Here is a 72,089-nt window from a genome sequence, read left to right on the forward strand (position 1 = left end):
GAAGCATTCTATAAAGCCATACTCAAAAGATATAAGTGAAGTGCAAAGAGCATTCTATAAATCAAACAAGGACTATCTCATACCAGCATGGTGCATAAAAGAAAGATTAAAACTAAATGCAAAAGACGCTTCAAGATTGCACATATCGCATGAACGAAACGAATCCGAAAACATACCGATACTTGTTGAAGAAAGAGGGGGTGCCTTCTGGGGCATCCCCAAGCTTAGACGCTTGAGTATCCTTGATTATTTACTTGGGGTGCCTCGGGCATCCCCAAGCTTGAGCTCTTGCCTCTCTTCCTTCTTCTCACATCGAGACCTTCTCGATCATCGAACACTTCATCCACACAAAACTTCAACAGAAAACTCGGTAATATCCGTTAGTATAATAAAGAAAATCACTACTCTAAGTACTGTTGAAAACCAATTCATATTTTGTTTTTGCATTGTGTCTACTGTAATATAGCTTTTCCATGGCTTAATCCACTATACAAATCGATAGTTTCATCAAAACAAGTAAACTATGCATCAAAAACAGAATCTGTCTAAAACAGAACAGTCTGTAATAATCTGAACATTCACCATACTTATGAAACTTGAAAAATTCTACCAAAATTTTTAAAAATAAACAATTTTTATAGGAATACAGTGCAAAAAGAATCAGAACCATTTGACGTTCTAGCTAAAAATGTAAAATCACGCACTACAGCCAAAGTTTCTGTCCTGCACCGTACAAACCATCAAGCAAATGTAAACATCCTAAAGGCAAACCTTGGCACATTATTTTTATAATACAATGGAACTGTACAAGGGGATAATTATTTTTGTTGAAAAGTTTCTGTAATCAAGATTCACAAAGTTGCCGTGAGCATGAACAAAGTTCAAGGAGCTCTCCCACTTCAACAATGCTTGTCTTTCTCACTTTCACTTTCCTTTTTGAAAAAGTTTTGGGTTCCCCTCTTTATTTTTGTTGTTTTTAAACTATATGAAAGAACTCAACAGAAATAAATGACTCCCTAAAACTTCTGGGTTGTCTTCCTGGTAGTGCTTTCTTTAAAGCCATTAAGCTAGGCATATAGTGCTCAAGTAGTGAATCCACCCGGATCCCAAGGAATATCAAAGCCAATTTTAATTAACAATGATTTATAATTTAGTAGTGAGCACAAAGTAACATATATCATGTAACTACGAAGTCGAACTCTCTTACTATGCATTGGCATGTCATAAAAGAACAATTGATGCACACATAGTAAAGGCCAATGCATAGCATAAATAGTTTCTTGCAATTTTATCGTATTGGAAACATAGAGAGGTGGACATATAGTTCCTCTCTCATAATAATTGCAAGTAGGAGCAGCAAGAACATGCATATTATATTCATCAAAATCATCATGTGCAGTAGTAAAAGGCAACCCATCAATATAATCCTTAATAAGTGCAAAATTCTCCGATATAGTGTAGTTGGGAGAATTCAAAAAGATAATAGGACTATCATGCGTGGGTGCAATAGCAACAATTTCATGTCTAGCATAAGGAACTATAGCAAGTTCATCTCCATAAGCATAATTCATATTGGCATCTTGGCCACAAGCATAGCAAGCATCATCAAAAAGGGATATTTCAAGAGAATCAACGGGATCATAGTAGTCATCATAGCAATCATCCTTCGGTAAGCACGAAAGGAAACTAAACAATGTATGAGTTGAAGAGTTACTATCATTAGAAGGTGGGCACGGGTAGCTAATTCGCTCTTCCTCCTTTTGTTCTTCGCTCTCTTCCTCATCTTTTTCATCTAATGAGCTCACAGTTTCATCAATTTCTTCTTCCATAGACTCCTGCAAAATATTAGTCTCTTCTTGGACAGCGGAGTAGTCCTCAATATATGGTTCAACATAGGCATTAGAAGCATAATTATCATAGCAATATTTAAGTATGGGAAAATTTTCAAAGAGTAGCATCATACTTTTCAATCAAAGAAGCAATTTCGTAAGCACCCTTAAAAGCAACAAATTCTTCAATTTGTTGAACATCATAGTAATTATAAACACCCTTAGCATACGAAGATACGATTCCATTATCACTAAACTCACATTGATAGGGAAGGTGTTTCTTAGGGTTTTCAGAACAACAAGTAAAATCATATATTTCACATAAATTCCAAGCATATCATTGCAAACGATGAATTTGACCCAGTAAATTTTTCCCCTTTTCAAATATTCGGTGTCGCACAAAACAAGCATGCTCATCTAAATATTTGCCCCCAACTAAGCTAGTTGGGGTTTCAGCACGAGCACATAGGGATCGAAGATGATCCAAGTAATAAGCTTCAGCAGTGTGATAGATTTTGAGTGGTTCTTCAACCACTGGTTTAGTAGGTACAACTATTTTTTTGGTATTTTGCGTTTCCTACCCATAACTAAAGATAGAAAACAACTAAGAACAGCAAATAAAAATTACTTAGTGATAAAGGAAACAAGCACACACGAGAATATTCACCCCACGCTATTGCTCCCCGGCAACGGCACCAGAAAAATGTCTTGATAACCCACAAGTATAGGGGAACGCAACAGTTTTCGATAAGTAAGAGTGTTGAACCCAACGAGGAGCTAAAGGCAGAACAAATATTCCCTCAAGTTCTATCGACCACCGATACAACTCTATGCACGCTTGATGTTCGCTTTACCTAGAACAAGTATGAAACTAGAAGTACTTTGTAGGTGTTGTTGGATAGGTTTGCAAGATAATAAAGAGTACGTAAATAAAAAGTAGGGGCTGTTTAGATAAAGAAACAGTAAAGTAAATATAGCGAGTGTGGAAAAGTGGTGGTAGGAGTTGTGAAATTGCCCCTAAGCAATCGACTACTTTACTAGACCGATAGCAAGTATTATGTGGGAGAGGCCACTGCTAGCATGTCATCCCTGACTTGGAATTCTATGCACTTATGGTTGGAACTATTAGCAAGCATCCGCAACTACTAATGTTCATTAAGGTAAAACCCAACCATAGCATTAAGATATATTGGTCCCCCTTCAATCCCGTATGCATCAATTTCTATGCTAGGTTGAAGCTTCTGTCACTCTTGCCCTCCAATACATAGTCCTATCAACATACAACTAACCCTAGGGTGTGATCCACGCACGCAATCATATGATGGGCACCAAAGGACAACAACATAACCACAAGCAAATTAAATCAATCATAGAAATTCATCAACCACCGATAGGACAACGAAAATCAACTCAGACATCATAGGATGGCAACACATCATTGGATAATAATATGAAGCATAAAGCACCATGTTCAAGTAGAGGGTACAGCGGGTTGCGGGAGAGTGGACCGCTGTAGATAAATGAGGGAAGGTGATGGAGATGTTGGTGAAGATGGCGGAGGTGTTGGTGTAGATCGCGGTGATGATGATGGCCCCCGGTGGCACTCTGGTGCCACCGGAAGCGAGGGGGAGAGAGCCCACCTCCTTCTTCTTCTTCCTTGACCTCCTCCCTAGATGGGAGAAGGGTTCCCCCTCTGGTCCATGGCCTCCATGGCACGGGAGGGGCGAGAGCCCCTCCGAGATTGGATCTGTCTCTCTGTCTCTCTCTGTTTCTGCGTTCCCAGATTCTTCCCTTTCACCTTTTCTTATATTCCCGGATATCCGTAACTCCGATTGGGCTGAAGTTTAACACGATCTCTATCCGGATATTAGCTTTCTTGCGGCGAAAAAAGGGCATCAATCGCCTTACGGGTGGCCCACGAGGATCACGGGTGCGCCCAGGGGGCAGGCGCGCCCCCTGCCTCGTGGCCACCTCGGGCACCATCTTGCGTGGATTTTTCATCCCAAAAATCATATATATTCCAAAAAAATCTCCGTTAGTTTTTATGCCGTTTGGACTCCATTTGATATGGATATTCCGCGAAACAAAAAACATGCAACAAACAAGAACTAGCACTGGGCACTGGATCAATATGTTAGTCCCAAAAATAGTATAAAAAGTTGCCAAAAGTATATGAAAGTTCAATAATATTGGCATGGAACAATCAAAAATTATAGATTAGATGGAGACGTATCACACCTCTCCTGGTTACGTGAGATGGGGTGGTAGGGGCACATAGCCCGTTAGTGGGCTGGTGTGCCCCTTCCCATTGGCCCATAAGGCCCCCCAACACTTGCTGGGGCCTCCGAAACCCCTTTTGGACACGCTGGTCGTCACCCGGTACCCCCGGAACAATTCTGGACTCCAATACCCTTCGTCCAATATATCGATCTTCACCTCCGGACCATTCCGAAACTCCTCGTCACGTTCAGGATCTCATCCGGGACTCCGAAAAACCTTCGATAATCACATACTATTTCCCATAACAACTCTAGCGTCACCAAACCTTAAGTGTGTAGACCCTACGGGTTCGGGAACCATGCAGACATGACCGAGACATCTCTCCGGCCAATAACCAATAGCGGGATCTGGATACCCATATTGGCTCCCACATGTTCCACGATGATCTCATCGGATGAACCATGATGTCGGGGATTCAATCAATCCCGTATACAATTCCCTTTGTCAATCGGTATGTTACTTGCCCGAGATTCGATCGTCGGTATCCCAATACCTCGTTCAATCTCGTTACCGACAAGTCACTTTACTCGTTCCGTAACACATGATACCGTGGATAACTCCTTAGTCACATTGAGCTCATTATGATGATGCATTACCGAGTGGGCCCAGAGATACCTCTCCGTCATACGGAGTGACAAATCCCAGCCTCGATTCGTGCCAACCCAACAGACACTTTCGGAGATACCTGTAGTGCACCTTTATAGCCACCCAATTATGTTGTGACGTTTTGTACACCCAAAGCATTCCTACGGTATCCGGGAGTTGCACAATCTCATGGTCTAAGGAAATGATACTTGACATTAGAAAAGCTCTTAGAAAACGAACTACATGATCTTGTGCTATGCTTAGGATTGGGTCTTGTCCTTCACATCATTCTCCTAATGATGTGATCCCGTTATCAATGACATCCAATGTCCATGGTCAGGAAACCATAACCATCTATTGATCAACGAGCTAGTCAACTAGAGGCTTACTAGGGACATGTGGTGGTCTATGTATTCACACATGTATTACGGTTTCCAGTTAATACAATAATAGCATGAAAATAGACAATTATCATGAACAAGGAAATACAATAATAACCATTTTATTATTGCCTCTAGGGCATATTTCCAACAGTCTCCCACTTGCACTAGAGTCAACAATCTAGTTCACATCACTATGTGATTGTAATGAATCCAACACCCATGGGGTTTGTTCATATCTCGCTTGTGAGAAAGGTTTATTAGTTAATGGGTCTGAACCTTTCAGATCCATGTGTGCTTTACAAATCTCTGTCATCTTGTAGATGCAGCTACCACACGCTACTTGGAGCTATTCCAAATAACTGCTCTACTATACGAATCCGGTTTACTACTCAGGGTCATCCGGATTAGTGTCAAAGTTTGCATCGACGTAACCCTTTACGACGAACTCTTTTACCACCTCCATAATTGAGAAAATTCCTTAGTCCACTAGTTACTAAGGATAAGTTTGACCGCTGTCATGTGATCCATTCCTGGATCACTCTTGTACCCCTTGACTGACTCATGGCAAGGCACACTTCAGGTGCGGTACACAGCATAGCATACTGTAGAGCCCACGTCTAAAGCATAGGGGACGACATTCGTCCTTTCTCTCTCTTCTGCCATGGTCAGGTCTTGAGTCTTACTCAATACTCACACCTTGTAACACAGCCAAGAACTCCTTCTTTGCTGATCTATTTTGAACTCCTTCAAAATCTTGTCACGGTATGTATTCATTTGAAAGTACTATTAAGCGTTTTTGATCTATCCTTATAGATCTTGATGCTCAATGTTCAAGTAGCTTAATCCAGGTTTTCCATTGAAAAACACTTCTCAAATAACCCTGTATGCTTTCCAGAAATTCTACATCATTTCTAATCAACAATATGTTAACAACATATACTCATCAAAAATTCTATAGTGCTCCCACTCACTTCTTTGGAAATACAAGTTTCTCATAAACTTTGTATAAACCCAAAATCTTTGATCATCTCATCAAAGTGTACATTCCAACTCCGAGATGCTTACTCCAGTCCTTAGAAGGATTGCTGGAGCTTTGCATACTTGTTAGCATCTTTCAGGATTGACAAAACCTTTTGGTTGTATCACATACAACCTTTCCTCAAGAAAATCGTCGAGGAAACAATGTTTTGACATCCCATCTGCAAGATTTCATAAATAATGCAGTAACTGCTAACATAATTCCAACAGACTCTTAGCATCGCTACGAGTGAGAAAGTCTCACCGTAGTCAACTCCTTGAACTTGTCGGAAAACATCTTAACGACAAGTCAAGCTTTCTTAATGGCGGCACTTACCATCATTGTCCATCTTCCTTTTAAAATCCATCTACACCCAACAGCCTTACGACCATCAAGTAGTTCTTCCAAAGTCTATACTTTGTTTTTATACATGGATCCTCTCTCGAATTTTATGGCCTCGAGCCATTCGTCGGAATCCGGGCCCACCATCACTTCTCCATAGCTCATAGGTTCATTGTTGTCTAGCAACATGACTTCCAAGACAGGATTACGTACCACTCTGAAGTAGTACGCATCCTTTTCGACCTATGAGGTTTGGTAGTGACTTGATCCGAAGTTTCATGATAACTATCATAAGCTTCCACTTCAATTGGTGTAGGTGCCACAGGAACAACTTCCTGTGCCCCGCTACACACTAGTTGAAGTGACGGTTCAATAACCTCATCAAGTCTCCATCACCCTCCCACTCAATTCTTTTGAGAGAAACTTTTCCTCGAGAAAGGACCCATTTCTAGAAACAATCACTTTTGCTTCCGGATCAGAAATAGGAGGTATACCCAACTGTTTTGGGTATTCTATGAAGATGCATTTATCCGCTTTGGGTTCGAGCTTATCAGCCTGAAACTTTTTCACATAAGTGTCGCAGCCCCAAACTCTTAAGAAATGACAGCTTAGGTTTTTCTAAACCAAAGTTCATACGGTGTCATCTCAATGGAATTGCGTGGTGCCCTATTTAAAGTGAATGTGGTTGTCTCTAATGCCTAACCCATAAACGATAGTGGTAATTCGATAAGAGACATCATGGTATGCACCATATCCAATAGGGTGCAGTTATGATGTTCGGACACACCATCACACTATGGTGTTCCAGGCGGTATTAATTGTGAAACAATTTCCACAATGTCTTAATTGTGTGCCAAACTCGTAACTCAGATATTCATCTCTATGATCATATCATAGACATTTTATCCTCTTGTCACGACGATCTTCAACATCACTCTGAAATTACTTAAACCTTTCAATAATTCAGACTTGTGTTTCATCAAGTAAATATACTCAACATCTACTCAAATCATCCGTGAAGTAAGAACATAACGATATTCATTGCGTGCCTCAGCACTCATTGGACTGCACACATCAAAATGTATTACTTCCAACAAGTTGCTTTCTTGTCCCATCTTACTGAAAACGAGGCCTTTCAGTCATCTTGCCCATGTCGTATGATTTGCATGTCTCAAGTGATTCAAAAACAAGTGACTCCAAATGATCCATCTATATGGAGTTTCTTCATGCATATCTACCAATAGACATGGTTCGCATGTCTCAATCTTTTCAAAAACGAGTGAGTCCAAAGATCCATCAACATGGAGCTTCTTCATGCATTTTATACCAACATGACTCAAATGGCAGTGCCACAAGTATGTGGTACTATCATTACTATCTTATATCTTTTGGCATGAACATGTGTATCACTACGATCGAGATTCAATAAACCATTCATTTTAGGTGCAAGACCATTGAAGGTATTATTCAAATAAACAGAGTAACCATTATTCTCCTTAAATGAATAACCGTATTACGATAAACACAATCCAATCATGTCTATGCTCAACGCAAACACCAAATAACAATTATTTAGGTTTATCACCAATCCCGATGGTAGAGGGAGCGTGCGATGTTTGATCACATCAACCTTGGAAACACTTCCAACACATATCGTCATCTCACCTTTAGCTAGTCTCTGTAGCCTTTTATTTCGAGTTACTAACACTTAGCAACCGAACCGGTATTTATTACCCTGGTGCTACTAGGAGTACTAGTAAAGTACACAATAATATAACGTATATTCAAAATACTTCTGTCAACCTTGCCAGCCTTCTCATCTACCAAGTATCTAGGGTAGTTCTGCTTCAGTGACCGTTCCCCTCATTACAGAAGCACTTAGTCTCGGGTTTGGGTTCAACCTTGGGTTTCTTCACTAGAGCAGCAACTGATTTGCCGTTTCATGAAGTATCCCTTCTTTCCCTTGCCCTTCTTGAAACTAGCGGTTTAACCATCAACAATTGATGCTCCTACTTGATTTCTACTTTCGCGGTGTCAAACATCGCGAGTTGCTCAAGGATCATCATGTCTATCCCTAATATGTTATAGTTCATCACGAAGCTCTAATAGCTTGGTGGCAGTGACTATGGAGAACCATCACTATCTCATCTGGAAGATTAACTCCCAGTCGATTCAAGTGATTGTAGTACTCAGACAATCTAAGCACATGCTCAACGATTGAGATTTTCTCCCTTAGTTTGCAGGCTTAAGAAACTTGTCAGAGGTCTCATACCTCTTGACGTGGGCACTAGTCTGAAATCCCAATTTCAGTCTTTGGAACATCTCATATGTTCTGCGACATTTCAAAAGCGTCTTTGGTGCCACAATTCTAAACCGTTAGCATTACGCACTGAACTATCACGTAGTCATCAAAACGTGTATGTCAAATATTTCCCAACATCTATAGACAATGCTCGAGGTTCAGCACACCGAGTGGTGCATTAAGGACATAAGCCTTCTGCGCCGCAATGAGGATAATCCTCAGTTGACGGACCCAGTCCGCATAATTTCTACTATCAACGTTCAACTAAATTTTCTCTAGGAACATATCTTAAACAGTAGAACTAAAGTGTAAGCTACGACATAATTTGCAAAGACCTTTTGACTATGTTTATGATAATTAAGTTCATATGATTATTTAATGAACTCCCACTTAGATAGACATCCCTCTAGTCATCTAAGTGATACATGATCCGAGTCAACTAGGCCGTGTCCGATCATCACGTGAGACGGACTAGTTATCATCGGTGAACATCTTCATGTTAATCGTATCTACTATATGACTCATGTTCGACCTTTCGGTCTCTTGTGTTCCGAGGCCATGTCTGTACATGCTAGGCTCGTCAAGTCAACCTAAGTGTTTCGCATGTGTAAATCTGGCTTACACCCGTTGTATGCGAACGTTAGAATCTATCACACCCGATCATCACATGGTGCTTCGAAACAACGAACCTTCGCAACGGTGCACAGTTAGGGGGGACACTTTCTTGAAATTTTAGTGAGGGATCATCTTATTTATGCTACCGTTGTTCTAAGCAAATAAGATGTAAACATGACAAACATCACATGAAAATCATAAAGTGACATGATATGGCCAATATCATCTTGCGCCTTTTGATCTCCATCTTCGAGGCGCGGCATGATCACCTTCATCACCGGCATGACACCATGATCTCCATCATCGTGTCTTCATGAATTTGTCTCGCCAACTATTACTTCCACTACTATGGCTAACGGTTAGCAAAAAGTAAAGTAATTACATGGCATTTTTCATTGACATGCAGGTCATACAATAAATTAAGACAACTCCTATGGCTCCTGACAGTTGTCATACTCATCGACATGGAAGTCATGATTCCTATTACAAGAACATGATCAATCTCATACATCACATATATATAATTCATCACATCCTTTTGGCCATATCACATCACATAGCATACCCTGCAAAAACAAGTTAGACATCCTCTAATTGTTGTTGCATGTTTTACGTGGTTGCTATGGGTTTCTAGCAAGAACGTTTCTTACCTATGCAAAACCACAAGGTGATATGCCACTTGCTATTTACCCTTCATAAGGACCCTTTTCATCGAATCTGATCCGACTGAAGTGGGAGAGACAGACACCCGCCAACCACCTTATGCATCAAGTGCATGTCAGTCGGTGGAACCAGTCTCATGTAAGCGTACGTGTAAGGTCGGTCCGGGCCGCTTCATCCCACAATGCTGCCGAATCAATAAGACTAGTAACGGTAAGCAAATTGAACAAATCATCGCCCACAACTGCTTTGTGTTCTACTCGTGCATATAATCTATGCATAGACCTAGCTCTAATACCACTATTGGGGAACGTAGCAATAATTCAAAATTTTCCTACGTGTCACCAAGATCAATCTAAAAGATACTAGAAACGAGAGAGAGAGAGAGAGAGAGAGTGCATCTTCATACCCTTGAAGATCGCTAAGCGGAAGCGTTACAAGAACGTGGTTGGTGGAGTCGTACACGCAGCGATTCAGATCGCGGTCGATTTGGATCTAAGCGCTGAACAACGGCGCCTCCGTGCTCAACACACGTACATCCCGAGAACGTCTCCTCCTTGATCCAGCAAGGAGAGAGGAGAAGTTGAGGGAGAACTCCGATAGCACGACGGCGTGGTGGTTATGGAGCTTGTGGTTCTCCGGCAGGGCTTCGCCAAGCCCTATGGAGGAGGAGGAGGTGTAGGAGAGGGGAAGGGTCTCGGTCTTCTGGCAGCCCTCCCACCCCCACTATTTATAGGAGTGTAAGTGCATCTAGTGCCACCCCTAGTTGGTTTTGGAGTATTGACAACAAACCTAGTTGGGGGACTAATGTGTTTGTGAGAATTGCAGGATAACACAGGTAGAAGTCCCTCATTGATTCGGTTTTCCTACCAGAGATGACCCCTAAAAATGTATGAAGACATTGAAGTCAAAGGTGGTATGTGAAGATATTCACATTGAAGACTATGACAAGAGAAGACATCGCATGAAGACTATGGAGCTCGAAGACTTAGATCTTTCGTAGTTCTTTTTATTCTTTGTTGAGTCATAGGAACCACCGTACTGTTAAGTGGGGTCCAAGAAAACCAGTCAGAATGACTGAAGTGATGCTTAACCAAAATCCTATGTCTTTGAGTGAAGACTATGAGAGCGAATCTTGCTCAGAGTTGGACAAGTCAGCTTTGCTTGTAGCCCAAGTAAAGTTGCCGTGTGTGTTTGAAATCTGACCGTTGGAACACGTGTCAGTTCCTTAGTGACCCAGGGTCATTTCAGACAAATCAGGTCGGGTTGCCTAGTGGCTATAAATAGCCCACCCCCGACAACCATAAACGGTTGGCTGCTCAGAGTTAAAGTATGGCTGTTGTCGTTTGAGAGCAACCCACCTCGAAGCCTTTGAGAGAGAATTCCTTGCGAGGATAAAGTCATAACCACCCAGAGCCAAAGAGTGTTAGGCATCACTTAGTCTTCTTGTCTGTGTGATCTGAAGACTTATTACACTTGAGGACTGTGAATCCTCTAGCCGGTTAGGCGTCGCGTTCTAAGCATCCAAGAGTCATTGTGGATCGCCGGTGAACGAAGTCTGTGAAGGTTTGGGAGTCTACCTTGAAGACTTACCAGAGTGATTGGGCGAGGTCTGCGTGACCTTAGCTCAAGGGGAATACGGTGAGGACTAAGGGTTCTGAGCTGCGTGTTCAGGACTGGGTGTCCGGGACTATGTGTCCTCAGGTTTAAATACCTAGCCGCCCTAACCAGACGTACAGTTGTCACAGCAACTGGAACTGGTCCAACAAATCATTGTCTTCAACGAGTCACTGGTTTCATCCTTCCCTTCCCTTTACTTACTGTTGGTGCTTGTGAAGTCATTGCGTGATTGCATTATCTTTTGTCTTCACTGAGTGACTGCTTGTTCTGATTGGCTTCACATATCTTCCTACCTGATCCCTACTGCCTAGCTGCTATTAGTCATCATGCTTTCACTTCGTTGATTACCTGACTAAGGTTTTCCTAGTGTAGTCTACATTCCGCTGCGTGGTAATAGGTTTACTTCTATCGTTTGTCTTCAAAACTTCCCTGTTTAGAAGACTTTCATAAAAATCGCCTATTCACCCCCCTCTAGTCGATCACTAGCACTTTCAATTGGTATCAGAGCAAGGTACTCCCTTGTTCTGTGTGATTCGGTTTAACTACCTGGAGTTTTAGCTATGTCGATTGCAGGGATAATTAAAGTCTCCGCTTGAAAGTGCGTTATATCGACTAGAGGGGGGTGAATAGGCGATTTTTATGGAAGTCTTCAAAACGTGGAAGTTATGAACACAAACGATAGAAATAAACCTATTACCCTGCAGCGGAAGGTAGACTACACTGGGCAAGCCATAGTCAAGTATTCAATAGAGTGAAAGCACAATGACTAATAGCAGCAATGTAGTAAGGATCAGGTAGGAAGATATTGTGAAGCCACACAGAACACGCAGTCACTCAGTGAAGACAAAAGATAGTGCGAACATACAATGACTTCACAAGGAGTAACAGTAAGTAAAGGGAAGGGAAGATGAAACCAGTGACTCGCTGAAGACAATGATTTGTTGGACCAGTTCCAGTTGCTGTGACAACTGTACGTTTGGTTACGGCGGCTAGGTATTTAAACCTTAGGACACACAGTCCCGGACACCCAGTCCTGAACACGCAGCTCAGGACACCCAGTCCTCACCGTATTCCCCTTGAGCTAAGGTCACACAGACCTCGCCCAATCACTCTGGTAAGTCTTCAAGGTAGACTCCCAAACCTTCACAGACTTCGTTCGCCAGCAATCCACAATGTCTCTTGGATGCTTAGAACGCGACGCCTAATCGGCTGGAGGATGCACAGTTTTCAATGTGAATATCTTCATATACCACCTTTGACTTCAATTTATTCATACATTTTTAGGGGTCATCTCTGGTAGGAAAACCAAATCAATGAGGGACTTCTACCTGTGTTATCCTGCAATTCTCACAAACACATTAGTCCCTCAACTAGGTTTGTTGTCAATACTCCAAAACCAACTAGGGGTGGCACTAGATGCACTTACAATCTCCCCCTTTTTGGTGATTGATGACAAACTAGTTGAAGTTTTCAACGGGGAATATAATCTGTGAAATTGTAAAGGATAAGGAATTGTCTTCATAAGTTGCAAGGGCTCCCCCAGAAGATGTGCATATAAGTAATTTGCTTTTGGAATGCAAATGCACATGGCAGGTTGTACTTGTGGAGATCCACTTCAACTTATGATGACAATCCACTATGCATGTGAAAGTATATGAAGATAATGACATGCATAATGGAAAATGGACGTCTGCAGAATGATCTAAGTGTGGAATTTATCGTCGCACATGTGGAATTTATCATCGCAACACAAGGTGGCAGATAAGTAGCAGACGACCATCGAGTTTAAGTGTTACAACTCAAAGAACCAAATGTAGCAAAATGAGAGTTGTAAGCACGAAGCAAAATATAAAGCACCCGCCCATATGGACCCGCTTGAAGACTATCAACCTCATATGCTTCTCCCCCTTTTGTCAGTAAGGACCAAAAAGGTTTGAAGACATAGAGCATCTACTCGTTCCCATGAGGAGTAGGTGAAGCAGTAGGGTCGTTGGTGGTGTTTGGCGGTGCTGAAGAGCTTGGAGCAAAGTCGAAGCGTGCTGAAGGAGGTGGTGGTGAAGTAGCATCGTCTTCATCCTCGATCACTCTGGCAGTCACAGTTGCAGCAGAGGAAGAGAACTCAGAGTCTTCAAGGGATGGAGTTCGTCGCAGCACTGCCCTTCGAGGAGGTGTGGAGTCAAACTTGAATCGCTCAGTGAAGCCATCCTCTTGAAGATCATCTTCAGAACACATCAGCGTTAGCCCTTTCCATGTGCGGCGAGAGGTTTCATGGGAAACAAAAGCATTCTTGGTGGCAAGATTGCGAATGCGATTAACATCCACCAAGAGGCTTTGCATCTGATGCTTCAGCCAGTCATGATGCCTATCCTGTTTCTGATGAAGAGCCACAAGAAGCTCTCGGTCGGTGAGAACACGAGTGCGCTTCTTGGGTCATGGAGCAGTTGTACTGTCAGTGGCTTCAGTGAGAGCAGGATGCGGTGCATGTGTAGTGCCAGCCAAAGGATACACACGAGCGACTGCTTCAACTCCTTCAATGTTCTGAGAAAAACTCTGATGCTCTGCATTCTGAAGACTTAGGGGTTCCTTGGCAGGCTCGGGATAGATGGCTTCAATCGACATATCCACATCAGGCAGAAAAATCCGATGATTGCGAGCAGATGACTGATATGAGATAGTGGAGTGAAGTTTGATCAGCCGCATGACCCATGGGGCGTAGAACTTCAAGCCAAACAGATCAGAGCCTGATGCAGCAAGTTGGCGAATGAAGAAGTCCTGTGCATTGAAGCATTTTCCATGAAGAATATAGAAGACCAAAGTCTTCATTGCACCTTCAAGCTTGGCATGGGGAGAATGTCCTTTGATTGGCCAGAGAGTTCGCCTTATGATGTGATAAATGGTTCCTAGCAGATACTCAAGGTCTTCAACAAAGAACTCTGTGGGATAAGCAGCATCTTGGGGCAATGGCTTCATCATACTGAGTATCTGACTCATATTAGGTTCAGTCTTCTGAAAGATGCTCTCAATAGCTTCACTATGAAGCTGACAACCATGCTCGTAGAGATCGCCAGGAGTGGGCAAACCAGTGAGCTCAATGATGTCAAAGGCTTTGGCTTCGTGATGAACGTTTCCTGTCATCCACTCCAGGACCCAAGTCTTCGGATCTCTGCTATACCCGCGGATGTGAAGTGTGGCATAGAATTGGAGCAGCAACTCTTCATTCCAATGCTCTTGGTCAGTAACGAACGGCAGAAATCCAACTTCTTTGAAGCAATCCAGAGCTTCTTCCAGACATGGCAGACCAGCTATTGCTTCAATGTCAAGGCGCTTGTGTGGGAAGATGCGACCTTGATTGTATAGAATGCAGGAGTAATAGCTTCGCTGCGGATAGCTCCAGAACCGATCAGATGATATCCTTTCCCTTGAGTAGGGGTTCCTGGAGCTATTGAAGAATGTGTTGTCTGCTCTGAAGCCATTGATATTGAAGGAGCCAGGTGCTGATGCAGGACCTAGGAACCTTGGCAATCTTGGGATTGGCTTCTGTACCTGAGGTCTGTGCTCAACATGATAGTCGAACTGGGGACCGGCAGCAGACTTAGGAACAGAAGTGGCGGGATCAGTGGCTTCGCTGACTTCTGGTGCTTTTGTTGGTGAGGGCTCCACATTAGCTTCAGCCATGACAGCGTCAGTGGCTTCAGTGGTGTTGGTGGTGGCAGCCTCAACCTCCACTTGATGAGCTGGAGGGTCGGTCACAGTCACGTTCTCCTCGAGAACAGCTTCTTGGTGAGACGGGGGTGTAGCAGCGCTTGGGGTTTCTTCTTCATCGGCTGATGCAGCCGGAATGTCTTCAGCAGATTCAGCTTCAGACGTAGAGACTGGAGGCCTTGGTCCTTTGCGAAGCCTGCGCAACGCAGGCGACGCCTGTGTAGTTGGAGTTGGCTGGGCCTCAAAGTCTTCTTCCTCTTGTGGGCGATCAGCCCATGAAGCATCCTGAGCGATTAGCGTCAGAGGACGCCCAATGCTGATGAGTTCGTTGTGCTCGAGCTGAGGAAGGACTGCACCATCTTCTACATGGTCATGGTGACCAATGTCTTCAGCAGCGATGGGATCAGCTGCTGGAAAGTCTTCAGCTTCATGAGCCTCTGTGAAAGCAGGCTCATGGATTGTCAGTTGGCGTTCAGCGTCAGGACGAACCATGGAAATGGGTTCAACTATCAAAGGCTCTGTGGGAGCAGCCCGATCTTTCTTGGTCTTCCTCTTCTTCTTGGAGGGGGCAATAGGAGAGGCTTCAGGATGTTTCCTCTTCCTGGCTTCAGCCTCAGCAGTCCTCGTCTTCTTGAGCTCTGAAGCGGTTGACCGGCTTTTTGGCTTCGAGCCAGTCATTCTAGTTGGGAAGGCAATGGGATCTGCATCCTGCCTTGGTGCGTCAGGTTCAGCCGTAGCGGGCTTCTTCATCTTCTTTGCGGCCATCCTGGGGTCGATGCCAGGACACCCAAGGGCCTTGCGCTTCTCAGCCTCATTGTAGGCTTGCACACATCTGTCAGCCAGAACCTTCATGTGCTCACGCGAACCCTGAGCTTCTGCACATTTCTTGAGAAAGGCTTCCTTGAGCTCGTGCAGCATAATCTTGAAGTTCTTCACCTCTTGCACGCTGAGCTTGGCCATATGCTTCTTGAACTGAGATTTCTCAAAGTTAATCTTCTGCTTCAGTTCAACAATGCGCTGGGCGATAGCTAGCTCTAAAGCAATGGCGCCATGGAAGGCGACACTGAGGCCAATGGGTAGCTGGAGATCTTCGAAGCTGATGTTTGGCGTGTCAAACCACTCATCAATGAAGTTGTGGATGATTGTCACATCAAAGAGAGGCAGATCATTGAAGATTTCTGCTTCTTCTTTGCTCTTTATGAGTTGCTCAAGAGCGTCATCCGCAAGATCTTCATCACTTGACAGATCAATGGCATCATTGCGCAGAATGGTAGCAGCTGTTAGCTCTTGGCCGGTGTGTGGCAGAGGCATCTTGACCTTCTAGGGCTTGGAGATGCGTGATAAATCTTCGGACTGCACACTGTCTTCAGGAGGTGCAGTTGCCAGTGGCTTCGCCCGTGAGATTTTTGGTGAAGGGGCAGGCTTTGAAGCTTTAGGCTTCTTCAACTTCTTTGGCTTTGGCGCTGCAGGCGCTTCATCTGATTCAGCGTCAGCTGCAGGCTCATTCACTGCAGTCCCTTGAACCAAGATATGGGTGATGAGGCCTTCAAGGTTGTAGAAAGGACCGACGACATTGGGTTCTACATCTCGTGTGCCATCAGCCCTTGGAGCTGAGGGACCAGGGTTGAAGTCCAGTCCCAATGTCTTCTTGTTTTGCTTCGCTGAGTTCTGGGCAAACTGGAAGTTGCGCTTGAACAGAATGTCGTCACGACACCATAGTAGTGACGATGGGTGTGCATCAACAGGTTATGGCCCACAGACCATGCAGGGATAGAAGCCTTGTTCAATGGCTTCATCTCTGGACCTGGGTTGAAGATTCTTGTATAGGATGTCTCCCCACGGTCTCTTGATGGCATTTTTCTCAGCATATTCCTGGGTTACAAATCGGTATTTGAACCATTGTTCTGCCCAATATCTTCGAATCCATTGGATTCGGGTCTTGCGCTGATTGTAATCCTCTACAGGATCTGTCTTGTACAGTTCTGAGAGGTCATCTGGTAGATCTCTAGATGTTTCTCCACGATGCTTTCTGCCACCCTTCCTTGCTGATTTCTCTGAAGCCATGAACTTTAAATTGAAAGGCTTCAACACGTTCAAAGGCTTCAAAGATTTTCGCTTGCTGGACAAACAGGAACTTGCTTCGGGTGAATTTATATGATGCTGTAAGAATTCTGCAAATGAATGCAGACTATGAGAACCAAGGGATTCTCCCACGGACATGTACCTGTGACAGCATTAAGGTGTGAGGGAAGGGGAAGAGGTCATATGCATTCTCAGAAGATTTTGAATATAAATCAGTTTAGAAGACATTGACCTCATCGTGCGAAGACATTCACTCATAGATAAGGAGTTGGTTCCAGATTTGTACGAATCCAGAGATCAGTACAAGTGAGGAATCTAACTACTTTGTGAAGCATAAGTGAATATACTAGGCATGTTATGAGATGCAGTATGAGAGAGATCTAACTTGTGTGAATAGAAACTGCTTGTGGTAGAAAGTGACAAAGCCATAGGATCAACGGTGCCGTAAAAAGGAAGTTTTATTTACCACACTAAGAACTGCTAGACGGAGTGGAAGATGAGGCCGAGCAGTTCGATCTTCCGTGCCCTAACTTGGTGATGGAGGACACCTACGACGACGGCGGAGAGGACGATGTCCGCGGTCGGCGTGAAGACGGCGTCGAAGAGGTCGCGGCAGCGAAGCGCTTCGTCGTCGGCGTCGTCGAGGGCTAGCGGTGGCGCAAGGGTTCGTGCGAGAGTGGAAGAAGAGATAATGACCGCCATGAAGTGTGTATTTATAGGTACAGGGGCGGCACTGCGTTATTACATAGGTGCCCCTAGCGATTCGCATCTGAGGAACACGTGGCCATTATGCGGAATTTTGGGGTTTGTTCCACGTCCCACGCACGCCTGGATTGTCGGGTGGTCATTCCTACTTCTCCGGGTTTCATGTGGAGGAATGAGCATTGAAAACGGACTTAATGGTTGTCTCTGTATCTTCTGCTGACAAGGACGCAGGGAAGACAATAGAATGCATATGATTTGGAGAGATAGAATTTGAGATAGAAAGCATAGAGAGGTTAGGGTCCGATCACATTCACTTAGTTCAAAAGATTCAACAAGAAAACATAGCTATAAGTGAATGTTGTAGAGGACAGAACACTAGTATATATATATCTATATAATCAACATAGTGAAGATAATCATGAAGACATGTTGAGATTGAAGCCAAACCAAATGTGAAGACATAGCAAATGTAACGCCATGAGTGAAACACTTCAAACAGAACATTTGGTGGTGGCGTTACCCACCGTATAGGAAGTATTAGACCCAGACACGGCGCACAATTATCGTGGCGCTCCGAAGTCAAATTCCACATTAATGTATTCACACTTAGAATATATGTCTTCATTGATTGAAGATATACTTTACTTCGTGTGTTGCACATCTAAGTCATCAATATGCATAAGGGTTAGGATGTGTGCCTGATCACAGGACATTTGAGGATTCCAGGATATTTAGCTCACACCGTAACTTGCAAAATCTCTTCTCATCCAAGGGCTTGGTGAAGATATCTGCCAATTGCTCTTCAGTGTTGACGTGTATGATATCAATATCTTCCTTCACAACATGATCTCTGAGAAAGTGATGACGAATTTCAATGTGCTTTGTCTTCGAGTGCTGAACTGGGTTGTTGGCAATCTTGATGGCGCTTTCATTGTCGCAGTAGAGTGGCACTTGCTTCAGATGAATGCCATAGTCTTTGAGCGTTTGCTTCATCCACAGAAGCTGAGCGCAGCAAGATCCAGCAGCAATGTATTCAGATTCAGTAGTGGAGAGAGATACACAGTTCTGCTTCTTTGAAGACCAACATACAAGTGATCGTCCCAGAAAGTGACATGTGCCTGATGTAGACTTGCGATCAACTTTGTCACCAGCATAATCAGCATCCGAGAATCCAACCAAATCAAACTCTGAGCCCTTTGGATACCATAATCCTAGAGTTGGGGTGTGAGCCAAATATCGAAGAATTCGCTTCACAGCTAAGTGATGCGACTCCTTTGGTGCCGCTTGAAATCGAGCACACATGCAAAAACTAAGCATAATATCTGGCCTAGATGCACATAGATAAAGTAAAGAACCAATCATGGAGCGGTATACCTTTTGATCGAACTCTTTACCATTGTCGTCAGGACCCAGATGATGCTTGGCTGGCATTGGCGTCGTGAAGCCTTTGCAGTCTTGCATACCGAACTTCTTCAGGCAATCTTTGAGATACTTCTCTTGAGATATGAAGATGCCGTTGCGTTGCTGTCGTATTTCAAGACCGAGAAAGAACTTCAGCTCTCCCATCATAGACATTTGATATTGCTCTTGCATCATATATCCAAACTCTTCACTGTACTTCTGATTGGTGCAGCCGAAGATAATGTCATCCACATATATTTGGCACACAAACAGTTCACCATCATATGTCTTCGTGAAGAGAGTGGGGTCGAGAGAACCAGGTGTGAAGCCTTTGCCCTTCAGGAAGTATTTGAGTGTGTCATACCAGGCCCGAGGGGCTTTTTTGAGGCCATACAGCTCCTTGTTGAGCTTGTATACCATGTCAGGATGTTTTGGATCTTCAAAGCCAGGAGGTTGTGCAACATACACTTCTTCTTCAATCTTGCCATTGAGGAAGGCACTCTTCACATCCATTTGATAAAGAAGTATGTTGTGATGATTTGCATAGGCCAGCAGTATGCGTATGGCTTCAAGTCTAGCCACAGGAGCAAATGTTTCATCGAAGTCAATGCCTTCCACTTGAGTATATCCTTGAGCAACGAGACGAGCTTTGTTTCTGACAACTTGACCATGCTCATCTTGCTTGTTGCGGTATATCCATTTGGTGCCTATTATGTTGTGCTTCCGAGGATCGGGACGCTTGACCAGTTCCCATACATTATTCAGCTCAAACTGTTGAAGCTCGTCTTGCATAGCTTGAATCCATTCAGGTTCCATGAAGGCTTCTTCAACTTTCTTGGGTTCTGTTATTGAGACGAATGCGAAGTGCCCACAGAAATTTGCCAGCTGAGTCGCCCTTGAACGAGTAAGCGGACCAGGTGCATTGATGATATCAATTGTTCTCTCAATCTGCACTTCATTGGCAACGCGAGGATGTACAGGGCGAAGATTTTGCTCTTGCTGATCATTGTCGTTGTTAGAAGGGATGTCTTCAGGCTGAGCATTGTCTTCATGTTGATCAGGTGCTGAGATGATAAGTTCTTCTTCATGATGAGCTTCAGAAGGTATAATTTCTCCAGTTCCCATTAGCTTGATTGATTCACTGGATGGAACTTCATCTAGCACATTTGGCAGTTGCTCTCTTTGTGAACCGTTGGTCTCATCGAACTGCACATCCACTGTTTCAACCACTTTGTAATGAAACACATTGAAGACTCTGTAGGAGTGCGAATCCTTTCCATATCCAAGCATAAAACCCTCATGTGCTTTTGGTGCAAACTTTGAGGTGTGATGTGGATCCTTGATCCAGCACCTGGCGCCAAATACTCTGAAGTAACTGACATTTGGCTTCTTGCCAGTAAGGAGCTCATAAGATGTCTTGTTCAGAAGCTTGTGAAGATAAACACGATTGATTGTATGGCATGCAGTATCAATGGCTTCAGGCCAGAATTTTCTTGGAGTCTTGTATTCATCTAGCATTGTTCTGGCCATCTCAATGAGTGTTCTGTTCTTGCGTTCGACGACCCCATTCTGTTGTGGCGTGTACGGGGCTGAGAATTCATGTGTGATGCCCAAGGTATCAAGATATGTATCAAGGCCAGTGTTCTTGAATTCAGTGCCATTGTCACTTCTGATGTGCTTTATCTTGGCGCCATAGTTGTTCATTGCTCGATTGGCGAAGCGTCTGAAGACATCCTGCACTTTAGTCTTGTAAAGGATTATGTGCACCCAAGTATATCTAGAATAATCATCAACAATGACAAAGCCATAGAGACAAGCAGTAGTAGTAAGAGTTGAGTAATGAGTGGGACCGAAAAGATCCATGTGAAGCAGTTCGAAGGGTCGAGTAGTGGTCATGATTGTCTTCGAGGGATGTTTGGCCCTCGTCATCTTTCCTGCCTCACAGGCACCGCATAAGTGATCTTTCTTGAACTTGACACCCTCGATGCCTATGACATGCTTCTTCTTTGCGGGTGTGGAGGTTCCTCATGCCAGCATGCCCAAGCCTTCGATGCCAGAGCCAGCATTCTGAAGCTTTTGCTAGAAGACATATGGCAAGATGTGGTCCTGTTGAGAAATCTACCACGTACAAATCATCTTTTCGATACCCTTCAAATACTAGAGACTTATCAGATTCCATTAGAACAAGGCAACGATATTTTCCAAATATTACGATCATGTTTAAATCGCAAAGCATTGAGACAGACATTAAGTTGAAGCCAAGGGATTCAACAAGCATGACTTTATCCATGTGTTGATCCCTTGAGATTGCAACTCTACCTAGACCCAATACCTTACTTTTACCAGTGTCAGCAAATGTGATGTGGCTCTTCTCGGATGGACGTAAGGTTGAGTCCATAAGAAGGCTTCTTTTGCCAGTCATGTGATTTGTACACCCACTGTCAATAATCCATTCTGAAGACGCTGGTGTCGTACCCTACAGTGCAGTTAGGGGGATAGGCTTCACGAAGAGCATTGTGAAGCAAAAACATTTGACGAACCAGTGGGTTATGAAAGCTTAGATCCAGATTATGACTAATAGGGAGAGTAGCAAGCGATTCAGGAATGAAGTACATAGTAAGACCATTCGGGCATTTGATCTTGCGCCCTACAAGATGTTTAAGGTCCCCAGCAATAGCATCAGACGATTTTGGTTTTCTGCTGGAGACCTTTCCCTGCAAAAGAGAGTTAAGCTTTCTTAGCCACCCACATCTTCAAGGGTGGCTTAGAAGCAATAAGTCTAAGTGCAGCATCTGAGAACTTTGGCTTTGGAGCCCTAGCAAACAGTCTTGCAAGCGGACAATAGTACTCATAAGAATAAGCAGAATAGTTCTTGGTCTTATGAACATGGCGGTTTGATGAACCGCTCTCATATTCATATGCCTGAGTATGGTTTCCCTGCAAAACATTTGCGTTAGTGCGACTCAGGTGAGTCCTCTGTCTGTATGAAGCCTTTGGACCGTATGAAGCCTTTGGTCTGAGGTTTGTCTTCTTCACATGAGGTGTCATGATGACATTCACAGGAAGATTCTCTAGACACCTTTTCGGAACCCAGATCTTCTTCATAGGCGGTCCATTCCTGCAGTTAGTACCAATGTACCTGGCAAACACTTCACCATTCTGATTCTTAAACATTTTATAGTTTGCATCAAGGGATTCATCAATGATAATGGGGTTAGCACAAGTGAAGCCAGATAGATTGGATGGATCTGCTGAAGGTTCCTTTGCAGCAACCCACGTGGTTTTGGGGTAGTGCTCAGGTTTCCAGTAAGAGCCATCAGCATTCATTTTCCTTACGAACCCAACACCCTCTTTCCTCGGGTTTCGGTTCAGAATCTGCTTTTTGAGGACATCACAGTGTCTGATGCCCTTTAAGACTTTTGTACATCCCTGTTTCAAGCAACGTCTTCAACCTAGCATTCTCATCAGCAATAGTAGTGGTATCCTCAGCAGAGGGGTTAGTTACCACATCAACAGTTGAAGATATTGCAACAGTAGTAGCAGTAGAACATTCAGCAACAGAAGTAGCATTATCACGCTCAATGCATTTAAGACATGGTGGTCCAAATCCTTCCTGAGCGGAACTGATCTGTTTGGCGCGAAGTGACTCGTTTTCCTTTTGAAGATCTTCATGAGCCGCTCTCAATTTCTCAAGATCTTGCTTCCTTTGAAGATAATCATAGGAAAGCTTTTCATGAGTTGTTGAGAGAGTTTCATGATGACTTTCAAGTTCCTGATACTTAACGTGAAGATTTCCTATGTCTTCAATTAAGGATTCAGATCGAGTCATTTCAGCACCTAACAGATCATCGCTTCTGTCTAACAGTTTTTGAATATGTTCCATAGCTTTCTGTTGTTCAGTTGCAATTTTAGCAAGTGTTTTGTAGTTGGGTTTTGAACCACAATCAGAGTCATCGTCACTAGATGTTTGATAGTGAGTAGTGCGTGTGTTTACCTTGGCACCGCGTGCCATGAAGCAGTAGGTAGAAGCGGAGTAGTCCTTGTCATTTGCATCGGTGTCGGTGATGAAGTCATTGTCTTCAGTGTTGAAGATGGACTTGGCAACGTATGCTGTAGCCAGACTTGCGACGCCTGAATCGGACTCCTCCTCAGACTCCACCTCCGCCTCCTCAGAAGCGGACTCCTCCTCTGAATCCATTTCCTTGCCAACAAACGCACGTGCCTTGCCAGATGAGCTCTTCTTGTGTGATGAAGACTTTGAGGACGACTTGGAAGAAGACTTTGAGTATTTCTTCTTCTTCTTGTCGTCAGAGTCATATTCCTTGCTCTTCTTCTTCTTTTTGTTCTCATTGTCCCACTGTGGACACTCAGAGATGAAGTGGCCAGGTTTCTTGCACTTGTGACATGTTTTCTTCTTGTAGTCATGAGCAGAAGCTTCATCATTCCTTGAGCTTGATCGGGAAGACTTTCTGAAGCCTTTCTTCTTGGTGAATTTTTTGAACTTCTTGACAAGCATAGCAAGTTCCCTTCCAATGTCTTCGGGATCATCAGAACTGCTGTCAGATTCTTCTTCAGCTGAGGAGACAGCTTTTTCCTTCAAGGCACGACTTCGCCCATAGTTTGGACCGTAGATATCTCTTTTCTCAGAAAGCTGAAACTCATGTGTGTTGAGCCTCTCAAGTATGTCAGACGGCTCGAGTGTCTTGAAATCAGGACGTTCTTGAATCATCAGGGCTAGCGTGTCAAACAAACTGTCAAGTGATCTCAGTAGTGTCTTGACGGCTTCATGTTTGGTGATCTCAGTAGCGCCGAGGGCTTGAAGCTCATTCGTGATGTCAGTGAGTCGGTCAAATGTGAGCTGGACATTCTCATTGTCATTTCGCTTGAAGCAGTTGAAGAGGTTGCGAAGGACACTGATTCTCTGATCTCTCTGGGTTGAGACGCCTTCATTGACCTTGGAGAGCTAGTCCCAGACCAGCTTAGATGTTTCCAAAGCACTCACACGGCCATACTGTCCTTTGGTCAGATGACCACAGATGATATTCTTGGCAGTAGAGTCCAGTTGAACAAACTTCTTGCCATCAGCAGCAGTGACACCTTCTCCAGCCTTGGGAACGCCGTTCATGATGACATACCATAGGTCGACGTCAATGGCTTCAAGATGCATGCGCATCTTATTCTTCTAGTAGGGATATTCAGTTCCATTGAAGACGGGGCACGCAGCGGAGACTTTAATTATCCCTGCAGTCGACATAGCTAAAACTCCAGGTGGTTAAACCGAATCACACAGAACAAGGGAGCACCATGCTCTGATACCAATTGAAAGTGCGTTATATCGACTAGAGGGGGGGTGAATAGGCGATTTTTATGAAAGTCTTCAAAACGTGGAAGTTATGAAGACAAATGATAGAAATAAACCTATTACCCTGCAGCGGAAGGTAGACTACACTAGGCAAGCCATAGTCAAGTATTCAATAGAGTGAAAGCAGAATGACTAATAGCAGCAATGTAGTAAGGATCAGGTAGGAAGATATTGTGAAGCCACACAGAACACGCAGTCACTCAGTGAAGACAAAAGACAGTGCGCGAACATACAATGACTTCACAAGGAGTAACAGTAAGTAAAGGGAAGGGAAGATGAAACCAGTGACTCGCTGAAGACAATGATTTGTTGGACCAGTTCCAGTTGCTGTGACAACTGTACGTTCTGGTTAGGGCGGCTAGGTATTTAAACCTTAGGACACACAGTCCCGGACACCCAGTCCTGAACACGCAGCTAGGTGTTGGAAATATGCCCTAGAGGCAATAATAAATTAGTTATTATTATATTTCCTTGTTCATGATAATCGTTTATTATCCATGCTAGAATTGTATTGATGGGAAACTCAGATACATGTGTGGATACATAGACAACACCATGTCCCTAGTAAGCCTCTAGTTGACTAGCTCGTTGATCAATAGATGGTTACGGTTTCCTGACCATGGACATTGGATGTCATTGATAACGGGATCACATCATTAGGAGAATGATGTGATGGACAAGACCCAATAATCCTAAGCCTAGCACAAGATCATGTAGTTCGTATGCTAAAGATTTTCTAATGTCAAGTATCATTTCCTTAGACCATGAGATTGTGCAACTCCCAGATACCGTAGGAGTGCTTTGGGTGTGCCAAACGTCACAACATAACTGGGTGGCTATAAAGGTACACTACAGGTATCTCCGAAAGTGTCTGTTGGGTTGGCACGAATCGAGACTGGGATTTGTCACTCCGTGTAAACGGAGAGGTATCTCTGGGCCCACTCGGTAGGACATCATCATAATGTGCACAATGTGATCAAGGAGTTGATCACGGGATGATGTGTTACGAAACGAGTAAAGAGACTTGCCGGTAACGAGATTGAACAAGGTATCGGGATACCGACGATCGAATCTCGGGCAAGTATCGTACCGCTAGACAAAGGGAATTGTATACGGGATTGATTAAGTCCTTGACATCGTGGTTCATCTGATGAGATCATCGTGGAACATGTGGGAGCCAACATGGGTATCCAGATCCCGCTGTTGGTTATTGACCGGAGAGTCATCTCGGTCATGTCTGCATGTCTCCCGAACCCGTAGGGTCCACACACTTAAGGTTCGGTGACGCTAGGGTTATAGAGATATTAGTATGCGGTAACCCGAAAGTTGTTCGGAGTCCCGGATGAGATCTCGGACGTCACGAGGAGTTCCGGAATGGTTCGGAGGTAAAGATTTATATATGGGAAGTCTTGTTTTGGTCGCCGGAAAAGTTTCGCGCATTATCAATATTGTACCGGGAGTGCCAAAAGGGGTCCGGGGGTCCACCTGCCCCGGGGGGGCCACATGGGCTGTAGGGGTGTGCACCTTGGCCTATATGGGCCAAGGGCACCAGCCCCAAGAGGCCCATGTGCCAAGAGATAAGGGAAAGAAAGAGTCCTAAAGGGGGAAGGCACCTCCTAGGTGCCTTGGGGAGGATGGACTCCTCCCTGGCCGCACCCTTCCTTGGAGGAAGGGCCAAGGCTGCGCCCCCCCCCTCTCCCTTGGCCCTATATATAGTGGGGAGAAGGGAGGGCAGCCGCACCTAAGCCCTGGCGCCTCCCTCTCCCTCCCATGACACATCTCCCTCCTCCCGCAGCGCTTGGCGAAGCCCTGTTGGAATCCCGCTACTTCTACCACCACGCCGTCGTGCTGCTGGATCTCCATCAACCTCTCCTCCCCCCTTGATGGATCAAGAAGGAGGAGACGTCGCTGCTCCGTACGTGTGTTGAACGCGGAGGTGTCGTCCGTTCGGCGCTAGGATCATCGGTGATTTGGATCACGACGAGTACAACTCCATCAACCCCGTTCTCTTGAACGCTTCCGCGCGCGATCTACAAGGCTATGTAGATCCACTCCTCCCTCGTTGCTAGATGACTCCATAGATAGATCTTGGTGACACGTAGGAAAATTTTGAATTTATGCTACGTTCCCCAACAGTGGCATCATGAGCTAGGTCTATGCGTAGTTTCTATGCACGAGTAGAACACAAAGTAGTTGTGGGCGTTGATTTTGTTCAACATGCTTACCGTTACTAGTCCAATCTTGATTCGGTGGCATTGTGGGATGAAGCGGCCCGGACCGACCTTACACGTACTCTTACGTGAGACTGGTTCCACCGACTGACATGCACTAGTTGCATATGGTGGCTAGCGGGTGTCTGTCTCTCCCACTTTAGTCGGATCGGATTCGATGAAAAGGGTCCTTATGAAGGGTAAATAGCAATTGGCATATCACGTTGTGGTTTTTGCGTAGGTAAGAAACGTTCTTGCTAGAAACCCATAGCAGCCACGTAAAACATGCAAACAACAATTAGAGGACGTCTAACTTGTTTTTGCAGGGTATGCTATGTGATGTGATATGGCCAAAAGGATGTGATGAATGATATATGTGATGTATGAGATTGATCATGTTCTTGTAATAGGAATCACGACTTGCATGTCCATGAGTATGACAACCGGCAGGAGCCATAGGAGTTGTCTTAATTTATTTATGACCTGCGTGTCAACATAAACGTCATGTAATTACTTTACTTTATTGCTAACCGTTAGCTGTAGTAGTAGAAGTAATAGTTGACGAGACAACTTCATGAAGACACGATGATAGAGATCATGATGATGGAGATCATGGTGTCATGCCGGTGACGATGATGATCATGGAGCCCCGAAGATGGAGATCAAGAGGAGCAAAGTGATGATGGCCATATCATGTCACTATTTGATTGCATGTGATGTTTATCATGTTTATGCATCTTGTTTACTTAGAACGACGGTAGTAAATAAGATGATCCCTCATAATAATTTCAAGAAAGTGTTCCCCCTAACTATGCACCATTGCGACAGTTCGTTGTTTCGAAGCACCACGTGATGATCGGGTGTTAGATTCTAACGTTCACATACAACGGGTGTAAGACAGATTTACACACGCGAAACACTTAGGTTGACTTGACGAGCCTAGCATGTAATGACATGGCCTCGGAACACAAGAGACCAAAAGGTCGAGCATGAGTCGTATGGTAGATACGATCAACATGAAGATGTTCACCGATGATGACTAGTCCATCTCACGTGATGATCGGACACGGCCTAGTTGACTCGGATCATGTAATCACTTAGATGACTAGAGGGATGTCTATCTGAGTGGGAGTTCACAAGATGAACTTAATTATCCTGAACATAGTCAAAAGGTCTTCGCAAATTATGTCGTAGCTCGCGCTTTAGTTCTACTGTTTAGATATGTTCCTAGAGAAAATTTAGTTGAAAGTTGATAGTAGTAATTATGCGGACTAGGTCCGTAAACTAAGGTTTGTCCTCATTGCTTCATAGAAGGCTTATGTCCTTAATGCACCGCTCAGTGTGCTGAACCTCGAACGTTGTCTATGGATGTTGCGAACATCTGACATACACATTTTGATAACTACGTGATAGTTCAGTTAAACGGCTTAGAGTTAAGGCACCGAAGACGTTTTGAAACGTCGCGAAACATATGAGATGTTTCGAGGGCTGAAATTGGGATTTCAGGCTCGTGCCCACGTCAAGAGGTATAAGAACTCCGACGATTTTCTTAGCCTGCAAACTAAGGGAGAAAAGCTCAATTGTTGAACTTGTGCTCAGATTGTCTGAGTACAACAATCGCTTGAATCGAGTGGGAGTTGATCTTCCAGATGAAATAGTGATGGTTCTCCGAAGTCATTACCACCAAGCTGCTTGAGCTTCGTGATGAACTATAATATATCAGGGACATATATGATGATCCTTGAGATATTCGCGATGTTTGACACCACAAAAGTAGAGATCAAGAAGGAGCACCAATTGTTGATGGTTGGTGAAACCACTAGTTTCAAGAAGGGCAAGGGCAAAAAGGGATGCTTCATGAAACGGCAAATCAGCTGCTGCTCTAGTGAAGAAACCCAAGGTTGAACCCAAACCCGAGACTAAGTGCTTCTGTAATAAAGGGAACAGCCACTGGAGCAGAATTACCCTAGATACTTGGTGGATAAGAAGGCTGGCAAGGTCGATAGAAGTATATTGGATGTATTATATTAATGTGTACTTTACTAGTACTCCTAGTAGCACCAGGGTATTAGATACCGGTTCGGTTGCTAAGTGTTAGTAACTCGAAATAAAAGCTACGGAATAAATGGAGACTAGCTAAAGGTGAGATGACGATATGTGTTGGAAGTATTTCCAAGGTTGATCAAATATCGTACGCTCCCTCTACTATCGAGATTGGTGTTTGCGTTGAGCATAGACATGATTGGATTATGTCTATCGCAATACGGTTATTCATTTAAAGAGAATAATGGTTACTCTGTTTATTTGAATAATACCTTCAATGGTCTTACACCTGAAATGAATGGTTTATTGAATCTCGATCGTAGTGATACACATGTTCATGCCAAAAGATAGTAATGATAGTACCACCTACTTGTGGCACTGCCACGTAAGTCATATCGGTATAAAACGCATGAAGAAGCTCCATGTTGATGGATCTTTGGGCTCACTTGTTTTGAAAGGTTTGAGACATGCGAACCATGTCTATTGGTGTATATGCATTAAGAAACTCCATGCAAATGGACCGTTTGGACTCACTTGATTTTGAATCACTTGAGACATGCAAATCATACCACATGGGCAAGATGACTGAAAGCCTCGTTTTCAGTAAAATGGAACTAGAAAGCAACTTGTTGGAAGTAATACATTTTGATGTGTGCAATCCAATGAGTGCTGAGGCATGTAGTGGATATTGTTATGTTCTTACTTCACAGATGATTTGAGTAGATGTTGAGTATATTTACTTGATGAATCACGAGTCTGAATTATTGAAAGGTTCAAGTAATTTCAGGGTGAAGTTGAAAGATCGTCGTGACAAGAGGATAAAATATCTATGATATGATCATAGAGATGAATATCTGAATTACGAGTTTGGCACAGAATTAAGACATTGTGGAAATTGTTTCACAACTAATACAGCCTGGAACACCATAGTGTGATGGTGTGTCCGAACATCATAACTGCACCCTATTGGATATGATGCATACCATGATGTCTCTTATCGAATTACCACGATAGTTTATGGGTTAGGCATTAAAGACAACCACATTCACTTTAAATAGGGCACCACGTAATTCCGATGAGATGACACCATATGAACTATGGTTTAGAGAAACCTAAGCTGTCATTTCTTAGAAGTTTGGGGCTGCGACGCTTATGTGAAAAAGTTTCAGGCTGATAAGCTCGAACCCAAAGCGGATAAATGCATCTTCATAGGACACCCAAAACAGTTGGGTATACCTCCTGTCTCAGATCCGAAAGCAATAAGGGATTGTTTCTAGAATCGGGTCCTTTATCGAGGAAAAGTTTCCCTCGAAAGAATTGAGTGGGAGGATGGTGGAGACTTGATGAGGTTATTGAACTGTCTCTTCAACTAGTGTGTGGCAGGGCACAGGAGTTGTTCCTGTGGCACCTACACCAATTGAAGTGGAAGCTTATGATAGTGATCATGAAACTTCAGATCAAGTCACTACCAAACCTCGTGGGATGACAAGGATGCGTAGTACTTCAGAGTGGTACGTAATCCTGTCTTGGAAGTCATGTTGCTAGACAACAATGAACCTACGAGCTATGGAGAAGCGATGGTGGACCTGGATTCCAAAATGGCTCGAGGCCATATAATCCGAGAGAGGATCCATATATGAAAACAAAGTGTAGACTTTGGGAGAACTACTTGATGGTCGTAAGGCTGTTAGGTACATATGGATTTTAAAAGGAAGACGGACAATGATGGTAGGTATCACCATTAAGAAAGCTCGACTTGTCGTTAAGATGTTTTCTGACAAGTTCAAGGAGTTGACTACGATGAGACTTTCTCACTTGTAGCGATGCTAAGAGTCTGTTGGAATTATATTAGCAATTACTGCATTATTTGTGAAATCTTGCAGATAGGATGCCAAAAACCATTGTTTCTTCGATGATTTTTGAGGAAAGGTTGTATGTGATACAACCGGAAGGTTTTGTTAATCTTGAAAGATGCTAATAAGTATGCAAAGCTCCAGCAATCCTTCGAAGGACTGGAGTAAGCATCTCGGAGTTGGAATGTATGCTTTGATAAGATGATCAAAGTTTTGGGTGTATACAAAGTTTATGAGAAACTTGTATTTCCAAAGAAGTGAGTGGGAGCACTATAGAATTTCTGATAAATATATGTTGACATATTGTTGATCAGAAATGATGTAGAATTTCTGGAAAGCATATAGGGTTATTTGGAAAGTATTTTTCAATGGAAAGCCTGGATTAAGCTACTTGAACATTGAGCATCAAGATCTATAAGGATAGATCAAAATTCTTAATGGTAGTTTCAAATGAGCACATACCTTGACATGATCTTGAAGGTGTTCAAGATGGACCAGTCAAAGAAGGAGTTCTTGCCTGAGTTGTAAGGTATGAAGTTAAGACTTAAAGCTCGACCACGGCAGAAGAAAGAGGAAGGACGAAGGTCGTCCCCTATGCTTTTGTCATAGGCTCTATACGGTATGCCATGCTGAGTACCACACCTGATGTGTGCCTTGCCACATATCTGGCAAGAGGGTACAAAGGTAATCTAGGAGTAGATCACCAGATAGCGGTCTAAATTATCCTTAGAGGAATAAGGATATGTTTCTCGGTTATGGAGGTGATAAAGAGTTCGACGTAAAGAGTTACGTCGATGCAAGCTTAACACCTATCCGGATAGCTCTGAGTAGAGATACCGGATACGTATAATGGAGCAACAATTTAGAATAGCTCCAAGTAGAACAGTTATTTGAAATGGCTCCAAATATAGCGTAGTAGCTGCATCTACAAGATGACATAGAGATTTGCGAAGTACATACGGATTTGAAAGATTCAGACCCGTTGACTATAACATCTCTCACAAGCATAACATGTTCAAACCCATAACTCATCGAGTGTTAATCACATGGTAATGTGAACTAGATTATTGACTCTAGTAAATTCTTTGGGTGTTAGTCACATGGGGATGTGACCTTGAGTGTTAATCACATATCGATGTGAACTGGATTATTGACTCTAGTGCAAGTGGGAGACTCTTGGAAATATGCCCTAGAGGCAATAATAAATTAGTTATTATTATATTTCCTTGTTCATGATAATCGTTTATTATCCATGCTAGAAATTGTATTGATAGGAAACTCAGATACATGTGTGGATACATAGACAACACCATGTCCCTAGTAAGCCTCTAGTTACTAGCTCGTTGATCAATAGGATGTTACTGGTTCCTGGACCATGGACATTGGATGGCATTGATAACGGATCACATCATAGAGAATGATGTGATGGACAAGGACCCAATCCTAAGCCTAGCACAAGATCGTGTAGTTCGTATGCTAAAGCTTTTCTAATGTCAAGTATCATTTCCTTAGACCATGAGATTGTGCAACTCCCGGATACCGTAGGAGTGCTTGGTGTGCCAAACGTCACAACGTAACTGGGCTATAAAGTGCACTACGGTATCTCCGAAAGTGTCTGTTTGGTTGGCACGAATCGAGACTGGGATTTGTCACTCCGTGTAAACGGAGAGGTATCTCTGGGCCCACTCGATAGGACATCATCATAATGTGCACAATGTGACCAAGGAGTTGATCACGGGATGATGTGTTACAAAGAGTAAAGAGACTTGCCGGTAACGAGATTGAACAAGGTATTGGGATACCGACGATCGAATCTCGGGCAAGTATCGTACCGCTAGACAAAGGGAATTGTATACGGGATTGATTAAGTCCTTGACATCGTGGTTCATCCGATGAGATCATCGTGGAGCATGTGGGAGCCAACATGGGTATCCAGATCCCGCTGTTGGTTATTGACCGGAGAACGTCTCGGTCATGTCTGCATGGTTCCCGAACCCGTAGGGTCTACACACTTAAGGTTCGGTGACGCTAGGGTTATAGAGATATAGTATGCGGTAACCCGAAAGTTGTTCGGAGTCCCGGATGAGATCCTGGACGTCACGGAGTTCCGGAATGGTCCGGAGGTAAAGATTTATATATGGGAAGTCTTGTTTTGGTCGCCGAAAAAGTTTCGCGCATTATCGGTATTGTACCGGGAGTGCCGAAAGGGGTCCGGGGGTCCACCAAGGGGTCCACCTGCCCCGGGGGCCACATGGGCTGTAGGGGTGTGCCCTTGGCCTATATGGGCCAAGGACACCAGCCCCAAGAGGCCCATGCGCCAAGAGATAAGGGAAAGGAAGAGTCCTAAAGGGGGAAGGCACCTCCTAGGTGCCTTGGGGAGGATGGACTCCTCCCTGGCCGCACCCTTCCTTGGAGGAAGGGCCAAGGCTGCGCCCCCCTCTCCCTTGGCCCTATATATAAGGGGGGGGAAGGGAGGGCAGCCGCACCTAAGCCCTGGCGCCTCCCTCTCCCTCCCCTGACACATCTCCCTCCTCCCGCAACGCTTGGCGAAGCCCTGTTGGAATCCCGCTACTTCCACCACCACCTCGTCGTGCTACTGGATCTCCATCAACCTCTCCTCCCCCCTTGCTGGATCAAGAAGGAGGAGACGTCGCTGCTCCGTACGTGTGTTGAACGCGGAGGTGCCGTCCGTTCGGCGCTAGGATCATCGGTGATTTGGATCACGACGAGTACGACTCCATCAACCCCGTTCTCTTGAACGCTTCCGCGCGCGATCTACAAGGGTATGTAGATCCACTCCTCCCTCGTTGCTAGATGACTCCATAGATTGATCTTGGTGGTACGTAGAAATTTTTTGAATTATTGCTACGTTCCCCAAACAAGGACACCCAGTCCTCACCGTATTCCCCTTGAGCTAAGGTCACACAGACCTCGCCCAATCACTCTAGTAAGTCTTCAAGGTAGACCCCCAAACCTTCACAGACTTCGTTCACCGGCAATCCACAATGTCTCTTGGATGCTTTAGAATGCGACGCCTAACCGGCTGGAGGATGCACAGTCCTCAAGTGTATAAGTCTTCAGAGCACACAGACAAGAAGACTTAAGTGATGCCTAATCTCTTTGGCTCTGGTGTTAGGCTTATCCTCGCAAGGAATTCTCTCTCAAAGGCTCGAGTGGGTTGCTTCAAACGACAAAGCGTATTCTGAATCTGAGCAGCCAACCGTTTTATGGTGTAGGGAGGGCTATTTAATAGCCACTTTGGCAACCCGACCTGATTTGTCCGAAATGACCCTGGGTCACTAAGGACTGACACGTGTTCCAATAGTGAGATTTCAAACTCACACGCCAACTTTACTTGGGCTACAAGCAAGCTGACTTGTCGACTTGGACAAGATTCGCTCTCATAGGCTTCACTCGAAGACATAGGTTTTGTTTAAGCATCACTTCAGTCATTCTGACTGTTCTCTTGGACCCACTTAACAGTACGGTGGTTCCTATGACTCAACACAGAAGAAAAAGATCTACGAAAGATCTAAGTCTTCGAGCTCCATAGGCTTCATGTGGGTGTCTTCTCTTCATAGTCTTCAATGTGAATATCTTCATTATACCACCTTTGACTTTCAATGTCTTCCTACATTTTTAGGTCATCTCTGGTAGGAAAACCGAATCAATGAGACTTCTACCTGTGTTCCTGCAATTCTCACAAACACATTAGTCCCTCAACTAGGTTTGTCGTCAATACTCAAAACCAACTAGGGGTGGCACTAGATGCACTTACACCGCTGCGTGCCACGTCTTCGATGGAACTGAATATCCCTACTGGAAGAATAAGATGCGCATGCATCTTGAAGCCATTGATGTCGACCTATGGTATGTCGTCAAGAACGGCGTTCCCAAGGCTGGAGAAGGTGTCACTGTTGCTGATGTCAAGAAGTTCGTTCAACTGGACTCTACTGCCAAGAATATCATCTGTGGTCATCTGACCAAAGACAGTATGGCCGTGTGAGTGCGTTGGAGACTTCCAAGCTAGTCTGGGACTGGCTCTCCAAGTTCAACGAAGGCGTCTCCACCCAGAGAGATCAGAGAATCAGTGTCCTTCGCAACCTCTTCAACCGCTTCAAGAGAAATGACAATGAGAATGTCCAGCTCACGTTTGATCGACTCACTGACATCACAAATGAGCTTCAAGCCCTCGGCGCCACTAAGATCACCAAGCATGAAGTCGTCAAGGCACTCCTGAGATCACTTGACAGTTCGTTTGACACCCTAGCCCTGATGATTCAAGAACGCCCTGATTTCAAGACACTCGATCCGTCTGACATACTTGAGAGGCTCAACACACACGAGTTTCAGCTTTCTGAGAAAAGAGATATCTACGGTCCCAGCTATGGGCGAACTCGTGCCTTGAAGGCAAAAGTTGTCTCCTCACCCGAAGAAGAATCTGACAACAGTTCTGATGATCCTGAAGACATTGGAAAGGAGCTTGCTATGCTTGTGAAGAAGTTCCAAAAATTCACCAAAAAGAAAGGGTTCAGAAAGTCTTCATGATCAAGCTCAAGGAATGATGAAGCTTCTGCTCATGACTACAAGAAGAGAAACATGTCACAAGTGCAAGAAACCTGGCCACTACATCTCTGAGTGTCCACAGTGGGACAATGAGAACAACAAGAAAGAAGAAGAGCAAGGAGATATGACTCTGACGACAAGAAGAAGAAGAAATACTCAAAGTCTTCTTCCAAGTCTTCCTCAAAGTCTTCATCACACAAGAAGAGCTCATCTGGCAAGGCACGTGCGTTTGTTGGCAAGGAAATGGATTCTGAGGAGGAGTCTGCTTCTGAGGAGGCGGAGGTGGAGTCTGAGGAGGAGTCCGATTCTGGCGTTGCGAGTCTGGCTACAGCATACGTTGCCAAGTCCATCTTCAACACTGAAGACAATGACTTCATCACCGACACCGATGCAAATGACAAGGACTACTCCGCTCCTTCCTACTGCTTCATGGCACGTGGTGCCAAGGTAAACACACGCACTACTCACTATCAAACATCCAGTGACGATGAATCTGATTGTGATTCCAAACCTAGCTACAAAACACTTGCTAAAATTGCAACTGAACAACAGAAAGCTATGGAACACATTCAAAAACTGTTAGACAAAAGCGATGATCTGTTAGACGCTGAAATGACTCGATCTCAGTCCTTAATTGAAGACATAAAAAATCTTCACGTTAAGTATGAGGAACTTGAAAGTCGTCATGAAACGCTCTCAACAACTCATGAAAGGCTGTCCTACGATTATCTTCAAAGGAAGCAAGACCTTGAGAAATTGAGAGCGGCTCATGAAGATCTTCAAAAGGAAAACGAGTCACTTCGCGCCAAACAGATCAGTTCAGCTCAGGAAGGATTTGAACCACCATGTCTTAAATGCATTGAGCGTGATAACGCTACTTCTGTTGCTGAATGTTCTACTGCTGCTACTGTTGCAATATCTTCACCTGTTGATGTGGTAACTAACCCCTCTGCTGAGGATACCACTGCCATTGCTGATGAGAATGCTAGGTTGAAGACACTGCTTGAAACAGGGATGTACAAAAGTCTCAAAGGGCATCAGACACTATGTGATGTCCTCAAAAGGCAGATCCTGAACCGAAACCCTAGGAAAGAGGGTGTTGGGTTCGAAAGGAAAATGAATGCTGATGGCTCTTACTGGAAACCTGAGCAGTACCCCAAAACCACATGGGTTGCTGCAAAGGAACCTTCAGTGGATCCATCCACCCTATCTGGCTTCACTTGTGCTAATCCCATTGTTATTGATGAATCCTTTGATGCAAACTATAAACTGTTTAAGAATCAGAATGGTGAAGTGTTTGCCAGGTATATTGGTACTAACTGCAGGAATGGACCGCCTATGAAGAAGATCTGGGTGCCGAAAAGGTGTTTGGAGAATCTTCCTGTGAATGTCATCATGACACCACAGGTGAAGAAGACAAACCCCAGACCACAGGCTTCATACGGTCCAAAGGCTTCATACAGACAGAGGACTCACCGGTCGCACTAACGCAAATGTTTTGCAGGGAAGCCATACTCAGGCCTATGAATATGAGCGCGTTCATCAAACCGCCATGTTCATAAGACCAAGAACTATTCTGCTTATTCTTATGAGTACTATTGTCCGCCTGCAAGACTTTTGCTAGGGCTCCAAAAGCCAAAAATCTCAGATGCTGCACTTAGACTATTGCTTCTAAGCCACCCTTGAAGATGTGGGTGGCTAAGAAAGCTTAACTCTCTTTTGCAGGGAAAGGTCTCCAGCAAAACAAATCGTCTGACGCTATTGCTGGGGACCTTAAACATCTTGTAGGGCACAAGATCAAATGCCCAAATGGTCTTATTATGTACTTGTTCCTGAATCGCTTGCTACTCGCCCTATCAGTCCAAATCTCGATCTAAGCTTTCATAACCCACTGGTTCGTCAAATGTTTTTGCTTCACAATTCTCTTCGTGAAGCCTATCCCCCTAACTGCACTATAGGGTACGACACCAGCAGCTTCAGAATGGATTATTGATAGTGGGTGTACCAATCACATGACTGGCAAGAGAAGCCTTCTTATGGACTCAACCTTACGTCCATCCGACAAAAGTCACATCACATTTGCTGACACTGGTAAAAGTAAGGTATTGGGTCTAGGTAGAGTTGCAATCTCAAAGGATCAACACATGGATAAAGTCATGCTTGTTGAATCCCTTGGCTTCAACTTAATGTCTGTCTCAATGCTTTGCGATTTAAACATGATTGTGATGTTTGGAAAATATCGTTGCCTTGTTCTAATGGAATCTGACAAGTCTCTAGTGTTTGAAGGGTATCGGAAAGATGATTTGTACGTGGTAGATTTCTCAGCAGGACCACAGCTTGCCGTATGTCTTCTAGCAAAAGCTTCAGAATGCTGGCTCTGGCATCGGAGGCTAGGGCATGCTGGCATGAGGAACCTGCCACACCCTTGCAAAGAAGAAGCATGTCATAGGCATCGAGGGCGTCAAGTTCAAGAAAGATCACTTATGCGGTGCCTGTGAAGCAGGAAAGATGACGAGGGCCAAGCATCCCTCGAAGACAATCATGACAATGACTCGACCCTTCGAACTGCTCCACATGGATCTTTTCGGTCCCACTCATTACTCAACTCTTACTACTACTGCTTGTCTCTATGGCTTTGTCATTGTTGATGATTATTCTAGATATACTTGGGTGCACATAATCCTCTACAAGACTGAAGTGCAGGATGTCTTCAGACGCTTCGCCAATCGAGCAATGAACAACTATGGCGCCAAGATAAAGCACATCAGAAGTGACAATGGCACTGAATTCAAGAACACTGGCCTTGATACATATCTTGATACTTTGGGCATCACACATGAATTCTCAGCTCCGTACACCACAGCAGAATGGCGTCGTCGAACGCAAGAACAGAACACTCATTGAGATGGCCCGAACGATGCTTGATGAATACAAGACTCCAAGAAAATTCTGGCCTGAAGCCATTGATACTGCATGCCATACAATCAATCGTGTTTATCTTCACAAGCTTCTGAACAAGACATCTTATGAGCTCCTTACTGGCAAGAAGCCAAATGTCAGTTACTTCAGAGTATTTGGTGCCAGGTGCTGGATCAAGGATCCACATCACACTTCAAAATTTGCACCAAAAGCACATGAAGGTTTTATGCTTGGATATGGAAAGGATTCGCACTCCTACAGAGTCTTCAACCTCTTTCATTATAAAGTGGTTGAAACAGTGGATGTGCGGTTCGATGAGACTAACGGCTCACAAAGAGAGCACTGCCAATGAAGTGCAGATTGAGAGAATAATTGATAGCATCAATGCACCCGGTCCACTCACTCGTTCAAGGGCAACACAGCTAGCAAATTTCTGTGGGCACTTCGCATTCGTCTCAATAACAGAACCCAAGAAAGTCTAAGAAGCCTTCATGGAACCTGAATGGATTCAAGCTATGCAAGAAGAGCTTCAACAATTTGAGCTGAATAATGTATGGGAACTGGTTAAGCGTCCTGATCCTCGGAAGCACAATATAATAGGCACCAAATGGATATATCGCAAAAAGCAAGATGAGCATGGTCAAGTTGTCAGAAACAAAGCTCGTCTCGTTGCTCAAGGATATACTCAAGTTGAAGGGATTGACTTCGATGAAACATTTTCTCCTGTGGCTCGACTTGAAGCCATACGCGTACTGTTGGCCTATGCAAATCATCATAACATACTTCTATATCAAACGGATGTGAAGAGCGCTTTTCTCAATGGCAAGATTGAAGAAGAAGTGTATGTTGCACAACCGCCTGGCTTTGAAGATCCAAAACATCCTAACATGGTATACAAGCTCAACAAGGCACTGTATGGCCTCAAACAAGCCCCTCGGGCTTGGTATGACACACTCAAATACTTCCTGAAGAGCAAAGTCTTCAAACCTGGTTCCCTCGACCCCACTCTCTTCACAAAGACATATGATGGTGAACTGTTTGTGTGCCAAATATATGTGGATGACATTATCTTCGGCTGCACCAATCAGAAATACAGTGAAGAGTTTGGATATATGATGCAAGAGCAATATCAGATGTCCATGATGGGAGAGCTGAAGTTCTTCCTTGGTCTTCAAATACGACAGCAACGCAACGACATCTTTATATCTCAAGAGAAGTATCTCAAAGATTGCCTGAAGAAGTTCGGTATGCAAGACTGCAAAGGCTTCACGACGCCAATGCCAGCCAAACATCATCTGGGTCCCGACGACAATGGTAAAGAGTTCGATCAAAAGGTATACCGCTCCATGATTGGTTCTTTACTTTATCTATGTGCATCTAGGCCAGATATTATGCTTAGTGTTTGCATGTGTGCTCGATTCAAGCGGCACCAAAGGAATCGCATCACTTAGCTGTGAAGCGAATTCTTCGATATTTGGCTACACCCCAACTCTAGGATTATGGTATCCAAAGGGCTCAGAGTTTGATCTGGTTGGATTCTCGGATGCTGATTATGCTGGTGACAAGGTGGATCGCAAGTCTACATCAGGCACATGTCATTTTCTGGGACGATCACTTGTATGTTGGTCTTCAAAGAAGCAGAACTGTGTATCTCTCTCCACTGCTGAATCTGAATACATTGCTGCTGGATCTTGCTGCGCTCAGCTTCTGTGGATGAAGCAAACACTCAAAGACTATGGCATTCATCTGAAGCAAGTACCACTCTACTGCGACAACGAAAGCGCCATCAAGATTGCCAACAACCCAGTTCAGCACTCGAAGACAAAGCACATTGAGATCCGTCATCACTTTCTCAGAGATCATGTTGTGAAGGAAGATATTGATATCATACACGTCAACACTGAAGAGCAATTGGCAGATATCTTCACCAAGCCCTTGGATGAGAAGAGATTTTGCAAGTTACGGTGTGAGCTAAATATCTTGGAATCCTCAAATGTCCTGTGATCAGGCACACATCCTAACACTTATGCATATTGATGACTTAGATGTGCAACACACGAAGTAAAGTATATCTTCAATCAATGAAGACATACATTCTAAGTGTGAATACATTAATGAGGAATTTGACTTCGGAGCGCCACGATAATTGTGCGCCGTGTCCGGGTCTAATACTTCCTATACGGTGGGTAACGCCACCACCAAATGTTCTGTTTGAAGTATTCACTCATGGCGTTACATTTGCTATGTCTTCACATTTGGTTTGGCTTCAATCTCAACATGTCTTCATGATTATCTTCACTATGTTGATATATATATATATATATACTAGTGTTCTGTCCTCTACAGCATTCACTTATAGCTATGTCTTCTTGTTGAATCTTTTGAACTAAGTGAATGTGATCGGACCCTAACCTCTCTATGCTTTCTATCTCAAACTCTATCTCTCCAAATCATATGCATTCTATTGAAACTGTCGAATGTCTTCTCTGCATCCTTGTCAGCGGAAGATACAGAGACAAACATTAAGTCCGTATTTTTCAATGCTAATCCTTCACCTGAAACCCAGAGAAGTGGGAACGACCACCCGACAATCCGCGTGCGTGGGAACGTGGAACAACCTCTGATATGCTGCATGATGGCCACGTGTTCCTCAGATGTGAATCGCCAGGGGCACCTGTGTAATAACACTGAGCCGTCCCTGTCCCTATAAATACACGCCTCACCTCAGTCATTATCCTTTCTTCCACTCTCGCACGAACCCTAGCGCCACCGCTAGCCCTCGACGACGCGGCGACGAAGCGCTTAGCTGCCGCACCTCTCCGACGCCGTCTTCACGCCGACCGCGGACATCGTCTTCTCCGCCGTCGCCGTAGGTGTCCTCCGTCGCCAAGTTAGGGCACGGACGATCGAACTGCTCGGCCTCCTCTTCCACTCCGTCTAGCAGTTTCTTGTGTGGTAAATAAAACTCCTTTTTACGGCCTCTTTGATCCTATAGATTCGTCACTTTCTACCACAAGCAGTTTCTGTTCACACAAGTTGGATCCACTTCATACTGCATCTCATATTATGCCTAGTATGTTCACTTATGCTTCACAAAGTAGTTAGATTCCTCACTTGTACTGATCTGTGGATTCGTACAAATCTGGAACCAACTCCTTATCTATGAGTGAATGTCTTCGCACGATGAGGTCAATGTCTTCTAAACTGAATTTATCTTCAAAATCTTCTGAGAATGCATATGACCTCTTCCCCTTCCCTCGCACCTTAATGCTGTCACAGGTACATGTCCGTGGGAGAATCCCTTGGTTCTCATAGTCTGCATTCATTTGCAGAATTCTTACAGCATCACATAAATTCTCCCGAAGCCAGTTCCTGTTTGTCCAGCAAGCGAAAGCCCTTGAAGCCTTTGAACGTATTGAAGCCATTCAGTTTAAAGTTCATGGCTGCAGAGAAATCAGCAAGGAAGGGTGGCAGAAAGCGTCGAGGTGAGACATCAAGAGATCTGCCCGATGACCTCTCAGAACTGTACAAGACAGATCCAGAAGAGGATTACAATCAGCGCAAGACACGAATCCAATGGATTCGACGATATTGGGCAGAACAGTGGTTCAAGTACAGATTTGTGACAAAGGAATATGCTGAAAAGAATGCCATCAAGCGACCATGGGGAGACATCCTATACAAAAATCTTCAACCCAGGTCCAGAGATGAAGCCATTGAACAAGGCTTCTATCCCTGCATGGTCCGTGGACCACAGCCTGCGGATGCTGACCCATCGTCACTGCTATGGTGTCGTGACGACAATCTGTTCAAGCGCAACTTCCAGTTTGCCCAGAATTCGGCGAAGCAGAACAAGAAGTCTTTGGGATTAGACTTCAACCCTGGTCCCTCTGCTCCCCGTGCCGATGGGACCCGTGAAGCTGAACCCAATCTTGTTGGGCCCTTCTACAACCTGGAAGGTCTCATCACTCATATCGTGGTTCAAGGGACAGCCGTGGATGAGCCTGCAGATGACGCTGAATCAGATGAAGCACCTGCAGTGCCGAAGCCAAAGAAACTGAAGCAGCCTAAAGCTTCAAAGCCTGCCTCAGCACCAAAAATCTCACGGGCGAAGCCACTGGCTACTACACCTCCTGAAGACAGTGTGCAGTCTGAAGACCTGTCACGCATCTCCAAGCCCCAGAAAGTCAAGATGCCTCTCCCACACACCAGCCAAGAACTGACTGCTGCTGCTATTCTGCACAACGATGCCATTGATCTGTCCAGTGATGAAGATCTTGCAGATGACGCTCTTGAGCAACTGATCAAGAGCAAAGAAGAAGCAGAAATCTTCAACAATTTGCCTCTCTTTGACGTGGCAATCATCCATGACTTCATCGATGAGTGGTTTGACACGCCCAACATCAGCTTTGAAGAGCTGCAACTTCCTGTTGGGGAACGTTGCAGAAAACAAAAATTTCCTACGTTTCACCAAGATCATCTAGGAGTTCATCTAAGCACGAGTTATTAGATGCATCTTACGTACTTGTAGATCCGCGAGCGGAAGCGTTCAAAGAACGGGGATGATGTAGTCGAAACACGACGTGATCCAAATCACCGATGATCTTAGCACGAACGGACGGATGCTCCGCGTTCCAACACACTACGGAACGGATGACGTCTCCTCCTTTCTTGATCCAGCAGGGGGAGAGAGGTTGATGAAGATCCAGCAGCACGACGGGTGGTGGTGGATGCAGAGGGCGTCACAGTAGCAGCTTCGCCTAGTACTACGAGAGAGAGATTAACCGGGAGAGAGGAAGCACCAAGGCTGAGGTATGAAGTCTCCCTTCTCCTCAACTATATAATAGGAGGAAGGGGGCGCAGTAGGGATCCAATCTCCTAGGTGCGGCGCCAGGAGTTTCCCTCCCCCCCCTGGGGGAATGGCCCCCCCTGCCCGCTTGGGGCTGGATCCCTTCTCCCTTCAGCCCATGGGCCCCTCCGGGATAGGTGGCCCCACCCGGTGGGCCCCGGGACCCTTCCGGTGGTCCCGGTACAATACCGATAACCCCGAAACTTGTCCCGATGGCCGAAACAGCACTTCCTATATATAATTCTTTACCTCCGGACCATTCCGGAACTCCTCGTGACGTCCGGGATCTCATCCGGGACTCCGAACAACATTCGGGTTACTGCATACACATATCTTCATAACCCTAGCGTCACCGAACCTTAAGTGTGTAGACCCTACGGGTTCGGGAGACAAGCAGACATGACCGAGACGACTCTCCGGTCAATAACCAACAGCGGGATCTGGATACCCATGTTGGCTCCCACATGCTCCACGATGATCTCATCGGATGAACCACGATGTCGAGGATTATCAACCCCGTATACAATTCCCTTTGTCAATCGGTATGTTACTTGCCCGAGACTCGATCGTCGGTATCCCAATACCTTGTTCAGTCTCGTTACCGGCAAGTCACTTTACTCGTACCGTAATGCATGATCCCGTGATCAACCACTTGGTCACCTTGAGCTCATAATGATGATGCATTACCGAGTGGGCCCAGTGATACCTCTCCGTTATATGGAGTGACAAATCCCAGTCTCGATCCGTGTCAACCCAACAGACACTTTCGGAAATACCTGTAGTGCACCTTTATAGTCACCCAGTTACGTTGTGACGTTTGATACACCCAAAGCACTCTTACGGTATCCGGGAGTTACACGATCTCATGGTCAAAGGAAAAGATACTTGACATTGGAAAAGCTCTAGCAAACGAACTACACGATCTTGTGCTATGCTTAGGATTAGGTCTTGTCCATCACATCATTCTCCTAATGATGTGATCCCATTATCAATGACATCCAATGTCCATAGCCAGGAAATCATGACTATCTGTTGATCAACGAGCTAGTCAACTAGAGGCTTACTAGGGACATATTATGGTCTATGTATTCACACGTGTATTACGATTTCCGGATAATACAGTTATAGCATGAATAAAGACAATTATCATGAACAAAGAAATATAATAATGATGCTTTTATTATTGCCTCTAGGGCATATTTCCAACAGTCTCCCACTTGCACTAGAGTCAATAATCTAGTTACATTGTGATGAATCGAACACCCATGGAATTCTGGTGTTGATCATGTTTTGCCCTAGGGAGAGGTTTAGTCAACGGATCTGCTATATTCAGGTCCGTATGTACTTTACAAATCTCTATGTCTCCATTTTGAACATTTTCACAAATGGAGTTGAAGCGACGCTTTATGTGCCTTGTCTTCTTGTAAAACCTGGGCTCCTTGGCAAGTGCAATAGCTCCAGTGTTGTCACAAAAGAGTTTGATTGGCCCCGACGCATTGGGTATGACTCCTAGGTCGGTGATGAACTCCTTCACCCATATTGCTTCATGTGCTGCCTCCGAGGCTGCCATGTACTCCGCTTCACATGTAGATCCCGCCACGATGCTCTGCTTGCAGCTGCACCACCTCACTGCTCCACCATTCAACATATACACGTATCCGGTTTGTGACTTAGAGTCATCCAGATCTGTGTCGAAGCTAGCGTCGACGTAACCCTTTACGACGAGCTCTTTGTCACCTCCATAAACGAGAAACATTTCCTTAGTCCTTTTTAGGTACTTTAGGATATTCTTGACCGCTGTCCAGTGTTCCTTGCCGGGATTACTTTGGTACCTTCCTACCAAACTTACGGCAAGGTTTACATCAGGTCTGGTACACAGCATGGCATACATAATAGAACCTATGGCTGAGGCATAGGGGATGACACTCATCTCTTCTATATCTTCTGTCGTGGTCGGGCATTGAGCCGAGCTCAATCTCACACCTTGCAAAACAGGCAAGAACCCTTTCTTGGACTGATCCATTTTGAATTTCTACAAAATCTTATCAAGGTATGTGCTTTGTGAAAGACCTATGAGGCGTCTTGATCTATCTCTATAGATCTTGATGCCTAATATATAAGCAGCTTCTCCAAGGTCCTTCATTGAAAAACTCTTATTCAAGTAGGCCTTGATGCTGTCCAAGAGTTCTATATCATTTCCCATCAAAACTATGTCATCTACATATAGTATGAGAAATGCTACAGAGCTCCCACTCACTTTGTTGTAAACGCAGGCTTCTCCATAAGTCTGCGTAAACCCAAACGCTTTGATCATCTCATCAAAGCAAATGTTCCAACTCTGAGATGCTTGCACCAGCCCATAAATCGAGCGTTGGAGCTTGCACACCTTGTCAGCATTCTTAGGATCGACAAAACCTTCCGGCTGCATCATATACAATTCTTCCTTAAGGAAACCATTAAGGAATGCCGTTTTGACGTCCATTTGCCATATTTCATAATCGTAGAATGCGGCAATTGCTAACATGATTCGGACGGACTTCAGCTTCGCCACCGGTGAGAAAGTCTCATCGTAGTCAACCCCTTGAACTTGTCGATAACCCTTAGCGACAAGCCTAGCTTTATAGATGGTCACATTACCATCCACGTCTGTCTTCTTCTTAAAGATCCATTTATTTCCTATGGCTCGCCGTTCAACGGGCAAGTCAGTCAAAGTCCATACTTCGTTTTCATACATGGATCCTATCTCGGATTTCATGGCTTCCAGCCATTTGTCGGAATCCGGACCCGCCATCGCTTCTTCAAGTTCGAAGGTTCACCGTTGTCTAACAACATGATTTCCAAGACAGGGTTGCCGTACCACTCTGGTGCGGAATGTGTCCTTGTGGACCTTCGAATTTCAGTAGGAGCTTGATCAGAAGTATCTTGATCATTATCATTAACTTCCTCTCTAGTCGGTGCAGGCACCTTAGGAACATTTTCTTGAGTTGCGCCATTTTCCGGTTCAAGAGGCAATACTTCATCAAGTTCTACTTTCCTCCCACTTACTTCTTTCGAGAGAAATTCTTTCTCTAGAAAGAGTCCGTCTTTGGCAACAAAGATCTTGCCTTCGGATCTTAGGTAGAAGGTATACCCAATAGTTTCTTTAGGGTATCCTATGAAGACGCATTTTTCCGACTTGGGTTCGAGCTTTTCAGGTTGAAGTTTCTTGACATAAGCATCGCATCCCCAAACTTTTAGAAACGACAGCTTAGGTTTCTTCCCAAACCATAATTCATACGGTGTCGTCTCAACGGATTTCGACGGAGCCCTATTTAAAGTGAATGCGGCAGTCTCTAAAGCATAGCCCCAAAAAGATAGCGGTAAATCGGTAAGAGACATCATAGATCGCACCATATCTAATAGAGTGCGATTACGACGTTCGGACACACCGTTACGCTGAGGTGTTCCAGGCGGCGTGAGTTTTGAAACTATTCCACATTTTCTTAAGTGTGTGCCAAATTCGTGACTCAAGTATTCTCCTCCACGATCTGATTGTAGAAACTTGATTTTCCTGTCACGTTGATTTTCAACCTCACTCTGAAATTCCTTGAACTTTTCAAAGGTTTCAGACTTGTGTTTCATTAAGTAGACATACCCATATCTACTCAAGTCATCAGTGAGGGTGAGAACATAACGATAGCCACCGCGAGCCTCAACACTCATTGGACCGCACACATCAGTATGTATGATTTCCAATAAGTTGGTTGCTCGCTCCATTGTTCCTGAGAACGGAGTCTTGGTCATTTTACCCATGAGGCATGGTTCGCACGTGTCAAATGATTCATAATCAAGAGACTCTAAAAGTCCATCTACATGGAGCTTCTTCATGCGTTTGACACCTATGTGACCAAGGCGGCAGTGCCACAAGTATGTGGGACTATCGTTATCAACTTTACATCTTTTGGTATTCACACTATGAATATGTGTAATATTACGTTCGAGATTCATTAAGAATAAACCATTGACCATCGGAGCATGACCATAAAACATATCTCTCATATAAATAGAACAACCATTATTCTCAGATTTAAATGAGTAGCCATCTCGTATTAAACGAGATCCTGATACAATGTTCATGCTCAAACTTGGCACTAAATAACAATTATTGAGGTTTATAACTAATCCCATAGGTAAATGTAGAGGTAGCGTGCCGACGGCGATCACATCAACCTTGGAACCATTCCCGACGTGCATCGTCACCTCGTCCTTTACCAGTCTCTGTTTATTCTGCAGCTCCTGCTGTGAGTTACAAATATGAGCAACGGCACCGGTATCAAATACCCAAGAGTTACTACGAGTACTGGTAAGGTACACATCAATTACATGTATATCACATATACCTTTTGTTTTGCCGGCCTTCTTGTCCGCTAAGTATTTGGGGCAGTTCCGCTTCCAGTGACCCTTCCCTTTGCAATAAAAGCACTCCGTCTCAGGCTTGGGTCCATACTTTGACTTCTTCTTCCCAGCAGCTTGCTTGCCGGGCGCGGCAACTTCCTTGCCGTCCTTCTCAAAGTTCTTTTTACCCTTGCCCTTCTTGAACTTAGTGGTTTCATTGACCATCAACACTTGATGTTCCTTCTTGACTTCTACCTCTGCTGATTTCAGCATTGCAAATACTTCAGGAATGGTCTTTTCCATCCCCTGCATATTGAAGTTCATCACAAAGCTCTTGTAGCTTGGTGGAAGCGACTGGAGGATTCTGTCAATGACCACGTCATCCGGGAGATTAACTCCCAACTGAGTCAAGCGGTTATGTAACCCAGACATAGTGAGTATGTGCTCACTGACAAAACTATTTTCCTCCATCTTACAGCTGAAGAACTTATCGAAGACTTCATATCTCTCGATCCGGGCATGAGCTTGAAAAACCATTTTCAGCTCTTCGAACATCTCATATGCTCCATGTCTCTCAAAACGCTTTTGGAGCCCCGGCTCTAAGCTGTAAAGCATGCCGCACTGAACGAGGGAGTAGTCATCAGTACGTGTCTGCCAAGCGTTCATAGCGTCTTGGTTCTGTGGGACGGGTGGATCACCTAGCGGTGCTTGTAGGACATAATCTTTCTTGGCAGCTATGAGGATGATCCTCAGGTTCCGGACCCAGTCCGTATAGTTGCTGCCATCGTCTTTCAGCTTGGTTTTCTCTAGGAACGCATTGAAATTGAATACAACGTTGGCCATTTGATCTACAGGACATATTGTAAAGATTTTAGACTAAGTTCATGATAATTAAGTTCATCTAATCAAATTATTAATGAACTCCCACTCAGATTAGACATCCCTCTAGTCATCTAAGTATTACATGATCCGAGTGAACTAGACCGTGTCCGATCATCACGTGAGACGGACTAGTCAACGTCGGTGAACATCTTCATGTTGATCGTATCTTCTATACGACTCATGCTCGACCTTTCGGTCTTCTGTGTTCCGAGGCCATGTCTGTACATGCTAGGCTCGTCAAGTTAACCCTAAGAGTTTTTGCATGTGTAAAACTGTCTTACACCCGTTGTATGTGAACGTAAGGACCTATCACACCCGATCATCACGGCGTGCTTCGAAACGATGAACTATAGCAACGGTGCACAGTTAGGGGAGAACACTTCTTGAAATTGTTGTAAGGGATCACATTATTTACTACCGTTGTTTTAAGTAAACAAGATGCAAAACATGATAAACATCACATGCAATCAAATAATAATAGTGACATGATATGGCCAATATCACATAGCTCCTTTGATCTCCATCTTGGGGCTCCATGATCATCCTGTCACCGTCATACTCATCGACATGTAAGTCGTGATTCCTATTACAAGAACATGTTCAATCTCATACATCACATATATCATTCATCACATCCTTTTGGCCATATCACATCACATAGCATACCCTGCAAAAACAAGTTAGACGTCCTCTAATTGTTGTTTGCATGTTTTACGTGGCTGCTATGGGTTTCTAGCAAGAACGTTTCTTACCTACGCAAAGACCACAACGTGATATGCCAATTGCTATTTACCCTTCATAAGGACCCTTTTCATCGAATCCGATCCGACTAAAGTAGGAGAGACAGACACCCGCTAGCCACCTTATGCAACTAGTGCATGTCAGTCGGTGGAACCTGTCTCACATAAGAGTACGTGTAAGGTCGGTCCGGGCCGCTTCATCCCACGATGCCGCCGAATCAAGATAGGACTAGTAACGGCAAGCATATTGAAAAAAATCAACGCCCACAACTACTTTGTGTTCTACTCGTGCAAGAGAACTACGCATAGACCTAGCTCTGATACCACTGTTGGGGAACGTTGCAGAAAACAAAAATTTTCCTACTCGTTTCACCAAGATCCATCTAGGAGTTCATATAGCAACGAGTGATTAGATGCATCTCCGTACCTTGTAGATCGCGAGCGGAAGCGTTCAAAGAACGGGGATGATGTAGTCGAACACGACGTGATCCAAATCACCGATGATCTTAGCACCGAATGGACGGTGCCTCCGCGTTCAACACACGTATGGAACGGATAACGTCTCCTCCTTTCTTGATCTAGCAAGGGGGGAAGAGAGGTTGATGAAGATCCAGCAGCACGACGGCGTGGTGGTGGATGCAGGGCGTCACAGTAGCAGGGCTTCGCCTATACTACGAGAGAGAGACGTAACGGGGAGAGAGGGAGGCGCCAAGGCTGAGGTATGAAGTCCTCCCTCTCCTCAACTATATATAGGAGGGCCAAGGGGGGGGGGGGGGCGCAGCCTAGGAGATCCAATCTCCTAGGTGCGGCGGCCAGGGGAGGTTTCCCTCCCCCCCAAGGCACTCAGGGGTGCCTTCCACTAGTGGGACTCCTTCCCCATGGAAACCCTAGGCGCATGGGCCTATAGGGGCTGGTTCCCTTGGCCCATATAGGCCAAGGCGCACCCCCTACAGCCCATGTGGCCCCCTGGGACAGGTGGCCCCACCCGGTGGGCCCCCGGGACCCCTCCGGTGGTCCCGGTACAATACCGATAACCCCGAAACTTGTCCCGATGGCCGAAACAGCACTTCCTATATATAATTCTTTACCTCCGGACCATTCCGGAACTCCTCGTGACGTCCGGGATCTCATCCGGGACTCCGAACAACATTCGGGTTACTGCATATACATATCTTCACAACCCTAGCGTCACCGAACCTTAAGTGTGTAGACCCTACCGGGTTCGGGAGACAAGCAGACATGACCGAGACGACTCTCCGGTCAATAACCAACAGCGGGATCTGGATACCCATGATGGCTCCCACATGCTCCACGATGATCTCATCGGATGAACCACGATGTCGAGGATTAATCAACCCCGTATACAATTCCCTTTGTCAATCGGTATGTTACTTGCCCGAGACTCGATCGTCGGTATCCCAATACCTTGTTCAATCTCGTTACCGGCAAGTCACTTTACTCGTACCGTAATGCATGATCCCGTGATCAACCACTTGGTCACCTTGAGCTCATAATGATGATGCATTACCGAGTGGGCCCAGTGATACCTCTCCGTTATATGGAGTGACAAATCCCAGTCTCGATCCGTGTCAACCCAACAGACACTTTCGGAGATACCTGTAGTGCACCTTTATAGTCACCCAGTTACGTTGTGACGTTTGATACACCCAAAGCACTCTTACGGTATCCGGGAGTTACACGATCTCATGGTCAAAGGAAAAGATACTTGACATTGGAAAAGCTCTAGCAAACGAACTACACGATCTTGTGCTATGCTTAGGATTAGGTCTTGTCCATCACATCATTCTCCTAATGATGTGATCCCGTTATCAATGACATCCAATGTCCATAGCCAGGAAATCATGACTATCTGTTGATCAACGAGCTAGTCAACTAGAGGCTTACTAGGGACATATTATGGTCTATGTATTCACACGTGTATTACGATTTCCGGATAATACAGTTATAGCATGAATAAAGACAATTATCATGAACAAAGAAATATAATAATAATGCTTTTATTATTGCCTCTTAGGGCATATTTCCAACACTTCCCATTGGCCTCAGTGTTGCCTTCCATGGCGCCATTGCTTCAGAGTTAGCTATAGCCCAGCGCATTGTTGAACTGAAACAGAAGATTGACTTTGAGAAAGCTCAGTTCAAGAAGCATATGGCCAAGCTTAGCATGCAAGAGGTCATGAACTTCAAGATCATGCTGCACGAGCTCAAAGAAGCCTTTCTCAAGAAGCGTGAAGAAGCTCAAGGTTCTCATGAGCGCATGAAGAGCCTGGCTGACAAGTGTGTGCAAGCCTACAATGAGGCTGAGAAGCACAAGGCCCTTGGGCGTCCTGGCATCGACCCCAGGATGGCTGCAAAGCAGAAGAAGAAGCCCGCTATGGCCGAACCCGACGCACCAAGGCAGGAAGAACATCCCATTGTCTTCCCAACCAGCATGACTGGCTCGAAGCCAAAAGCCAGGTCTACCGCTTCAGAACTGAAGAAGACGAGGACTGCTGAGGCTGAAGCCAGAAAGAGGAAACATCCTGAAGCCTCTGCTGCTGCTCCCTCCAAGAAGAAGCGGAACACCAAGAAGGAACGGGCTGCTCCCACAGAGCCCTTAATTGTTGAACCTATCTCCATGGTTCGCCCTGCCGCTGAACATCAAGAGCGCCAACTGACTGTCCATGAGCCTGCTTTCACAGAGGCTCATGAAGCTGAAGACATTCCAGCAGCTGATCCCACTGCTGTTGAAGACATTGGTCACCATGACCATGTTGCAGATGATGCAGTTCTTCCTCAGATCGAGCACCAACAGGTATCATCGCCTGTGCTTACGCACAGCGAACTCATCAGCATTGGTCGTCCTCTGACGCCAATTGCTCAGGATGCATCATGGCTGATCACCCACAACAACAAGTCACACCACCCCGGCAAGAAGAAGAAGATGACTTTGAGGCCTAGCCAACTCCATCTCCAAAGGCGTCGCCAGCGTTACGCAGGCTTCGCAAAGGACCAAGGCCTCCAGTCTCTGAATCTGAAGCTAAAGATGTTGAAGACATTCCGGCTGCATCAGCCGATGACACCCAAGAAGAAGAACGTGTCCCCACTCCCCCAACTACTGACAAAGCTGTTCTCGAGGAGAACGTGCTTGTGCCCGACCCTCCAGCTCATCAAGTGGAGGCAGAAAATCTTGAGGCTGCCACCACCAACACCAGTGAAGCCACTGACGCTATCATGGCTGAAGCAAGTGTGGAGCCTACACCAACCCAAGAACCAGAAGCCAGCGAAGCCAATGATGCTACTGCTTCTGTTCCTGCGCCTGCTGCTGGTCCTCAGTTTGACTATCACATTGAGCATAGGCCTCAGGTACAGAAGCCAATGCCAAGGTTGCCCAGGTTTCCAGGTCCTGCATCAGCACCTGGATCCTTCAATGTCAACAGGCTTCAAAGCAGACAACACCTTCTTCAATAGCTCCAAGAACCCCTACTCAAGGGAACGAATATCTTCTGATCGGTTCTGGAGCTATCCGCAGCGAAGCTATTACTCCTGCATTCTGTACAATCAAGGTCGCATCTTCCCACATATGCGTCTTGACACCGAAGCAATAGCTGGTCTGCCCTGCTTGGAAGAAGCTCTGGACTGCTTCAAAGAGGTTGGATTGTTGCCTTTCGTCACCGACCAAGAGCACTGGAACGAAGAGTTGCTGCTCCAATTTTATGCCACACTTCACATACGTGGTTACAACAGAGATCCGAAGACTTGGGTCCTTGAGTGGATGACAGGAAATGTTCATCACGAAGCCAAAGCCTTTGATATCATTGAGCTCACTGGTCTGCCCACTCCTGGAGATCTCTATGAACCTGGATGTTCAACTTCACAGTGAAGCTATGGAGAGCATCTTTCAGAAGCCTGAACCGAACATGAGTCAGATGCTCAGTATGATGAAGCCTTTGCCACAAGACGCTGCATATCCTAAGGAGTTCCTTGTTGAAGACCTGGAGTATCTGCCAAGGACCATCTATCACATTTTAAGGCGAACTCTCTGGCCCATCAAAGGACATTCCCCATATGCAAAGCTGGAAGGTGCAATGAAGACTTTGGTCTTCTATATTCTTCACGGCAAATGCTTCAATGCACAAGACTTCTTCATCCGCCAACTTGCTGCTTCAGGATCTGATCTTTTGGCTTGAAGTTCTACGCTCCATGGATAATGCGGCTGATCAAACTCCACTCAGCTATCTCATATCAGCCCTCTGCTCGCAATCATCGGATCTTTATGCCTGACGTTGATATGTCCGTTGAAGCCCTCTATCCAGAGCCTGCCAAGGAGCCTCTTAGTCTTCAGAATGTGGAGCATCAAAGTTTCTCTCAGAACATTGAAGGAGTTGAAGCAGTCACTCGTGTTTATCCTCTGGCTGGCACTACACGCGCACCTCATCATGCCCTCACTGAAGCCACTGAAAGCACTATTACCCAATGGCCCAAGAAGCGATCTCGTGTTCTCAATGACCGAGAGCTTCTGGTTGCTCTTCATCAGAAACAGGATAGGCATCATGACTGGCTAAAGCGCCAAATGCACAGCCTCTTGGTGGATGTCAACCGCATTCACAACCTTGCCACCAAGAATGCCTTTATTTCCCATGAAACTTGTCGGCGTACATGGAAAGGGTTGACGCTTATGTGCTCTAAGGATGATCTTCAAGAGGATGGCTTCTCTGAACGTTTCAAGTTTGACTCCACACCTCCCCGAAGGGCTGTGCTCCGACGAACTCCCTCACTTGAAGACTCTGAGTTCTCTTCCTCTGCGGCAACTGTGAATGCTAGAGTGATCGAGGACGAAGATGATGCTACTTCATCGCCCCTCCTTCAGCACGCGTCGACACTGCCCCGAGCTTGTCTGCACCGCCTAACAACACCGACGACCTTGCTACTTCACCTACTACTCATGGGAACGAGTAGATGCTCTATGTCTTCAAACCTTTTTGGTCCTTACTGACAAAAGGGGGAGAAGCATATGAGTGTGATAGTCTTCAAGCGGGTCCATATGGGCGGTTACTTTATGTTTTGCCTAGTGTTTACAACTCTCGTTTTGATACATTTGGTTCTTTGAGTTGTAACACTTAAACTCGATGGTCGTCTGCTACTTTGTGATGCGATGATAAATTCCACATGTGCGACGATAAATTCCGCACTTAGATCATTTTGCAGACGTCCATTTTCCATTATGCATGTCATTATCTTCACATACTTTTCATGCATGATGAATATTCATCATAAGTTGAAGACGATCTCCACAAGTACAACCTGCCATGTGCATTTGCATTCCAAAAGCAAATTACTTATATGCACATCTTCAGGGGGAGCCCTTACAACTTATGAAGACAATTCCTTATCCTTTACAATTTCACATATTATATTCCCCGTTGAAAACTTCAACTAGTTTGTCATCAATCACCAAAAAGGGGGGTATTGTAAGTGCATCTAGTGCCACCCCTAGTTGGTTTTGGAGTATTGACGACAAACCTAGTTGAGGGACTAATGTGTTTGTGAGAATTGCAGGATAACACAGGTAGAAGTCCCTCATTGATTCGGTTTTCCTACCAGAGATGACCCCTAAAAATGTAGGAAGACATTGAAGTCAAAGGTGGTATATGAAGATATTCACATTGAAGACTATGACAAGAGAAGACACCACATGAAGCCTATGGAGCTCGAAGACTTAGATCTTTCGTAGATCTTTTTCTTCTGTGTTGAGTCATAGGAACCACCGTACTGTTAAGTGGGGTCCAAGAGAACCAGTCAGAATGACTGAGTTGATGCTTAACAAAACCTATGTCTTCGAGTGAAGACTATGAGGAGCGAATCTTGTCCAGAGGTCGACAAGTCAGCTGCTTGTAGCCCAAGTAAAGTTTGGCGTGTGAGTTTGAAATTCTCACTATTGGAACACGTGTCAGTTCCTTAGTGGACCCAGGGTCATTTCGGACCAAATCAGGTCGGGTTGCCAAGTGGCTATAAATAGCCCTCCCCCTACAACCATAAACGGTTGGCTGCTCAGATTCAGAATACGGCTTTTGTCGTTGAGAGGCAACCACCTCGAAGCCTTTGAGAAGAGAATTCCTTGCGAGGATAAGCCCTAACCACCCAGAGCCAAGAGTGTTAGGCATCACTTAAGTCTTCTTTGTCTGTGTGATCTGAGGACTTATTAACACTTGAGGACTGTTGAATCCTCCAGCCAGTTTTAGGCGTCATGTTCTGAAGCATCCAAGGTCATTGTGGATCGCCGGTGAACGAAGTCTGGAAGGTTTGGAGTCTACCTGAAGACTTACCAGGAGTGATTGGGCGGAGTCCTGCGTGACCTTAGCTCCAAGGGGAATACACGGTGAGGACTAAGGGTTCTGAGCTGCGTGTTCAGGACTGGGTGTCCGGGACTGTGTGTCCTCAGGTTTAAATACCTAGCCGCCCTAACCAGATGTACAGTTGTCACAGCAACTGGAACTGGTCCAACAAATCATTGTCTTCAACGAGTCACTGGTTTCATCCATCCCTTCCCTTTACTTACTGTTGGTGCTTGTGAAGTCATTGTGTGATTGCATTATCTTTTGTCGTCACTGAGTGACTGCTTGTTCTGATTGGCTTCACAATATCTTCCTACCTCATCCCTACTACCTAGCTGCTATTAGTCATTGTGCTTTCACTTTGTTGATTACCTGACTAAGGTTTGCCTAGTGTAGTCTACCTTCCGCTGCGTGGTAATAGGTTTACTTCTATCGTTTGTCTTCAAAACTTCCCTGTTTAGAAGACTTCCATAAAAATCGCCTATTCACCCCCCCTCTAGTCGATCACTAGCACTTTCAAGGAGAAGGGGAGAGGGGGCCGGCCCCTTCAGATCCCATCTAGGGGAGGGGCGGCGGCCAGGGAGGGAATCCTAGATGCGTTTTGGGCGCCCCCACCCCTAGGAGACTTGCCCCCCAAACCAGGAGGGGAGGCTGCCCTAGGGGAGGTGCCCCCACCTCTCCTGGTTACGTGAGATGGGGTGCGAGGGGCGCACAACCCCTTAGTGGGCTGGTGTGCCCCTTCCCCTTGGCCCATAAGGCCCCCCGACACTTGACGGGGCCTCCGAAACCCCTCTCGGACACGCTGGTCGTCCCCCGGTACCCCCAGAACAATTCCGGACTCCAATACCCTTCGTCCAATATATCGATCTTCACCTTTGAACCATTTCGGAACTCCTCGTCACATCTAGGATCTCATATGGGACTCCGAACAACCTTCGATAACCACATACTATTTCCCATAACAACTCTAGTGTCACCGAACCTTAAGTGTGTAGACCCTACGGGTTCAGGAACCATGCAAACATGATCGAGACATCTCTCCGGCCAATAACCAATAGCGGGATCTGGATACCCATATTGGCTCCCACATGTTCCACGATGATCTCATCGGATGAACCACGATGTCGAGGAGTCAATCAATTCTGTATACAATTCCCTTTGTCAATCGGTATGTTACTTGCCCGAGATTCGATCGTCGGTATCCCAATACCTTGTTCAATCTCGTTACCGGCAAGTCACTTTACTCGTTTCATAACGCATGATCCCGTGGCTAACTCCTTAGTCACATTGAGCTCATTATGATGATGCATTACCAAGTGGGCCTAGAGATACCTCTCCATCATACGGAGTGTCAAATCCCAGTCTCGATTCGTGCCAACCCAACAGACACTTTCGGAGATACCTGTAGTGCACCTTTATAGCCACCCAGTTATGTTGTGACGTTTGGTACACCCAAAGCATTCCTACGGTATCCGGGAGTTGCACAATCTCATGGTCTAAGGAAATGATACTTGACATTACAAAAGCTCTTAGAAAACGAACTACATGATCTTGTGCTATGCTTAGGATTGGGTCTTGTCCTTCACATCATTCTCCTAATGATGTGATCCTGTTATCAATGACATCCAATGTCCATGGTCAGGAAACCATAACCATCTATTGATCAACGAGCTAGTCAACTAGAGGCTTACTGGGGACATGTTGTGGTCTATGTATTCACACATGTATTACGGTTTCCAGTTAATACAATTATATCATGAACAATAGACAATTATCATGAACAAGGAAATACAATAATAACCATTTTATTATTGCCTCTAGGGCATATTTCCAACACCCTGACCTCTTGTAAGGCCTTGTCCAGATCAGTCGTTAAGGCTTTACTCTCTTTCTCTAGAAATTCACAGTGGCCGGTAGCATTCTCCAGTTCGAACATCATCGTGGATATCTTCTCCTCATCCTAGCGCCGTGCAGCTTGTTCGGCTTTTAATTCAGCCGATGCCTTTTTGGCAGCAGCATTGCTATGCCGGGCCTGCTCCTTGGCCCGGGCCAGCTCCGCTCGAAGAACTTCAACGGCGGCAACACCATCTGCATCCAAATCTCAGCATCACGATTATACCACAAAAAATGTATGAGGATTGCCCCAAATACATACCTTGCGACTCGTCCAGATGCATATTTATTAAAGCAAGATCATCCCCTGCCACATCAAGCTTCCGCTGCAAATCGGCAATCTCCATAGTCCGGGAAGTGGCCAAGGGGGGAGCAGCCTCTGTTCAAACTTCATCAGGTTAGTCCACAAACGATCATTTTAGATCCTCCGTTTGCTTCCTAGTGGAAGCCAACCCGAGTATCAGGGGCTACTACCTATACACAGGCGCATCTTTGCAAATGAAACGTAGCTGAAAACATTATGTCACAAACCTCGAAGCCCTTCAGTAGGCTCATGAAGGCTTCATTTAATCCGCTCTTCGCGGATGAAATCTTCTCAATCACTGTACCCATCAAGGTACGCTGTTCCCTCGAGACAGATGCTTTCCGCAACATGTCCCGCAGTTTATCCGGAGTCTCCGGGTTTCCTAAAGCTGCTCTAGGAGCACAACCATCCTTTGAAGGAATCTTTTCACCCATCTCCGGAATCACTATCGGCTGCGAACCAGTCAGTCCGGGACCTTTGTTATCATCAGCCCCGTAATCCCGGATGGTCGGTGCGCCACCTTCGGGTACTGCCTCTTCTTTCCCCTGCGTAACTTGTTGGTCAAAAGGGACCCTCCGCGATGACACTTCAGAGTCATCCGCCTTGTTGGGCGAGGAGGTTGGAGGAGGCGTCTCACTCTCCATCATCTCTGGGAGGAGACTCCCCGAAGAAGAGGATCGCCCAGAAAAACTCGGTGTCAGCCTGTAAAAATGCATGAATGCGTTACGTATATCTTCGGTAACAGCAATGGAGCGGGACGCTATCAGATTACTCTGGATTCTCTTACGGTTTGGCCGAGGGCTTGTCCCCTTGTTGGAGCTATTCAACGGCGTCACTTTCCAAACCCAGGGCGCTCGACGGTGGCATCTTGCCCTTCTTGGCAGACCGCCCCTCCCAATCTTCAGAGGCGGCCCTTTTTCTCCTGCTTGGAGAAGGGATACTGGGTCCTTTTTCGCCTCCGTCTTCGGGCGAGGAAAGGTCGATTTCTCCAGACTCAGTGTCCGACTTACCTCCGGAACCAAGGTCATGTTGGGCCTTCTCGCCCTCCCCTGCCGGTGCCTGGTATGGCGCCGAGGCCAACATCCTTGTTAACACAGGAGTGGTTGAGTCTTCGGGAAGGGGATCCGGACACCTAATAAGTTCCACCTTCTTTATCCAGCCTTGAAAAAGGAAAATACTATTGGTATCTCGCCACTGGGTATCTGACTATAAGGTATTCGGTAAACGGGTACTTACCGGAGTATCCAGATGGTTATAGTCTAGGCCGACATCTTCGGTGGTGTCTGGCCATTGCCTTCGTTTCCCGAAGAATAATCTCCACATTCCTTCGTGCGTTGTGCCAAAGAAATGCTGAAGAGTCTGCGGCCCTTTTGGATTGAACTCCCATAGGCGGAGAGGCCGTCGCTGGCACGACAGGGTCCGATGAACTAGTATTACTTGAACGACGTTGGCTATGTCAATGTCCCTCTCAATGAGGCTTCGGATGCGACTCTGCAGAGTTCGCACATCATTCGTTGATCCCAATCTAGCCCCTTGTTAATCCATGACGCAAGCTGAGTTGGGGGGCTGGATCGAAATGCGGGCGCAGTTGCCCACTTGGAGTTGCGGGGCTCGATAATGTAGAACCACCCCTTCTGCCACGGATCGGAAGACTTGACGAAGGATCCTTCCAGCCAAACGACGCTAGCAAGCTTGCTCACTGTAGCGCCGCCGCACTTGGCCTGCTCTCCCTCTACCACTTGCGGCTTCACATCGAAGGTCTTGAGCCACAAGCCGAAGTGTGGAGTAGTTCGGAGGAAGGCTTCGCATGTGATGATGAACGCCGAGATAAGAAGAATAGAGTCCGGGGCCAGATCGTGAAAATCTAGTCCGTAATAGAACACGAGCCCTCGGACGAAGGGGTTAAGTGCAAACCCTAACCCGCGGAGGAAGTGGGACACGAACACGACCCTCTCGCCGGATCTGGGGGTGGGAATAACCTGCCCCTCGGCAGGAAGCCGGTGACAGATTTCTGCAGTCAGGTATCTCGCCGCCTGAAGCTTTGCGATATCTTCCTCGATGATAAAAGAAGCTACCCACCGGCCTTGACGGCTGGATCCGGACATGATTGGGGCTTGTGGCGACAGAAACCCGGGAGTTGGAACTCGGGGTTGCAGGGGTCGAGGAAGAGGCAAGCGTAGAAGAAAAAGACGGGTATGTACCCTTATATAAAGGCTGCAAATATCAAACGTCTCCTTTTGGGTCTCAAAAACTTGCTTGTTTCCAAGGAGTTGTACCCCAGCGACGGTTGGGTTACCCACGCCCGGGTCGACAGGAATCCCTTAAAAAAGGGAGGCACGATCTCCGTTTGGATAAGACGCGCCAATAAAGCCACATCTTGGGACGTGGGGCGACGGGCCGGCTAAAACGGTTCGCAAGTAGTGGCCCGGTAGGCATGGTGTCATATTACCAAAAAGTGGTTGATGGGTTGAACTCGTAAAATATTATGTCCTCTGTGGTTGTGTATACAAGTTCGGATACAATCATCACATCTAAAGATCAACTGGGAGTTCGGAAGGGGGAACCCTCCTTGCAATGCCGAGGACAATCTGCGCGCCGGACTCCTCATCATTGAAGCCAGGTTCAGGGGATACTGAGGGAGTCCGGGACTAAGGGGTCCTCGGGCGTCCGGCCTGTTATCCATGGGCCGGACTGATGGGCTGTGAAGACATGAAGGCCGAAGACCGTACCTGTGTCCGGATTGGACTCTCCTTGGCATGGAAGGCAAGCTTGGCGACTGACTATGAAGATTCCTTCTTATGTAACCGACTCTATGTAAACCCTAGATCCCATCGTGTCTATATAAACCGGAGGGGTTAGTCCGGAAAGGATATACTCATTACCATAGTCATACAGGTTAGACTTCTAGGGTTTAGCCATTACGGTCTCGTGGTAGATCAACTCTTGTAACACTCATATTTTTTTCTCGAATATGCACGAGTGTGCATATCATATATTAAAGAAGGAAAGGCATAGAAAGCCTCAACCAGTCATTTACAAAGGTGAGAACGTTACACCATGCACAACTCCACCTCACGCACGATAGCGCACGCTAACAAGACTACTACTCCCCACTCGTCCACCTAGCTAAGCCTGCAAACACAGCCTCTACATTACCTCTGAAGAGCCCTGCCATCGACCAGCTCCTACCCTCGTTCACAATTCTCTTGATAAGTTGGTTAGCTGATGGCGAAGCACCATCGAAGACAATTGCGTTTCTGTGCTTCCACAACTCCCACAACGTGAGAAGCAGTATAGCGTGCAGATCTTTCCTTACCACATTGGCAGCCGGTTGCTTGTCACAAACCCACAGCTTAACAGCATCCTGCGTAGATGGTGCCCACTCTGGCTTTCCCAGAGCCGTACAAATCGCCACCCAAATCTCTCGAGTGAAGACGCATGTTAGCAACACATGATCAATGGTTTCCTCCTCTTGGTCACACAAAGGGCATTTGTCCTGATGCGGCAGCCCCCTCCTAGCTAGCCGGCCCGACGTCCAACATCTGTTCCGCAGGGCCAGCCACGTGAAGAATTTGCATTGAGACGGGGCTCGCGATTTCCACGTTAACTCCGCGGAGGGAATGACCTCCCTTCCCCAGAACTTCGCCGCGTACACAGATCTGACAGAGAATTGTCCCGTCGGCTCCCAAGACCAAACTATCCTGTCCGGGACACTCTCCACCGGTTCCCACGCCTGAACCCGCTGCCATAGCTGTAGGAACTGTTGCAATGCCACCATAGTTATGTTGGGACCAAGGCAAGCTGCCCAGGACCCGTCCATCCCCACCTGGCCAAGCATACACGTCTGCCTGATCTGGCACGGCACCAAGTCATATACCGCCGGCGCAAGCTCCTGGATCCTCATCCCGTCAAGCCATCGATCTTCCCAAAATAAGGTATTCAGCCTGTTGCTTGCCCTGCACCTAGTAGCCGCTTGAAAGATTTGCATCGCCTCAGATGGAACTTTGATTTTGAATTCACTCCAAGGTCTACTCCTATCCGTCCTCTGCAACCATGGCCATTTGGCCTGCATGGCCATGTTCATCCACCTCAAGTTAGGGACACCTAGCCCTCCTGCCCATTTTGGGGTACAAACAGTCTCCCAAGCGACCGCACAGTTTCCTCCATTAGCTTCCGCTCTCCGGCACCAAAGAAAACCTCGACAAATCTTGTTCATGGCCGTCAGGGTTTTGACAGGAAGGTCCAAAGCCATCATCGCATGGATGGGCATTGCACACAGTACCGAAAGCACCAAAGTAAGCCTACCGCTCTTCGGCATGAGGGCCGCCTTCCACCTTGGCAAGCAGTTTGCCATCTGATCTACCAGGTACTGAAGCTGAGCCACAGATTGTTTCCTTAGAGACAGGGGCAACCCAAGATACTTCACAGGGAAAGATCCAACTGGACACCCCAGCTGCTGACTCGCAAAAGCAATGCTCTGCTCCGAACATCGTATCGGCAGCGCAGCCGATTTGCTCATGTTAATGTGTAGACCCGAAGCCTCTCCAAATAGGTCAAAAATGCACTTGCAGATAGCGAGATCCATAGGCTCCGGTTTGGTAAACAGGACGACATCATCCGCAAAAATTGAGATCCTCTTCTTCAACCCATATGCCGCCAACGGCTGTAAGAACCCACGCTGGGTAGCCCACTCAAAGAGTCGGTGCAGTGGCTCCATAATGAGGATGAAAAGCATTGGTGAGACGGGATCGCCCTGCCGCAAGCCCTTGCAGTTGTATATAGTTGCACCCGCGTCACCATTCACCATGATGCATGTAGTGGACGTAGCTAGGATTCCACACACCCATGATCTCCACTTGGCGCCAAAACCTAGCTGCTCCATGACCTCCAGCAGAAAGGGCCAATGTACCGAGTCGAAAGCTTTGGAGATATCGAGCTTCAAGAGCACAGTAGGGTCCTCAATGCATGCAAGCGCCTGGCCATGCTCTGAACTAGCATGAAATTGTCATGCAGTGATCTACCTCTGACAAAAGCGCTTTGATGATTTCCAACCAAGTTTGGCAGCTCCAGCACGAGCCTGGAGGCAAGCAGCTTCTCAAAGATCTTGACTGCCCCATGGACCAAGCTAATGGGCCGGAAATCCCCCATATCTAAAGCACCCTCCTTCTTCGGTAACAGGGACACAAGGGATTTATTGATTGTCACCAACCTCTCACATCACCATTGTATAGGCATGTCATTGCTGCCATGAAGTCCTCCTTTATGATATGCCAACAAGTGGCATAAAAATGGCTCGTGAATCCGTCCGGCCCTGGTGCTTTATCCGGAGGCATTGACTTAATCACCTTCTCTACTTCCTCCATTGAAAAGGGCTCCTCTAGGCGCGCAAGGTCCAACCGTGGCAAACCTAGGGCCTCCAAGTTAAGCGCGTGCCTCCTTGTTTCACAAGAGCCAAAGATCTCACTATAGTAATCATCCACCGCAGCCGCCACACCGTCCTGTCCTGAGAAGATTTTCCCATTGTGCCGTACCATCCTGATGGTGTTCTTTCTCTGCCGATGACTTGCTTGTTGGTGGAACAACCTGGTATTGCCATCCCCCTCTCGTAGCTGAAGCAACCTCGACCTCTGCCGAGCAATAGAACGTTCAAGAGAGCACAAGCCCAGCAGCTTCCTTTTCAGGCACTTACGGAGCCCATCTCGGCCTCAGAAAGTTGACGATCATCCATGGTGATATCCAGGCGATTAATCACCTCCAATGCAATGCGTATTTGCAGCTTCACATTGCCAATCCATTTGTCACTCCACCTCTAGAGAGCCCGGGCTGTGGCTTTCAACTTATCATGCAACGTGAGGTAAGCATTAGACGCCACCGGGACCGAGTTCCACGCTGCATGCACAGTATCCATGAAACCTTCCGCCTTCACCCAAAACGATTCGAATTTGAATCTCCTGCGCATATACACCTCCATATTCATGTCTAGGACCAACAGGCAGTGGTCCGAGATGGCGGTACCCAACGCCGAGAGGAAACATGTGGGAAATGCTTCATCCCATTCGTTGGACACGAAAACATGGTCGATCTTCTCAAGTGTTGCATGCTGTCGCTCATTCGACCACGTGTAGCGCCTACCATTAAGGTACAACTCCTTCAACTCAAGCACATTTAGCTTAGCCCGAAATCTACCCATCATTTTGCGGTTAATCGACGAGTTGCTTTTATCCTCCTGGTTGACCAGCAAGTTAAAGTCGCCGGCCATGAGCCACGGACCCGCATGCAGGTCTCTAATATCCACCAATTCCTGAAGGAAATCCACCTTCTCCCTCTCATCATTAGGGCCGTACACACATGTGAGACACCATTCTTGATCTCCACCTGTCTTGACTAACGCCGTTAGTGTGTTATCTGTATAGTGTGGGTTTGAAAGTTGGGTAATTGAATCATCCCAGGCCACCAAAATTCCACCACGAGTCCCAGCCGCCGGCAGGTAGAAGAATTGCCCAAATTTATTGCCAAGGCACTGTTGTACAACTGACAGGGAAACTTCTTGCAACTTTGTTTCTTGCAAGCACACAATGGCCGGATTTACCGACGCAACTACTTGAAACACTGCATTTCGACGGGCCAGAGCATTAAGGCCCCGGACATTCCACACAATCACATTGAGAGGCTGTGCATTCATTGATCACACACTACCAAGCCACCCAACCCACACGTGGGTGATCTACACTGCAGCCTCCGCTGCCTCCTCCATAAGCGGCGACGCCGGCGACTCCCAACCAAACAACGCCAACACCGCGGCAATGTGAGCATCCGAGAGAGGGCGGGAGAACAAGTTGACGTACATCCGAAGGGCTTCCTCAGAGATCACCTACCCCTCATGCGCAAGACACAACTTGCGGATGAGGACTTGCTGCTGCTTGGTGGTCGCATGCTTCGCAATCCTCGCGCTTCTCCGTGCCGGTGCCACGTCCACGTCCAGTTTCCTCTTCTTAGCAGGTTTGGCACCCTTGGTGGCTGGAGCTCGACTCTCCGGCCTTGGCAGAATGGGCGAAAGCGATCGCTGCATCTCCATGCAGAGCACGTCCACATTAGCCTGCACCGGGCACACAAACACCTGCGACACCGGTGTGCATGGAACCATTTCCATCCGCTGGTCACCCATGGCCACGGACTGAATCGCAGCCAACATCCCGATCGGCTCTAACACATCCACATCCTCACGTGCTGGCGTGCATGGGCACGTCTCATCCCCATGCAAAGCCCCATCCTCCGATAGGCTCACCATAAAGAAATCCCAAGGCCGGGAAGGCCCCAGTGGTGGCCCACCGTCCTGATTGGACAACACCTCGCCCGACAGTTCAAGCAGCATCGACCCCACCTAGATCGAACCGACACGATCCTTATCGCTTCCTGGCGACCAACCCACAAGGTTCTCCACTCCTATAGAGATCCGTCCCGAACCCTGGCGCCCATCACGCGACCTCCACCTGGAAAGCTGCACCGAGGTGGGGGAAGCAGCGGGCCCAGCTAGCCCAGCCGTCTGTGGCATTGGGCGAGACGCCAAAAGCGGACACGGGAGAGTGGGCCTACTCGGATCCTCCAGATCATTCTGGCCAATCCCCACGCAAGTCCGCATGCGGTCGCACGCGGTCAGCTAGTCGCCGCGCGCAGCCCGAGGCCGACCTGGCCTAGCCACCAGCTCAGAACCCGTGACGGCAGCCACACAGCTGTTGTCGCTGCCATGCTGACACCCACCTGAGGCGGCCGTTTGAACGACGCGCCTGACCGCCGGCGACGGCGCCGCCGAAGACCTGACCATGGAGGCCGCATCACCACCTGAACCTCCCGAGCCACCATTGCTGCCAGCCCCACCACCCGAATGCCTGTCGATGCCATGACGCGCTTGCCAGTCGTCATTCCCCAACGGCGGCGAAGGCGGTGGCAGCGGCAGCGGCGGATGCGGGTAATCCACCTCCTGATCATCTACCAGTTCTGGCTCCCCCAGAATAGTGATGTCAACAGGGTACCAGAGTGAGGAAGCACACCGGGCAGCCGGCCGGCGACGACGACGACTGCCCTCCTCCACGGCCCAGAGCGAGTGTCTCGGCTCGTCGATGTAGAGCAGACGGCACCATGGGATCCTCTCCGGGCGGTCCGTACACAACCAAACTCTGAAGTCTGCCATGTCGTGCCTTCTCGTTGTACTGTCATCCACCGCCACCACGAAACCAAGGCCACGCAAGATCACTGCCGCCGTCCTCTGGCACCATGCATGCGCCGGGATGCCCCGAAGCGATACAGGGACTAGGAAAGGCAGGTTAACTACCGTGGCCTGAGCTTGACGAATCCACGGGCGAAGCTTGAGCTCGAACCAGGATGCCGACGCCCTCCCAGCGCGCACCATGCGCTCCCGGAGTGCCCCATCACCACAGAGCACGAGGAAATCCTCCGGGTAGTACGGGCGGATGGACATGTCTGCCGGGCCAATGGCGAATTCCTGATGAAGCGCCTCAACAGCAGACGCCAAATCCACCGACGGGCGGGTGCCGGTGATCGTGACGAGCATAGCACGCGCAAGCTCCGCCTCCATACTCCGGATATCCTCCGAAGCCTCCAAGAAACAAACTTCCACCAAGTCCACAGGGTCACGCACCCCAAGCACCACATCAGCCCCGCCGGCGGCGATGAACGGGAAGGAGAAGTCCGGACCGGAGCCGCAAGCAGAGACAGCCTGCCCCGTGCGCGCCCCCATGGAGGGCTGCGCCCGCACCACATCAGCCCACATCCTGACGGCACCCGGCGGAGGAGGGCCCGGGGGAGGCGGCGGCAGAACGGGAGAAGATCCCCTCGGCGAAGCAAGGGGGACGCGGCCGGACCTGCAACGGACGGGGCCCTGGGACGAAGGGTCGGCGGCGGGCGTGGGGGCTGCTCCACCGGAGATGGACTGCGAGGACGAGTGCAGCCCCGAGAGATGTGCCCCACTCCGCGACACAGCACGCAAAAGCTGGGATTCCGGCACTCCGCTGAGATATGCCCATCATCTTGGCCACAGTTGTAGCAGCAACCGAAAAGCTCCGCTGGCACACGGGACGCATGGGGGGATGGGGCGCGGCAAGCGCACGCTGGACATGACGGCGTCGCGACTGGAAGGCAGGGCGAGCAGACGGCGCGCGTGGATGGCGGCGCCTCTGGACCTGCCGCCCGAGGCGGGCGCGACGGGCCGGCGACATCCCCCTGGACCAGAGGGCCAAAGGCCGTGCCCACCACCGGCATGACGATGATGGATCTGAGCTGCGGGCGGGGGGGGGGGGGGGGGGGGGGGGGAAGGAGGCCGGACGGGGGAGGAGCGCTCCAGATGTGGCGTCGAGGTAACAGGGGAGGAGAGCCCTGATGAGGACGACCCCGACAGCGAGACCCGCGAGGCCATGGCCGAGCAGGCGGGGTCGGTCGCGCTGGTGGTGGTGGCCGCCGGAGCCGGAGTGGCTACCGGCGCAGAGCACAGCGAAGAGGAGAGAGCGCAGGAGCGCAGGAGCAGATAACGCAGGAGCGAGCGCCCTTGTGTATTGGTCGCCGTCCTAAAATGCACGAGCTCTGCTCGCGTTATCTCCAAAAATTCACCAAGATCAATCAAGCACGACGTAGGGTATTACCTCCATAGAGAGGGCCCAAACCTGGGTAAACATCGTGTCCCCCGTCTCCTGTTACCATCAATCCTAGACGCACAGTTCGGGACCCCCTACCTGAGATCCGCCGGTTTTGACACCGACACTGGGCTCCACTGTCATAGGCATAGGGGGCCTAACGGAGCGGTGGTTAGCGGGTGTGGGTGCTCATTGACTAGCAGAGGCCATAGCCCGGAGTGGCAGGGCGGGGGCGGCCACGGTGCCTGAGATGGGGAGGCTTCGGAGGAGCGGCCAGGCACAGGTGGGCGCAAAGGGCGCGACCAGTGCGGGTGGAAGTGGTGGTCGTAGGCCACGGCGGGCGTGGGCGGACGGCGGCGGCAACACCCGCAGCATCAGCCACTCCAGTAGACCAGCACGGGGCCAGCAGCGCGGCGTCACAGTAGGAGACGAGCGCGAGGGGGCGCGCAGGCCAGCGGCGAGGGGACGCGGCCGTAGCGGGGAGTGGGCGGAGCAGGTGACATGCAAAGCAGGGCAGTGGCTGGTCGGGACGAGGCCATGCACGGGAGTGCCTGAGCGCTGGACAGTGCGGGCTCGGGCGCGGCCAAGGGTAGGCAGAGCCGCGTGTGGTAGAGCGAGCAAGCGCGGGGAGGGGCCGGCGGTTCGCGATGCGGACAGAGGAAACAGGGGGAGATGGGGTTCCATACCCCCGATACAGGGGTTCGCCGACGAGGCATGGGGAAGTCCGTCGAGGGGGAGGACATGGACGACGTGCGGCGACGGAGTCGAGGCGGCACGGGGCTCCGGTGAGGTGTTCCTCCAGGCGACGGTGACGGCGACGCGACGTCAAGCTTGGGGTCCGTAGTAAAGGAGGTCAGGGACGGAGCGGTGAGGTCCGGTGACGGCGTGGCGCCGGTGGGACGGCGAGGCGACGCCGACGGGATCTAGCGCAAGGGTGCCGCCCCGATCTTGATCCACGCAAGAGGGGAAGGGGAGTGATACGTCTCCAACGTATCAATAATTTTTGATTGTTCCATGCTATTATATTATCTGTTTGGGTGTTAATGGGCTTTATTTTACACTTTTATATTATTTTTGGACTAACCTATTAACCCAAGGCCCAGTGCAAATTGCTGTTTTTTGCCTATTTCAGTGTTTCGCAGAAAAGGAATATCAAACGGAGTCCAAACGGAATGAAACCTTCGGGAGCGTGATTTTTGGAACAAACGTGATCCGGAGGACTTGGAGTGGACGTCAAGAAACGAACGAGGTGTCCACGAGGCAGGGGCGCGCCTATCCCCTTGGGTGCACCCTCCCCCCTCGTGGGCCCCTCGTGGCTCAACCGACCTACTTCTTCCTCCTATATATGTTCACATACCCCGAAAACATCCAGGAGCACCACGAAACCCTATTTCCACCGCCGCAACCTTCTCTACCCAAGAGATCCCATCTTGGGGCCTTTTCCGGAGCTCCGCCGGAGGGGGCATTGATCATGGAGGGCCTCTACATCAACTCCATGGCCCCTCCGATGATGTGTGAGTAGTTTACTTCAGACCTCCGGGTCCATAGCTATTAGCTAGATGGCTTCTTCTCTCTCTTTGGATCTCAATACAAAGTTCTACTCGATCTTCTTGGAGATCTATTCGATGTAACTCTTTTTGCGGTGTGTTTGTCGAGATCCGATGACTTGTGGGTTTATGATCAAGTCTATCTATGAACAATATTTGATTCTTCTATGAAATCTTTTATGCATGATTGGTTATCTTTGCAATTCTCTTCGAATTATCAGTTTGGTTTGGCCTACTAGATTGATCTTTCTTGCAATGGAGAAGTGCTTAGCTTTGGGTTCAATCTTGCGTTGCTCGATCCGAGTGACAGAAAGGGAAACGACACGTGTTGTATTGTTGCCATCGAGGATAAAAAGATGGGGTTTATATCATATTTCTTGAGTTTATCCCTCTACATCATGTCATCTTACCTAAGGCGTTACTCTGTTCTTATGAACTTAATACTTTAGATCCATGCTGGATAGCTGTCGATGTGTGGAGTAATAGTAGTAGAGGCAGGCAGGAGTCGGTCTACTTGTCACGGACGTGATGCCTATATACATGATCATGCCTAGATATTCTCATAATTATTCGCTTTTCTATCAATTGCTCGACAGTAATTCGTTCACCCACTGTAATACTTATGCTACCTTGAGAGAAGCCACTAGTGAAACCTATGGCCCCCGGGTCTATTTTCCATCTTATAAGTTTCCAATCTATTTTACCTTGCAATCTTTACTTTCAATCTATATCATAAAAATACCAAAAATATTTATCTTATCATTATTATCTCTATTAGATCTCACTCTCGTAAGTGGCCGTGAAGGGATTGACAACCCCTTTATCGCATTGGTTGCGAGGTTCTTATTTGTTTGTGTAGGTACGAGGGACTTGCGTGTGGCCTCCTACTGGATTGATACCTTCGTTCTCAAAAACTGAGGGAAATACTTACGCTACTTTGCTGCATCACCCTTTTCTCTTCAAGGGAAAACCAATGCAGTGCTCAAGAGGTGGCAAGAAGGATTTTTGGCGCCGTTGCAGGGGAGTCTACGCACAAGTCAAGAAATACCAAGTACCCATCACAAACTCTTATCCCTCGCATTACATTATTTTCCATTTGCCTCTCGTTTTCCTCTCCCCCACTTCACCCTCGCCGCTTTATTCGCCCTCTTTTCCTCGTTTGCCTCTTTTTCCTTCCTACCTTCTGCGTGCTCATTCTTTTTGCAATTTGTTGCCATCATGTCTGAAACTAGGGAGGTTATCATTGATAAGGATAATAATATGGAAAACTTTGATGCTATTGATGATCCTCTTGAAAATCCCACTATTTTACACACTAAAAAGTTTTGGATTGGCAGCGGTAATATTATTGGGAAGGGAGTTATTCAAGATTTCTTTACTTGTGCCGGTGCTCTGCCCACCATGAGCGGATCTATCCTTCCTAAAACTAGTAGTCTCGCGGATGCTATATCTTTGCTCATAGTTGAACTTGAAAGACAATTTTTACATATGCATCCTTCCATACAAAGGATTTTCCTAGAATTTTCTAATATTGAGCATTCTTGTGTTAAGCGAGCATCAACCATCCTTTTAGCTCATGAGTTCAGATTTATAATAAAAGAAGCCAATGAATTTTTTGCGCATTATAGGGTGGATTTTGGCCGTCCTCCCATAGAATCAATCATTTTTTATCAAGAAGACATTATGCGTTTACGATCTTTAGATCATGTTGCTTTTAATGAAAACCTTAGAAAAAAGGTTCCTACCGATATTCTTGTTAATAGGATCTTTGAACTTAATGATAATTTTTCTATCCAGAACAATTGGCTAGGTTTTTCCCTTGAATAAAGGCTCATGACTTTTTGCCAAAAGAATGCCTATAATGATGAATTGGTTGTGCAATATGAGGGGCCAAAGGAGGAACCAACACCTCCCGAGCTTGATCTTGGGGACTTTTGTCCCATTAAATTTAGCCCTTTTGATTACTTTTGCTTGCCACAAAGAAAGCTCGCTGTTGAACGTAGGGATTATGAGATGAGCTTTCGCGATTTACCTTATCACTATCATGGCAATACCTAGATCTATCCTTGCTTCTCTGCCTAGCTAGGGGCGTTAAATGATAGCGCTTGTTGGGAGGCAACCCAATTTTATTTTTGTTTCTTGATTTTTGATTCTGTTTAGTAATAAATAATTCATCTAGCCTCTGTTTAGATGTGGTTTTACGCTTTTAATTAGTGTTTGTGCCAAGTAGAACCTTTGGGAAGACTTGGGGAATGTCTTTGCGATCTTGCTGTAAAAACAGAAACTTTAGTGCTCACGGGATTTGCTGCCATTTTTTACTGGAGAGTGATATTTAGTTAATTATTTTTGCAGATTATTAATAGATAAATTCCTCACGTCCAGAAATTTATTTTAGAATTTTTGGGGTTCCAGAAGTATTCGAAACCTACAGATTACTATAGACTGATCTGTTTTTGACAGATTCTGTTTTTCGTGTGTTGTTTGCTTATTTTGATGAATCTATGGCTAGTAATAGAGTTTATGAACCATGGAAAAGTTGGAATACAGTACGTTTAACACCAATATAAATAAATAATGATTTCATTACAGTACCTTGAAGTGGTGGTTTGTTTTCTTTTACTAACGGAGCTCGCGAGATTTTCTTTTAAGTTTTGTGTTGTGAAGTTTTCAAGTTTTGGGTAAAGATTTGATGGATGAAGGAACAAGGAGTGGCAAGAGCCTAAGCTTGGGGATTCCCAAGTCACCCCAAGATAAAATCCAAGGACAACCAAAAGCCTAATTTTTGGGTAAATATTTTCAAGTTTTCATACATGTCACTCTTGATACATCGCAATCCCGGTACACCGCCAGAGGCATTCACATAGAGTCATATTTTGTTCTAAGTATCGAGTTGTAATTCTTGAGTTGTAAGTAAATAAAAGTGTGATGATCATTATTAGAGCTTTGTCCCATGTGAGGAAAGGATGATGGAGACTATGATTCCCCCACAAGTCGGGATGAGACTCTGGACGAAAAAAAGAGGCCATAAAAAAAGATAAAAGAAG

Source organism: Triticum urartu, chromosome 4 (assembly GCF_003073215.2).
Source record: "Triticum urartu cultivar G1812 chromosome 4, Tu2.1, whole genome shotgun sequence".
In the NCBI taxonomy this organism is placed as follows: Eukaryota; Viridiplantae; Streptophyta; class Magnoliopsida; order Poales; family Poaceae; genus Triticum; species Triticum urartu.